General features: G+C 38.8%; 1 protein-coding gene across 1 annotated transcript; it reads left to right on the forward strand.

Moving 5' to 3' along the window:
• Positions 1-12,744: 12,744 nt before the first annotated feature.
• MUSK (muscle associated receptor tyrosine kinase) lies at positions 12,745-57,127 on the forward strand. The gene is made up of 17 exons (XM_070935502.1): positions 12,745-12,832; positions 15,981-16,107; positions 16,961-17,112; positions 19,364-19,491; positions 19,864-20,005; positions 23,295-23,419; positions 29,347-29,506; positions 30,485-30,491; positions 42,405-42,671; positions 44,057-44,232; positions 45,487-45,510; positions 45,890-45,978; positions 46,740-46,899; positions 48,383-48,572; positions 49,770-49,961; positions 54,165-54,313; positions 56,442-57,127. The coding sequence occupies exons 1-17, from the start codon at positions 12,754-12,756 to the stop codon at positions 57,122-57,124; spliced, it is 2,850 nt and encodes a 949-aa protein (XP_070791603.1). The 5' UTR covers positions 12,745-12,753; the 3' UTR covers positions 57,125-57,127.
• Positions 57,128-72,089: the final 14,962 nt, after the last annotated feature.

A 72,089-nucleotide genomic window follows, 5' to 3' on the forward strand; every position in this document is an offset into this window, starting at 1 on the left:
TGCAAATATTTTTGGAATCGAAAAATCAGCCAGCAGGTGGTGATGTTGGTACAAGATTTTCATTTAGTATCCCACAAGAAGAGTGGTTAAAACAAATACATTTGTGCTTTTTAAAGAATTACAGTGTAATTACATGTAAAGAATTACATGTCATTCTTAGGGGAAAAGTTAAATGCTAATGTAGGAGTCATGAAAATTGAATTATATTTATTAAAATAGAATTATATCTATTACGATGGATTATTATTTATTGCAATGTGTTTTCAAGTAAACTCTGGAGCAAGAATAGGCAGTCAACTTTGCTCATAGACTCCGACTGTACCCCATCTCAGGCATTATGGCCAAAGAGCAAAAGATATACTGTATAGGACCGTCATGGCGAACCTATGGCACGCATGCCACAGGTGGCACGTGGAGCCACATCTGTGGGCATGTGAGCGTTGCCCTAGCTCAGCTCCAGCCGTCCAGCTAATTTTAAGGCCTTCCAGAAGTCGGGAAACGGAAAGTCTCTGGAGCCCGGGGAGGGCAAAAAACGGGCCTTCCGGGCCCACCGGTAACCTTTTTGCTGTCATGTGTCAAAAGCAGAAGGAGCGGGGGGCGAGGGGGTCACGCACGCATGTGTGTGGGGACGTGGGAACATTATGGGTGTGGGCACGTGCGCACGTGACCCCTCACACTCCCCCTGCTTTTGGCACGCGATGGCAAAAAGGTTAGCCATCACTGGTATAGGAGATATAGCTCAAAATACTTGAAAACACCAAATTGCCAATCCCTATTTAGAAAATATTATGATGGACTAAGCAAGAAGTATTAAGTAGGCTTTCTACTTATAGCTAAACGTGAAGGCATCAGATCAACAGCTTTTCCTGTTAAGATCATTAGTAACAGGGCTTGGAAAAACCTTTGTCAGAATTTTGGTTTGCTATAGAATGTTTGGACAATATGAATCCAACCTGAATACTATATCTAGCATGAGCTGTAACTGAATGGGAAAAACAGGGGTTTGCAAGCTTTCAGAATGGAGGAAGTAAAACTATCATATAGTCTATAAATGTATGTAGCTATGGAATAATTGTTCCAAAGCATTAAATTCCAAGTATCTGTGTTACATTGACTTAGCTCTAAGGCCTATGTGACGAAAGAGTGGAAGAATCTCTCTTAGCTTATTTGCATGCAAAATCAACAATGGAGCCACTTTGGTGTAGGGGCTAAAGAGCTAGAAATCAAGGGATCATGAATTCTAGTTATTCCCTGGGCATGAAAGCTAGCTGGGTGATTTTGGCCCAGTCAATTTCTCTCAGCCCAACCCATCTCATAGAATTGTTGTTGTGGAGAAACTACAACCTTAGGCATATATTCCATCTTGATCTAAAATAAAGCTAGAACAAAAATCTAATACAGGTCGTCCTCGACTTACAACAGTTCATTTAGTGATGGTTCAAAGTTACAACAGCATTGAAAAATGACTTACGACCATTTTTCACAATTACAAGCATTGCAGCATCCCCATGGTCATGTGATCAAAATTCAGATGCTTGACAACTGGCTCTTATTTATGATGGTTGCAGTGTCTCAGGGTCATGTGATCCCCTTTTGCGACCTTCTGACAAGCAAAGTCAATGGGGAAGCCAGATTCACTTAGCAACTTAAGTTACTAACTTAACAACTGCAATTGTTAAGTTGTTAATTCACTTAACGGTGGCAAGAAAGGTTGTAAAATGGGGCAAAACTCACTTAACTTAGCAACAGAAATTTTGGGCTCAATTGTGGTCGTAACTCGAGGACTACCTGTAAATTAAAAAAAGAAAGTTCTCCCACTACACTTCTTTTTTTATATTTTTAAAAATTAAATTAAAAAATATATGGGGATGATAAAAACAATGGCCTTCTTTCCAAACAAATACTGGGTTACCTTGCAAAACTGGTTAATTGGTTGATTGATTGATGCATTTTTATCCTGTGTTTTTTTTTCCTAAAAAAGCCTTTGATTATTTTTAGCATGGTGCTTGGCAGCACTGAAAGGGGAGCATCCATACTTTAGTACTTAGATAAGGAAGCAATGGCACACCAGATATTTCTTGTTTCTACTTCCATGTCCAAAAATCAGAGCTGATGGCAAGCATCTTCTAGAAAAGTATATTATCCCAATTTCTTCCATGGAGAAAAGCCATCAATAATAACTGGCATGATTCAGGAAGGTGAATGATTTGAGCAATGACAAATGATTTGCTCAGCATAGTGCAGCTTCAACTCTTCATAGAAGAGTTATGTTTCATTGTCAACTGCACAAAGAACAATCCAGAAGTTTGAGATGGCTATAAAAAGACAGAACACTTGTGTCTTGTCGAGCTCTCTGCATTGCCTTGGCCGAAGGTTTGTTTGCAAGTCAAAGCTTGGCAACTGTTTTGTGGTCTTTGTTAGGGGCTGATCTCATTGCAGTAGCTCCTGGACAGGTGTGCAACTGTTAAATGAGCCTCACCCTGGCACCTTTCTTAAATGTCAGGACCCAAGTATTTATGGAGAGATGTTACAGTTCAGTCTGTGTAATTTATTTTTTTCAGGCCAGAGGGGAAGACAGATTTGCTACCAGTTAAAAAATATAATTAATTAAAATTAATTTAATGCATTGTTCCAACTCATAGGTTACAATATAAGGTTCAGGGTTCACATATGTAATAAAATAGTGAACAGTAAAATGTGTATTGTTTTTAACAAATGTTAAAAGATGAGTCTTTTATTAATAGTGCACATTTTAGGTGAGGTTTCAAATACACCACTTGTATGCAATAGAAACAACAGCGAGGTGTAATCAAATAAAATCAGAACAAGCTAGGCATTGCACATGCAGTTGATGTTAGGCCATGCACAGTTGTCATTGCAATTTTAGATGTTACTAAGTTTGGTGTGTGTAAAATATCAATAGCAATAACATTTAGACTTAAGTACCACATCCCTCTCTAAGCGGTTTACAGAGTCAGCATATTGCCCCCAATGATCTGGGTCCTCATTTTACCGACCTTGGAAGGATGGAAGGCTGAGTTAACCTTGAGCCTGGTGAGATTTGAACTGCCAAATTGCAGGCAGCTGGCAGTCAGCAGAAGTAGCCTGCAGTACTGCATTCTAACCACTGCGCCACCACAGCTCATGGAGAAAAGACAGGTTTTGCCAGAGGAAAACAGTAATGTGCAAGTGAAGAACTTCACTCTCAAATGTATTTTTGAGTGGTAGAAGTTGTGAAGCAAAAAATAATGGATGCTGAATCTAACCTCAATTGAAGCATGCAAATTCACCAAGACAAATATGCAAGACAATTTAAAGAAAAAGAAAACAATTGGGATTGCACTGCTAAATGTTTTGAAAGATATAACGATATTTTCATCATTGTAAGCATACCTTTAGGGATATTTAGAATTGTTTGTATTTATTTTGCTTTCTATAACTATTTAGTATATATATAACTATAGTAGTTATATTCTTTTTTTATCCCTTGCTGTAATATACATAAAAAAGTCTGTTTAATTTTGTTTTCATTGCTTATTTCCATAAAGCTGGAATCAATTACCATATTTGGAATCAATTACCATATTTTCCATAGAAATATCACATGAGTAATGTGAATTTGAATAATGCAACCATTTCATGGGATTCATTATCCATATTAATCGAGACCTATCTGTTGAAAGACCTGAGGTGCCATTTTCAACAGTCCACATTTTCCAATCTTCATGCTTAAAATAATATGATTATATGTACCTGACAGATATGCTGATTCTCTACAATCCCCCAATAATTTAACTTTAAAACAGAAGGGACACCTCAGATTTACTGGGATGACGGTAATGGACATTTTCCTTCTCTAACTTTTGAGCAGTCAGCAGGTTCTGACAGGTTCTGGAGAACCGGTAGCAGAAATTTTGAGCAGTTTGGAGAACCGGTAGCGGAAAAAGTTTGACTAGTTCAGATAACCAGCAAATACTACCTCTGGCTGGCCCCAGAGTGGGGTGGGAATGGAGATTTTGCAGTATCCTTTCCCTGGCGTGAGTCGGGAATGGAGATTTTGTAGTATCCTTCCCCTGGAGTGGGGTGGGAATGGAGATTTTGCAGTATCCTTCCCCTGCCACACCCACCAAGCCACACCATGCCCACCAAGCCATGCCCACAGAACCAGTAGTAAAAAAATTTAGATTTTGCAGTATCCTTCCCCTGCCACACCCACCAAGCCACGCCCACCAAGCCACACCATGCCCACCAAGCCACGCCCACAGAACCAGTAGTAAAAAAATTTAGATTTCACCACTGAGCAGGAGGCAGTCCCCTTAAATTCAGTTATATTATAATTCAGTGTTGGTTTCCTTTAATCACTTGTCTTTACTGAAAAAAAGCTCCAGAAAAGTTTGGTGGGATCTATCTGCAGTATAGGAAGACAAATAGCCTATTGCTGAGAAAGCAATTCCCTAATTCAATTCATCTTCCAGATAAACTGATCCAGAAAATGGATTGAATTAAGGAGAGCCTTTGTTTCCATGCTTTCAGCTAAAGAGCTACCTGAATCCTAAATAAGCTGAGTCAATTCATTTCATTCCATCGAAAGACTGCACAGTTTTATGATGAAGAGATGAATTGAGACAATGACTTTTTTTTTCAAAGGATGAAACCTGTTGTGATGAATTGGCTGATTCAGCATGTCATTAGGCAAGTAAACTCATCCAATAAAACAAGCAATCAGGCTGTTGAACTAATAAATGGAGTAAGGAAGAAGGAAAAAGAACAAACAAGGAAAGTAATTATTCTCCTTTCTGTTTCCTTGTATTTCATTTCCTGTTGAAACTTTATAAAGCTTATTTAAAAAAGAAAGTAAATGAATGAAGTCAATAAGTGTGACCATAAAATGGGTAAGATTTTCTCTCTTGTGCTTGGAAAAATATGTCAGAGTTTTGAGGATGTAATGCAGCCTTGAATTCCTCTTACTCCCCTCCAATCCCTGAAAGACCCAGAAGAAAACATTGTGGATTTCTGTCAGGCAGAACTGATTCTTCCTTGGCTCCCCACCATTGAACCAGACACTGAGTATATTTAATCCCGCCGGTCTAAATGCATTTCTTCCCATTACTTACTGTGGGGGAGAAAAAACAAAACTAGCAAAAGCAGCAAATACTGCGCCTTCCTGCTGATCACTCGCTGGCACTAGACTTGGAAAATTTGAAGCTCCCATGTTTAGAGCTTTCCAGCTAACACACAACTGCTGGGCCCATCATGTCAAATGAATAAACTACTATCCTGTATATAGTTCACTTGGGAGAAATCCCATGGAACAAATAAGAACTTCTTTCTCAACAAACTTGTGTAAGTATTTGCTAGAGGCACATAAAATAAACGGGTACAGATGTATTTGGAGAATTCAAAAGGAACAGAAAAAATGAGGTGGATGCTTTAGGAACACCAAACTTTCACAGTGACTCTACACAGTATCTTTCTTTAGAAAATTGTCCTGGATGTAATGAGAAAATAATGCCCTTTGGAACATTCTGGACTTTACTGCTGAATTAAGTGATGATAAGCTACTAGGCTGGCTGGTGTGGACTGAACAATAATTTTTGGGCTTTCCTTCACTCTTGTTATCCCCAACTATTCCTTAGTACCTTGTTAGATAAAGATATGGAATAAGGTACTTTAAATTAAGGCTCAGCGTCTACATAGCTTTCTTGCCTATTTCATCTTTATTGGGAATCCTTTGACATGGGTAGGTAGCTAGATATTCTATGAGGCTCAAACTTTTTATTTAGTATAGAATTTTGCAGACACTTGCACTTTAGATGAATATATACCCGTGATGGCGAACCTATGGCACGCGTGCCAGAGGTGGCACACAGAACCCTCTCTGTGGTTGCCAGCTGGTCGTCGGGTTTCTGAGGCGCGCATATGTGCTAGCCAGCTGGTCGTTGGATTTCCGGTGCTCTGGCGTGTGCGCGCCTTCCAGTTTGGGCACTTTGTGCCAAAAAGGTTCACCATTACTGCTATATACAGTTCATTTGCTTTAGGAGCTAATGTGTTCAGTAGTTGTTGGAGTGGCTATCTAGAAGCTATCAGAATGGTGTATACTGTACTAATTTTCCCATGTATTATGGCTAGGAAGTTGAAGTCAACACATCTTAAAAATTGACAACTTTGAAAACACTGGCATATACAGTTATCCTTCCCTTAAGCTCTCAGAACAAAAAAATTATATTTTGCTCCCATGTATTCGGTTTAAGAATGGTACATTAAGAAAGGAATCAGAAGGAATCCTTTTTGCTGGCAAAGAAAAAGCACCATGCATTATGTCATCAAAGCTAAAACAGAAAAGACCAGTCTAGATAGGAAAAACTTATCCAAGATAAGAAACAGTTGACCATGTTAAAAATTGGGTATAGCAAATTTATTGTTCAGCTGACTAGAAAAAAGAAGACATGACTGAGTTGGGAAGATATTACACTGTCATTTATGTAAGAAGGACAGATTCATAGTCAATAAAAATGACTAGGAACATAAAATTATACGTAAAGACACTGAAAATGATAGAGCAACAGTTTTATGGAACATGCCAAATGTTGCCGCTATTGAAAAGAACCATATTTGGTGGGCTGATGTAGCTATTCCAAGAGACAACAATGTTAAAGAAAAGGAATTGGAAAATATTAAAAATACTGACATTTATAAATAACTACTGTAAAAATGGAATCACTATGTATGTTCGCCACCTGATGACAAGAAAACTGACCAGGTGAGGAAGTAGTAATAGAAAGTTAGGAAACACTTCTTATAATTCCGTGAAATGGGGGAAGAAAGAAAATGTTTAGAGCTAAAATTGTTTGGTTTTGCCTACAACAAAAGGAGTCCCTGAGGATTTTACTCCACTAGTAATTGCCATCATCATCTCTGTTTCAAGGCCATTGAGCTAGCACTGTCTGAAGACATCTCCGTGGTCATGTGGCCAGCATGATGTCATGGTGCATTTACCTTCCTACCAAAGCGGTACCTATTTATCTACTTGCATTTACATGCTAGATTGGTAGGAGCTGGCGTGAGGACGGGAGTTCACCCTATTGCATGACGCTCGGGTTTCAAACCTGGACTGCCAGATTTCCAGCCAACAAGCCCAGCGTCTTAACCACTGAGCCACCATGCCACCCTTTTTGCTACAATGTGTGTGTGTGTGTGTGTGTGTATACACACACAAATAGAGCATGTACAGTATTTAATACTATTTCCCATTCCTATAGAACTGTGGCTATATCTGTTTTCTGCTATAGATGTGAGCATCTTGTTTGCTTATGAATTTAAAGCTTGGGAAAACATTATTCCTTTGTTCAGCTGATCATCATCATCATCTGAGGAAACAGTGGACCACCTAGTTACTTGCTTCAAGAAGATTGCACAGAATGGCTACAAGAAACAGCATGACAAAGTAGCAACAATGGTTGCAATGGTTCCAAACCATTGCTTTGGAATATCTGCAATAAATATTATTTGTCTGCAAGAAGAACTGATGAGACCACAATATAGACAAAGTAATAGAAAATAAAGAAGCTAAAGTGCTCTAAGATTTTATTATTTATTTTTATTTTATTATTCATATTTCTATGCCGCCCACTCTCCGAGGACTCTGGGCAGCTTAACCAAAGACAGTATACTAAATAGCATGTTGCCCCCAACAATCTTGGTCTTCATTTTACCCACCTCAGAAGGATGAAAGGCTGAGTCAACCTTGAGCTGATGAGATTTGATCTGCTGAACTAGCAGTCAGCTGAAGTAGCTGCAGTACTGCACTCTAACCACTGCGCCACCTCGGCTCATTTTAGAATTCAAGTACACACCTGCCATACAACACCCCAAATTTCACAATTGTAGATAAAAAACCTTGCTGTATAGTGGAGATGGCAGTACATGTAGAAAGCAGGATAAAAGAGAAAGAACTAAAGAAAAATCCCAAAATAGAAAAACCTGCAAATAGAAGTGAAACGACTGTGACAAAAGAAAGCAAAGGTAGTACCAACAATAATAGGCACCTCGGGTGCAATCTCAACACAGCTGGAGCATTGACACTGACAAACCCCTCTTCCGTCAAATGCAAGAGGCAGCATTATTGGAACACAAAAAGTATTTTGTGACAATACTTTTAACATCATCAAACAATATCTTCCTATCCCAGATCCTTGGGAAGGACTTGATAGGTGGATAAAAAGCAGTCTAAACATCTGTCTGTCTGTGTAATGAATTATAATTAAAAACGTTTAAAGATTTTTTGTAAGTACTTAACATTTGGGCTTTATTTATTCAGAAAGCAAATAAGCTTTTTCCATTAGTATGAGATGGAATCAAAAATAATGCATGGCAAGGTATTTTTGGATTATTTGAAGTTTTTTGAAAATTAAACAATAAGCAAACAAAGAATATTTAGAAAGATTTGTTATTTTTGTTTTATATAAAGCAAATATTTTACTTATTGTGAACAGACTTAACAAGTTTACATTTTTATCCTGTATAAAGAGTATATCATTTCTCAGTTCACAGGAACAACTGCTGGCAAGATCAATTAAAAGAAAAGCCATTCTATCCCCATCGGCAGCAGTTTCTAAAACTTGCTTCTACTTCCTTTAGCCTTGCAAACTTCAGAATCTATTTCCAAGACATAACTCTGTTTTTGCAATTTGCTTCAGGGCTTAAACTGACGAGTTTTGTTTGTCTTCAACAAATATAAGAATATTTGTTTTTGTTTTTAAATTTCATCCAATAAAACAAATTCTGATGAAACAAAAATCTTATTGAATGCAGCAGGGGATCAGGTACCCAAGCAATTATATTCCAGAATATATTTTATTTTATTTTATTCTGTATCATATGTTTAACTTTAACAGCAAATTTGCATGCAGTGAACTGTATTGGTTATTAATCTTCTTGATTTTAAAGAATCCTCTTAATTTATATTCCTCTGATCATTCACTTTACCATCTCAGTTTCTAGCATGTTGAATAACATTGTTATGTCTAAGGTTCTCCCTCACAGCTGCTTTAACACTCCAATCCAAGTCAGGACGAAACTATGTTAAACATAAATTGCATTGTCCCAATGGCTGAATTGTAATCTGGTACACTAATGGGGCTGGTTATTGGCTCAGGGCAAGCAAGGGAGGAGATTTGTGGATTCCCTGGCTGTTTATCCTCCCATCAGCAGGAAAAACAATCACCAATTGCTCTCCCAAATGTCACGGGGTGGGGGTCACTTGAATTTGTGCAGACATTTGGGATGGGGGCGGTTTAGGTTGGTTACTTTTCAACTAGTTTGAATGTTTTAGGTTCTGTGTTGGAGATTTGTCTTTTGGGCTATTTCTGAATATAGATATATATATGTGAAGTGCTTTTCTGAAAGACTGCTAGATCCTCCTCTATTCCATGGGAAGCAGCCTTCAGTGTATGCAAAATGATGTAGAATTAGACTCGGGTGGGTTCTACTTACCTTTACTACTGGTTTGCAACAGTAGCATGTGCGCTCGCTCGCTTCGCTTGCGCGCATGCACACATTCCTGCGCATGCGCAGATCACCCTTCATGATGTCAGGGCGGGTGGGCGGAGCCTCTCACCAATTTTACTACCGGTTCTATAGAACCGGACAGAACCGGGAGCAACCCACCACTGATTAGACTGCTTGTAGAGTTTTTGCGCTGTTTATGGATTTGATAATTAGGGTAGATTATGGAAAGAAGTAAATTATAATGTAATCTTGTGAGTGTGTGTGTGGTATAAATAGACTTATAGCTGCTGTTAAGAAGATTGGAAGCTACTTTATTACTATGTATTTTTTCCTTTTTTTTTCTTTTTCTTTCTCTTCTGTTTCTTTTTCACTTTTTCACTTTCTCATTACTTATCCCTTTTTTCTTATCTTCAGTTCAAATTTTGTTTTGTTTTTATTCTGTTGAAAACTTTAATAAAAATTATTTTTTAAAAAATCCCAAATGGTGTAGAATTAGACAAAATACTCACTGAGAGGTAATAAAAACTGTAAGGAGTATGGTCATGAAAAAAATCCGTGTTGACAGAAGCAGCCAAAACCTAGAACATGCTTAGATGGGAGAGGTCACAGAAGTTGGTTCTCTTTTCCAATTTAAATCAATTTCCTAAGCAGGACAAAACTAACCATCTGAAGAAAAGAAAGCTGCCAATTAAATTACAAGTCTAGCATGATTTCAAAAGTGTGCTAAAACCTTTGTTTAAAAAACAGATCTAATATGGGTTGGAACAATACTACATCCCTGCATATAAGAAGCCACATAATGCCTTATGAGTACTTTTTGAAGTGCTGATCAGGCATTATTTGAGTAGATGCCTCTATAGACGTGACATGTTTGGTCTTTCCTACTGCTCAAATTGAAATGGCCATGGAAAGCAAAGTCCTGGAGAAGAAGAGGGCATGCCCATAGACCAAAGTTTCTGATTGTATTGTCACCAACATTACCACTTGGAAATTATGTCAATGGAGATTCTTAATCATCCAGGTCATGTTTGTCCCATCCAAGCTTCTTGGATGAGAAGTGAACATTTTCAAGGAAAAAACCAAATAAGTCCAGTTGCCTTTTGGAAAAGCACCTTTGGGAAAGGGGAAGTGATGTAAATCATGTTTGTTGTTCTAATAGTCTTGTTTGGCTGATCATATTATATATATTTTAATGGAATATAGTTATTTTTTTACTGAATGCTTATTCTTATGGCATGCTGCCCAGAATCACACTGAATTGTGCAGCTTTATAAATGTTTGGAATGAATGAATGAATGAATGAATGAATGAGAAGTCTATGGAGATTCTCAGTCATCTGGTCATGGTTGCCCCAAAAGTGCTTTTTCAAGAGGCAACTGGACTTTCTGGTTTTTCTTTGAAGATGTTTCACTTCTCATCCAAGAAGCTTGTTCAGCTCAAGAAACTTCTCGGATGAGAAGTGAAACCAGAGGTGGTATTCAGCAGATTCTAACCAGTTCTGGAGAGCCAGTAGTGGAAATTTTGAGTAGTTCTGAGAACTGGTAAAAACTACCTCTGACTGGCCCCACCACCATCTATTCTCTGCCTCCCGAGTCCCAGCTGATCGGTAGGAAATGGGGATTTTGCAGTAACCTTCCCCTGGAGTGGGGAAGGAATGGAGATTTTACAGTATCCTTCCCCAGGAGTGGGGTGGGAATGGAGATTTTACAGTATCCTTCCCTTGCCACTCCCACCAAGCCACGCCCACAGAACTGGTAGCAAAAATGTTTGAATCCCACCACTGAGTGAAACGTCTTCAAAGAAAAACCAGTTGCCTCTTGAAAAAGCAAGTTTGGGAATGAATGAGAGCCACAGCAAAATTTATGTCTGAAGCAGGAAAATAATTATTTAAAATATAATAATAAAAATAACAATAAAATAATAAAATGAAAATAACTACAAAGGCAAGCCGTCAGGGATGAGATGATGTCATTTGTGTTTTTAAAATGGTGAGAGATGATCTTCCTGCTGTTGTTAGTAGGATGCGAAGATGAGCCTCTGCCCATAGCCTGCAGCTCAATCCTGACAGGGCTCAAGATTAATTCAGCCTTCCATCCTTCCAAGGTCTGTAAAATGAGGACCCAGACTGTTGGGGCAATATGCAAATAAAGCTTGCATTGTAAACCATCCAGAGAGTGCTGTAAAGTGTTATGGGGTGGTACATAAGCCTAAATGCTAATGCTAAATGTTATTGCTTTCTTTAGAAACCTTTTCAACTGCTCCCTCCTTCTTTAAAACTGTGAAAACCTTTGCTAGATTTTAGGAAAGTGATTAAAACCTGCCTTTTCTACCAGTATCTGGTGATAGGTGTGTTATGAAGTGGTCCCACTGCGAATGTAGGATATAGATATAGATACTTTGTTTATTGTTCCTGGCACAGAATTATGGTTATTGATTAATTGTTATATATATGATAAATCTCATTTTATAGAATAGGGTATGTATGCTGCTTAGAATCGGTTATAAGGGAGCAACATCATAGCCCAGTAAAATACTGAAATAAATCTATGAACTTTGAGTCGCCAACCCCCTGTCTGTGGCGTGCCAGAAACCGGACAGCACAAACAAGTGAAGCCCCATCTGTGGCATGCAGGCAGCACATGAAATTATGCCCCCTCCAGTCCACAGAAAAAAACTCTCTCCACAGAATTGGTCCCTGGTGCCCAAAAGGTTAGGGGCTTATAGTATTAGCTAGTGTGAGCAAATAGTTTCAGACAAGAGATGCATCAAGTTGTATAGTTTTAGAAGCATCCAGGAATATGTTGGAGAAAATGGGCCTTTGCTCTGGTCCAGCAAGAGAAGGAAGCTTTAAAAAGGTAAGAAGATCTCCAGACGAATCCACTCTTACATGATGCAAAAGCTCAACATCTTTCGTTGGCCCGAGACCAAGCTATTATTTTAGAAAGGCATTGAGGCATTGTGTACTCTCCACTGTTTGTTCAAAAGGCATTCCCAGGGGATTTGTGCTCTCTTGTTTCATGAGCCTCCACATTGTTGATGCTGACTGACGTTGAAGCACACCAGCTGGCCATGTCCATCACTGCAGCCAAGTCAGAGGATTCCTGCTTATACTTAGAACCCACGAGTCAGTGTCTGAGCAGAACTTTGCAACATACCATGCTTTAAAACTAAGCAACCAAGAAGAAAAATGCCTATCTTTGGCTAAAGGGGACAAATCCTCTCCCTCAACCCGTCTCCGGATAAATCATGAAAGATTGGCTAAACATTTCTCTTATACAGATCTTCACCCTGGCTGCCTTCGGCTTGACAGAGAAGCTCCCTAAAGGTAGGTATAAATAATGGGTCATCTCTTTGCTTTTGCCACTGGTTCTATATTTATTTTTGATCTTGGACTTGCCCAGGCTCTCGGATGAATATATAAGCTTCTGGGATTTGTATAAATGAGCTGGTTTTGCCTGTGAGCGCATCTGTAATTGCCTTTGGAGAATCACCATGGAAGAACTGAGCAACTTTTGTTTGTACATATCACGATGACTGGTGTTCTGATGAATTTCCCTGTGTAGGTTTTTTGTTTATAGTATGTATCAAAAACAGTTTTCCAAATATAAATAGCCAGCAATGTTGAATGTTTATTTGGGAATAAATCCACTTAACACAGTTGGGACTTCTAAGTAAATATGCAGAGATACAGAGATGCTTGAGGAATGTGAGTGAGACAGATGCTTGTACGAAGTGACATAATATATATCTCCTCGATTAATGTTCTGATTAGAATTTTGAGGATAGCTCTCTACATTGTTACTTGCAAGGAAGGCCTATTAAGGTCATGTTGCTGACAACCAGGTGAAGCTCCTCTACAGATCAACTAAACCGGAAGTCCTGCTGGAATTTACTCCCAAATAAATTGGTATCCAGTTTGCAGTTGTAATGATTAGTTGGCTTCGCCATTTCTTAAAAACTTTGCTGCTTTTTTTCAACACTCGACCTATATCATAAATTATATTTGGCCAATAACTATGTTTAGAAATATTTTCTGTAAGAAAAAAACAAACAAATCCATTCTGAAATTCCTTTTATGGGTTTTTTTAAAAAAAGAACTTAAAATACAGAATACGATGAAACGTATTTGCAGGACAAAATGACAGGGATTCAGGAATATATGCCTCTTCTCTACTGTAGATGGGTGCTCACATGGGAAAAAAGTTCCCGTTGTCTTTATATAGATTTAATAGTCTGAAGTACAAAGATTGATTACAACAATGCCAACAATTAATAGATGAACTCCGTCTTATTTCAATGTTTGTTTGTAAGAGATTTAAGGAGACTGAAATATATGTGATGAATAAGACTGAAATATATGTGATGAATAAGTATAAGTTCCCTCTCATCAAAGAGAAATTTAGGAATCTTATACATATACTGCTTTGCTCTATAGTTTGAAACTTGAAATGTTGACTAACTGTGGACCAGAAAGGGAAATCTTCAAATCGGACCAGAGTGGTTTTCATTACTAGGAGCTGCAGTCTCAGCATTTTTGAAGAGTACTTACAAAGGAAGAGTGATAATGAGAACAGTAGCATTTTGCAATATTATGAATTTTGGTGGATTCTCTACTCATAAGAGAATCACATACCCATTGGTATATGTTAGAAAGAATGCCAAATGCCAGGGTCAACAGTCAATATCTTTTAAAGAACTGGGTTTGTTTTCCTTTTGGCAATTGTGTGCAGTATGTCATTTTCCACCAAGAACAAAACAATTTATACATTTTTTTAGATATCCAGCAAACACAATTACGTGGTACGAAAACATTTTCATGTATTTTCAAGGCCATGCTGGCCCACCCACCTAACCAGAGTTACATTTATCTCTGCTAATGTAATACGTAATATATACAAAGCTTCCAGTGATAAAGAAATTAGGTATGTGCAGTAGAATTAAAGTTCCCTGCTTATATAAATATTGAAGAAAGTTAAAAGGCCTCTCTGATATCTTTTCGAACAGTTTGTGCTAAGGGAGGTGATCATTACGTTGCTGCTCGGCACTATCAAGTTCTTGGGCTGTGTCAGACTGTATAGATAGCCTCCCCTTGGATCTAGAGTTGGCCATCATAACATAGCTAACTATGATTTTTGTCATCTGTCATGAAGCTAAATGAAGCTAAATTACACTGAAGTCTGATTCAGTGATTCATCTTGACCTCAATCTTTGCTATTAGAAAACATGGTGTTCCTGACCAGCAATCCTTTGTTCAGAATTTTATTGACTTAAAAAATAATTTGTATCCTGCCTTCCAATCCATAAAGGGTCAAAGTGGCTTTAAATTAAAAAAAAAAAATAACACAGATAGTCACAACCTTTAAAATAGGATTTCAAACCATTGCAGAAACAAATTCAAATTGAAATGGCGTAGCTGCAAGGAGGGTCTGGATTCCTTCCCAGAACAGAAAGTACCGAGAAAGAATGTGGTTTCCATTTTTCATATCTGAGGACCCACATAGAAAAAGATCTTCCTTTCATATCTGCAGGACATGGTCTCAGAAAATGAAGCCACCTTTAAAAAGTCTTTGAATGTCTAGAGATTACAATGATCAGAAATGGATCATGCTTACAAAGATGCATGGAATACTCAGAAGTATTATAGCTGTGATGACGAACCTATGGCACGTATGCTACAGGTGGCACGCAGCGCCCTCTCTGGGCACACAAGCTGTCTCCCTAGTTCAGCTCCACCGCACATGCATGCGTGCCTCCCACCGGCCAGCTGGTTGTTGGGTCTCTGCTGCGTGGGGCGTGTGGTGTGTGGTGCAGGCGGATGGACCGCACGCATAGGCATGGAGGGCACGTGCACATGTGCAGGGAGGGGGTGCATGCAGATGCACGGGGAGTGGGGTGTATGCGTGGCCCCCCTGCATGCATGCATGGGGTGGGGGTGTAGCGGGGCATGCGCACAGGGGTGGGGTGCAAGTGCGGGGCATGCACACATGTGCAGGGTGGGGTGCATGCATTTTGGGGTTCGGGCGCATGCGCCAGGGGTGGGTTCTACTTACCTTTACTATTGGTTCGCAGCGGGGCTGCATGAACCCTGCATGCGCAGAAGCATTTTGATGATGTCAGGGTTGGTGGGCAGAGCCTCCCGCCAGTTTTACTACCGGTTCTATAGAACCGGTGTGAACTGGGGGCAACCCACCACTGGCATGTGCGCTTTGATCACTTGGTCCAGAAAAGGTTAGCCATCACTGAACTAAAGCAAAGCTGAGAATCCTCACATTCAAGAATGGGAGAATAAGATAATGCATGAATAAATGCATTTATTTGAATGTTTTTTCTCTATATCTTGACTATTTTTCTGTCAAGTGTAATTAGTTTGGGATTTGTTTGGCAAATTTGCTTGGTCAAGCTGCAGGATCTAATGTGAAATTTATTCACTTTCTCATGCTGCCTTGGTGGGGTTGTTGTTTTTTTGGTCACAGCTCCAGTCATCACCACCCCTCTTGAGACTGTGGATGCGCTGGTTGAAGAGGCAGCCACCTTTTTGTGTGTTGTAAAATCTTTTCCCCAGGCAGAGATTACCTGGACACGTAATAACATTCCTATCAGGTATGAATTGAATGTACAAAAGACTGCAGATTGTGGGTACTCTCAGAAAATATCAGTATTGGTCTCTACCCATAATAATAAAAGGTAAAGGTTCCCCTCGCACATATGTGCTACTCGTTCCCCTCACACATATGTTCTACTCGTTCCCCTCGCACATATGTGCTACTCGTTCCGATCACACATATGTACTAGTTGACTAGGGGGCGGTGCTCATCTCCGTTTCAAAGCTGAAGAGCCAGCACTGTCCAAAGACGTCTCCATGGTCATGTGGCCAGCATGACTAAATGCCAGAGGTGCACAGAACACTGTTACCTTCCCACCAAAGGTGGTCCCTATTTTTCTACTTGCATTTTTTTACGTGCTTTCAAACTGCTAGGTTGGCAGAAACTGGGACAAGTAACGGGAGCTCACTCCGTTACGCGGCACTAGGGATTCGAATTGCTGAACTGCCGACCTTTCGATCGACAAGCTCAGCGTCTTAGCCACTGAGCCACCACGTCCCTCTTATCCATAATATTACACTCCATCTTAATTCTATTCACCAGTGCAGCATTATATAAAGTCAATTCAGGCATTATTTTTATAGGTGCATGATAAATATATGTAAAATGTATAATGGCATTTGGGAATGACATGGGAAGACAGGAGGAACAGCTGCAGGGTAGACAATAGTCAGATAAGAGGCTTAGTTTGCAGAAGTAATCTGGGCAGGGCAAACATCTCAGAGGAGCCCCACCTTTTGAAGCCAGTTATTTGGACTGTAAAGGCCAGGGGGGCCCCCCGCATAGAAATGTACATTCAAGCTTGCACTTTTAAATAAACTCTTCCTTGACGCATCTCAATATGCTCTCAGATTTTTTGATACTAGGTACGCCATACGAGAAAATGGGCAACTCCTAACTATTCTGAGTGTGGAAGACAGTGATGATGGGATATATTGTTGTACTGCAAACAATGGTGTAGGAATAGAAGCAGAAAGCTGTGGGGCATTACAAGTGAAAATGAGTAAGTATACCTATTCTGAGGACTTGTTTGGGGGGTTTGAATCAACTCCTTTAGAACTCTTGCTATGCATGCATGTATATGTGTGTGAGGGGAGCGGGGCAGCACAGATAGAGCTCGGCTTCAACTTACAACACACAACAGTTTGTGTAGTGATGGTTCAAAGTTACAACAGCACTGAAAAAAGTGACTATTTCACACATATGACCATTGCAACATCCCCATGGTCATGTATTATTATTTTTTTTGGATTTATATACCGCCCTACTCCTGAAGGACTCAGGGGGGTGATCAAAATTCAGACACTTGGCAACTGACTCATATTTATGATGGTTGCAGTGTCCAAGGGTCATGTGATCACGTTTTGTAGCCTTCTGACAAGCAAAGTCTATGGGGAAGCTAGATTCACTGAACAACCATATTACTAACTTAACAATTGCAGTGATTCACTTAATAACTATGGAAAGAAAGATTGTAAAATGGGGCAAAATTCACTTAATAACTGTCTTGTTTAGCAACAGAAATTTTGGGCTCCATTGTACCAGTGGTTGTAAGCTAAGGGCTACCTGTATACACATTTACGACCACATCAGAATATCTATAAGTCACTGCAGTCATAAATCAAGTTGGATCTGATTTTTGCAACAATTTTTATGTTGGTCATTAACCGAAACACACAATTATTAAGCAAATCACACCATCATTAAATGATCCCAGTTTCTCTAATGGGCATTTTTTGCTGAAAATTGTGATCACAAAACATGATAATGTGAGTACAGGACACTGCATTCAATCTTAAATGCGAGCTGGTTTCCAACCTCCAAATTGTAATCATGTGACCACAGGGATGGGATGAAAGTTGTAAGCGCCAGATTGTAAGTCACTTTTTCCTAGGCCAGTTTTCCGGACCAAGTGCCCAAAGTGCCCAAACCCCCAAAATGCAATGTGCGCACGGCCCTCATGCATGTGGCCTGCCCCCTGCACACACCCCATCCCTGCGCATGCACGTGCGCCCCCACACATGCCCCGCCCCCGCACATGCATGGCAGAGACCCAAAAATCAACTGGCGGGAGGGAGGCGCGCTTGCATGCGTAGCAGAGCTGAACTGGGGCAACGGCTTGCGTGCCATCAGAGAGGGCGCTGTGTGCCACGTCTGGCACGCATGCCATAGGTTTGCCATCACCATCCAAGGCCATTGTAACTTTGAACTATTGTTAAACAAACAGTTGAAAGTCAAAGGCTACTATAAAGCAATTTATCTAATTTATCTAATCCTAACTCTACTGTGTTGGTATCCGGGACCAGTACGGGTTACTCATGAAGTTTTTCCAGCTTCATAAAGATCATTAAAAAAAAAAAAGAATTACATGTAAACATCAGGAGATCATATTCCAAGCATAGTTCAATGGAGGAATTGATACCATAGAGTAGGAGGAGCTAGAAGGGAGAAAACACTGAAATGTAAGGTGACCATTTTGAAACAAAGAAAAACTAGCAGATCTTGATTGCATGATTGCTCTGAGCACAAAGAAATATGAATTGTAATCATATTTTTAATACATGGCCCAGAAGATCAATACCAGCAGTTTAAATTAGGAATGCTTCTGAAAATCTGGGCAATGTAAAAATTGGCTTCAGAGCAATTTAAACCCTCTATTAAATTTTTAGGAAAAAAAAATCAAGTTTTATTTTACATTCTATTTGCTGTTCTACCATCATGTCTTTATTTGTAAAATAAGAACTAGCTTAAGCTTTTTGAGCAGTGGCAATATTGATTTTTTTTCTGCACCAGCCCGTAATTCATTCCTTGTAATGTTGAAGTTGCAATCTTAGTTAACTTTTCCTGAATGTCCACGATCCCCCTACATATATTTTCCTCCAAATTTGGAGATAGTGTGAATTTCCTGCTTCTATTCTCCTTTGAAAAGCCTTCCCTCCATCTCTTTATAGGCTTTTGGGAGATAGCAAGCTCCATTGCTCTTTGATTGCTTTGTTAGAAGAGAGTATGGATGTTGATGACAAAATGGACCTATCATCTTGTAATAGTATAATGTAACTTTAGCACAGAGGTGTCCAACCTTGGCAACTTTTGAGACTTGTGGACTTCAGTATGCTGGCTGGGGAATTCTGGGAGTTGAAGTCCACAAGTCTTAAAGTTGCCAAGGTTGGACTCCGCTATGCTAAAGTTTGGTCACCCCTTCTTTAGCATATTTGACTCCAGACTCCATTTCATTTTGATCTTTAAAATTGTAGAACCGAAAATAACCCGTCCACCTTCAAATCTGAAAATCATTGAAGGATTGAAGGCTGTCTTCCCATGCACTACAATGGGAAATCCCAAGCCTTCAGTTTCTTGGATCAAAGGAGAAAATGTGATAAAGGTGAGTATTGTCATTATTTCATTATAACCTGCATCTTTTTGCAGAACTGGTCTGAGAAAAAAATATTGTTTTATTTGTTATTTCATAGAGAGGATGAATGATTAAGATACTGGACCAGAAACCTAGAATCTGTGAATTCTAGTCTAACCTTAGATATGAAAACCGGGTGGGTGTCTTTGACCCAATCATTGCCTGTCAGCCCAAATCATTTTACAAGGTGGCTGTTGTGGGGAAACTAGGAAGGACCATTATGTAAGCTGCCTCAAATTATACAAATGAAATAGGAATATAAATCAAATAAATAAATATATCTATCTGGGTCACAAGATTTATTCTACCTCATTTCACTTGAAGCTTTATATTTTATGGCAGGAAACTTCTCGAATTGCTATTCTTGAATCAGGCAGTTTAAGGATTCATAATGTACAGAAGGAAGATGGTGGACACTATCGCTGTGTGGCAAAGAACAGCCTCGGGACGGCCTACTCTAAACCTGTAATTCTGGAAGTGGAAGGTGAGTGATCTGTTTGGTGATGTGATCACTCAAATACAGAATCTGCATTCCTCCAACATCTGTACTGCGTATATATTTTTGCAAAGTGTTCAGGACAAAAATGGAAGCCTTTGATCCCAGCTTTGAATCTATGAGTAAATAGAAACAAACAAGCAAATCTAATCAATGATCTAATGCAAGGGTGAAATCTACTTACCTTCCCTACCGGTTTGGAAGTGGGCAGGTGGGCGGAGCCTCACACTGCCATTGCTACCAGTTCGCCGAACCACCCGCCGCCATCGCTACTGGTCCGAACCGGTAGCATTTCACCCTTGATCTAATGGCCTTCTTACCAAGGGTTTTGTTCGTCTGTCTGCAAGGAATGTTAATGGCGAATTCTGAATAAATATACTTCTAAAATAGCAATAGCACTTAGACTTATATACTGCTTCACAGCACTTTTGCAGCCCTCTCTAAGCAGTTTACAGAGTCAACATATTGCCCCCAACAATTTGGGTCCTCATTTTACCGACCTTGGAAGGATGGAAGCCTGAGTCAATCTTAAAGACATACATTTGGGAAATTATTTCATAGTCTTGCTTCCCATGGGATAATATTTATGGCTTTTCCAAGATTATTTGCATATGCATATGTGTGTGGAGTAATATGTTTGGATACACGTGATACATTATTCTGAATGACAGGGCTGATATCAGCTCTTGGCTTGCTCTAGTTCTGCTTCTAGGAATACTTAGATTTGTCTTTCTTAACTGGATGACTTCCAGAGATGTTGGATTTTAACTCCAGAAGCCTCAGCCAGCTTGGCCATCAATCATGCGGCAAGGAAATTCTGGAAGTTTTAGTTCATCCTAACAGAAAGATTTCAGCTCAACAAAGGATGGTTTAAATCTTTCAACCAGGTGGATGAATAATGTACTTCATTAATGACTTATCCACAATAGAAATGGGTGTCACTAGCAGCATTGTATACATTAATATATATTGTATAGAATCATGCAATCTAAAACATAGTACAGAACCTCACAGTCTGAAGCTTATAACTGAGAAAAGCACATATATATATATATATGTCTGAGAAAAGCACAAGGACAAGCATAATATAACAATTGTGCCATTTAGGCATAAACTGTAAGCTGCCTAGAGTTGCCTCAGCAAAATGGGTAGTATAGTAGTCAAATAAACAAACAAATACCACACCAGCAGCTTTCAAGCAACAGGATCTGGATTCTCCTTTGCTGGCTCTATATGGACTTTCATATGCTAAAGCCAGGTGTAAAATAATGAGATGCTCTGCTTGTTTCTTGCACTCTGACAGAATTTATTTTGGATGTAACTTTTGTGACTGAAAGTGTATACGGGTTCCCAGTGCTCCTTTCTTTTCTACTATTGCTTCCATAGATAGGATTATTGTTTTAGTTATTCCCATTGAATCCATTTATTCAGCAGAATAAAACTAAGATCTCATTTAACGGTAATTGAAAAGTACTTAATACTACTTTTAGCCAAAATGGATACATCTGGGACACCATTCCTAGATGTTTCCTAGAGCCACGGTGGCACAGTGGTTAGAGTGCAGTACTGCAGGCTACTTCTCCATTTGGCAGATTGAATCTCACCAGGCTCAAGGTTGACTCAGCCTTCCATCCTTCTGAGGTCGGTAAAATGAGGACCCAGATTGTTGGGGCCGATGTGCTGACTCTGTAAATCGCTTAGAGAGGGCTGTAAAGCACTATGAAGCGGTATATAAGTCAAAGTGCTATTTCTATTTCTATTTGTACAATCTCCTTCTGATCTGTGCTTTTTTTTTTAGCAAGTGAATTTTGTTCACTCAGCAATTACTATGCAGTACTGCAGACTCCCATTCCCAATCCAAATGAGACTTCAGTTCATCTCCTGTAATATTTCCTACTTCAGATCTTTCCAGCAATACAGCCTGGAGAATTAAACAAAAGGAATTTTATCTAAAGGCCACTGTTACATTTTGAAGGATAGCAACTGGGTTGAGTTTATTTTTCTTAGCCAATAACTTTTAGGAAGTTTTGAAGTCACTGGGAAAAGCCATTAAAAAAACCTTTTAAGGCATTTTAGATTTAGTAGGGTCTGCTCTTTCCTGAACTGTAGTCTATTTTATCTGATGCACAGATTCATTGGATATAGTTGAGAACTAAGCCAACAGGTAAGACTCTACATTTAAATGTACATTTGAGCTCCTTAAATGCATCATATATGAGCCAGCTCTAGCATCAAAAGACTTCTTTGCACACTTCCCAGGGAAGGTAATTTGAACAGATCTTATCCTTGTATGAACTTGCCTTTTGGAATTTGCTGCAATATATATTTCATGTGTGGAAAATGAGTCATTTAGTACAGCAGATTTATATAGACACCGGACATTAACTATTTTAATGTTATTTATATTCCTCACTCCCACTACAACCCCAAGTTGGGACCTGCAGATCTTATTGTCTCTGCAGGTTTCTTTTGGATCATTCATTTATGGAAAACATACCTCATATGAACTCTTTTTAACATTGATTTTTGAAAGCCTATATAGTTAACAGTGGAATTTTCATTTTAAAAGGAATTCAAAGGAAGGAGGGGCAGACTGGATCTTAGAGGTATCCACTCTGAAAAGTGTGCACTTTATAAATCTTTGCAAGTGGGGAAGGATTAAATAAATTGAGTATAATACCCCAATATCTTTTGTTGTTTTTCTTTCAAGACTAGAGGCAATTCTTCCTTTCCAGAAATATTTCTACAGATATAGCAAATGTTTCTGTTATTAGCACTCATCATTCAGTTTATGTTTGGACTTTCTGAGGTGATTGACTTAAATAGTGACTAAGTATCCTTGTATAAAAAAACTAAGTATTCAGAGCAATCATAACTTGAGAAAGATGAGTGGTTTAGAAGGTGGAAAAATCAGTCAATCAATCAGGGGTATGGAAACATTTATAATTTGTACAAGGTTTTTTTTTCAAAAGTAATGTTTTGGGAGGAGCATTTGGGTTTCTGTGATACCAAACATTTTCTTTCTAGTGTGGGGTAGATACAATTCTCTCTATAGAGGACCAACAATGATGGGAAATACTTTTGTTTTATTTTTTGAAGAAGATAAATCCAACAGTGAACTCTTAGCCAAATGTGTGGGGTGTTTTTGGAGTTCAAAAATTATTGGGTGCTTCAGATTGGTTCCATCTTCATCTATTTTGTCAGTTTGGGAAACTGGAAACATTTCACCAATAGCTAACCTCAGGTTTACTAATGTTTTTGCTTTTTTTACATTTAGTTTTTGCTCGAATTCTGAAGGCTCCTGAATCCTATAACGTCAGCTTTGGCTCTGTGGTAACTCTGCAATGTGTAGCAACAGGCATTCCAACTCCTACAATAACATGGCTTGAAAATGGAAAAGCTGTAAGTATCATTGCAGTTCCTAAATTCTGATGATTAATTCTTTAACCAAATTCAATTAAGCTTTGAAACCAGGGTGAAACTGGCAGAGTAAAGTTGGAGGCTCTTGCAAAGCAGAGATGCAATATGGAAATGCAATTCATTATTCTTTCTGAATGTGATTTGAGTAACAAACTTCCCATGTGCAAACACCTCCACCATATAGTCATGCATCCCTGTTTTGCTTTTTCAGTACAGGTTTCCTGTATTTTCATATACAGTATTTTGCACCGTTACATGTTAGAAAATGTGTTTAAGATAACTACAATAGCAGTCTTTGACAATAGATATTAACATCAGTTATTTAAATTGCACAGCTCATAGAGGAAGTTTGAGCAAATTTTGGTTGTTCTTGGCTAAATTCAGTGCTGGATGGCATATTGGATGGTATATTGTTTACATGGGAAAAGGCCAAGATTCTGATATTTTGGCATCTCCAGATAAGAATGAAAAAGGGTGTTTGATATTCTAAAGGTCCTCTGCAATCTCCAGAATTCTAGAAAATGTATTGCAACTTATATTGGTTTAGAAAACGCTGCTATCATAGATTCCTGGTACAAGCCACAATAATATCATGTGTGCCATTTCATCACACAGATGGTATCAATTATTTGAGTCAGTTTCATGAAGTGACTGACATAAATTGCACAATTTGCATAGCAATGCCATGATGCATGCTACCTTTCTCTCTGCCCATGGTTGCCTGTGATTGCTTTGGACTTTCGGCCAATGGATACCTTTCCTGATGTTGTTGGGCTCTGATTTGGCTCTTACTATGACTTTATTTATTTTTAGTAGGTCCTGTAAGCACTGCCAGTGCAATTATATATGAAGTAATGAGTTTGTTGTCCTCTATAAGTATAATATGTGACTGAAGATTCAGTGCTCCAATTTCTAATCTTTGTATCATCCTTTTAAGCTTTGCCTATGGAAAGAAGTTTGTTTATTTTGTGAAGTGTGTAGTTTGGTCCCAGCATGATTCTTGTTGTTATCAATGTGCCCATCAAACTTCATATACCAGCAATCCACAACGTTTTGGGTACCAGGTTTTTCCACAGATGGGATGATGGTGGTTTCACGTACAGTCTGGATCCCATATGTGCGCGGATGGGGCTTCACTTGCTTGAGTGGCCTGGTTCCTAGCAGTCTGTAGCCAGTGCTGGTCCATGGCCCGGGGATTAGGGACCCCTGCCATTTACTACATATTTTCATTTACTTTGGCACTGAAAAACTGGGAAGCTACAGGATTGAAAAGCAATCAAGCATGTGTGTGTGCATGTGTGTGTGAACAAAACCCAAATACTGCACATTTTTCTATCAATATATATGTTACAAATTGTTAATTTTAACCTACATGGGCTCTCTTATTTAAATTAAACACAATTGCTTTTGAAGAATAATTAAGCTAACTTTTAAAAGGATGAAATTTGCCTCTGCATAAGACAGATGCTATGAATCTTATATGTAAATAGATATTATTTTTACTTCAGGTGCTCATTCATGAGCACCATTTATTATGTAGGCCAAAGATACCACCTTTGTACAATTGGGCACAAATTTGAGAAAATCCTGATGTTTGCGAACAAACAACTGCATATCCAAAACACCAACCAAAGTTGTGGAGAAAATGACTTCCCACCAGGGGTGAAATCCAAACTTTTTCCCTACCGGTTCTGTGGGCATGGCTTGGTGGGGGTGGCAGGGGAAGGATATTACAAAATCTCCATTCCCTCCCCTCCTGGGGGAAGGATATTGCAAAATCTCCATTCCCACCCCACTCTGGGGCCAGCCAGAGGTGGTATTTGCCGATTCTCTGAACTACTCAAAATTTCCGCTACCGGTTCTTCAGAACCTGTCAGAACCTGCTGGATTTCACCCCTGCTTCCCACTTAGAATTCTGATAAGATCTGGTTTTGTTCAGGATCCACAGACTCCAGTTTTTTCATGGCTTCTATTTTTGAAATGCTTTATGATCTCCTAGTTCAGTTTATTTTTATTACCAGTAGTAAATTTAAAACGTAAATCTCTGTCCACACGAAAATGTATTCATTTTACATAATGGATAGAATAGAATAACAGAGTTGGAAGGGATCTTGGAAGTCTTCTAGTCCAACTCCCTGCCCAGGCAGGAAACCCTACACCCTACACCTGGATGAACCAGGTCAGTCAGTTGTCCTACTGCAACTACATAACTTGGTTCACTCTTCCTGTGAATTTGTGGTTTACTTGAAGTTGGATTATTGTATAAACCACAATACTGGGATGGGATTGTGGAAGCCACAAGCAACCAAATCACATTATCCAGTTTAGCATGATCAGTGAATGCTAACTCTGAGAGGGTGGAGTGTTTGCCCTAACACTGTCAAACACCTTGAATTAGTTATAGAATTAATATTAGATAATAACTCTAATAATTCAATAATAATTAAACAAAAAAATATTTTTCATGGATTCCTAATAGTTCTTTGACTATGAGTCATGGAATTTCTGAAAATAAGAAAATGCAGGCTGACGGTCTCCGATTTCAAATAGAAAAACTGCCATCTTAGAAAAGCTAAAAATACAGTTATGAACAATGAGCTAAACTAAAGGCTTTCTCTGCATTTTTTATTAGTTTCCACAAAGCGAATGGCACGCTGCAGTATCTAACTCCCTTTCGAGCTGTTTTAAAATCAGCTGTGCCAATGATTACTTTACCTAAGGAAGACTTGATGAGAGATTGTCCATAAACTGAAACGGTTTGCAATCTTCCCTAAATTATTTTCCAACTCTCTGTGAGTTCTATCAGTGAACGTGGCAAGGAGAGCTTTCTACGCTGTGTGGTCCAGGCAGAGAATGAACTGTTCTGACTCACCCTTCAGAGTCTCATATTTCTTCTAATAAAAAGCCTTTACCCAGAGCAGAGGAAGATACACATATGAACTTCCTTCAGGTTTTAGAAGCAGCCTTTTTTTACTGCGTACAAAAAAAACCCCCAAAACGAAATCTAAAGAGGAGAAAATAGAAAGAGTTGCAGTAAACGTATTGAGCAATGAAGCTTGATGTGGCTACATGGTTTTTTAATTGATAAAGCTTGTACATTCATGTACAATCTGAAAAACATCTATGTAAATATTTAAAATAAACATTTAAGTATTGGAAAAAAGTTCAGGCTAAGACTCAGAACCTTAAGCATAAGCCATATATTTATTGTGTTGTGCCAATTCAGAAAACAGTCTTAATTGAGTAACTCATGCTTAAACTAATTGTGGCTAACCGAGTTTGTTTATTTTGGTTTATTTAGCTTACAGTACCTGCGCAGCTACATCAATAGGTTATGAAAATAATAACAACAAAAACAACAACAAAACTTCCCAATTAAGATAAATAGATGCGCTCCCACATGCTCTGGAATCCAAAAGCCTACTGAAATAAAATCCTTCTTCCTCCCTTGTCTCCCTAGTATAAAAATACACATTTGCTTAGCTGTAAGTGTATGAATGGTTTCTTTGCAGAGAAATCTATTAATTCCATGTGGGAAAGCAGTTTTGCTTGGGAATATTATTTAATCTGATGCGTTAGCTCAGACATTACAGCACCTGGATGAACTGAAGGAAAACTGAGTTCATGCCTCGAGGAAATTACTTTTACACTCCAGTAGGAATGATTTTGGCACTCTAAATCCACAAATGATTTCTAGAGGAAGATATTTGATGATTATATATTTTACTCAGAATGAAGTGAAATGTTTCAGCAGAAGTGGAAAAACCAACTCAATTGTCTTGGGATTTAACTAACATAATTGGCATTTTTTAATCACAAACTATTTGTTTTCTTTTAAATTTTAGCATGAAATGCTTATTAATGCAGGAATTACAACACTCTAATATGTAATTAAAGGACTGTGTGTGCATGTGTATGTATCCAGATATTCATGCTAGTCAGAGTAAATCACTGAATGGAAGTGATAAATTATTGGCCCTTTTACAACTTTATCCTTATTCAGTCAAGTATTGAGGGAATGGTATTTTTTTTAGAGAAAATGTTTCACATTAGTTCATTTGTTGCACATTCAACACTAGCAAACATTTTAAGTTTAAATCATTATGTTTAATCTTAAAAGCAACAGTATCTCTTGGCCCCACTGAATCTAGAAAAAAATACAAATTTCAGACAAATTAGATCTTTTGTAATCCTGTCAGGGTTAGGATGAAGCTAAGCAACTTGTTGTTCTCTCTTTGAGAATTTTAGTTCCATTATGCGGGATAAAAATCCAAAACAGACAACTTTTATGATTCTTGATTAATTCCGTTTCCCAAGATTCTTTGGTTATAAGCTTTCACATTAAGGTTCAATCACTATTTCGGATTCCTGACATAATTGTCTCCAGGCTCCAAAATTCAAGCCCTCCAGATTTCTTGTGAGATGATGTTCTCATTTGAAATCCTGTTAGATTTTGGCCATTACATGCCAGATCACCAAACTCATATGAAATTTGGCAAATCTGTGAGTTGTGATGGTTGTATGTGGATGTGTGTGTGCTTTCAAGTCAATCTTAAATCCTGGGACTATATGGGAAAGACCATGGAGCTTTCTTAATGGTTTTTCATTCCTTTCTTCCTGGAGCTGAGAGATCATGACTGGCTGAGGGTCATCCAGGTACCTTCCATGCTAAAGGCCAGATTAGGACTTGTGTCTCACTGCTTAACTACTAAATCAAATTTTGGATGTTGCTCATTCTCCTTGTCTATGGTAGTAATAATAGTTGATACACTAAAAAACAATGTACAACTATTCTTTTTTTTTCTATTGATTTTGAAAAAAGTACAAGAGCATTGGAATTATTGAAGGTTACCAAGATAACAGTAACAGAATTGGAAGGTACCTTAGAGGTCATCTAGTCCAACTCCCTTCTCTTGCAGAAGACCTATACTATTTCAGTCTTTTCTCAAAAGCCTCCAGTGTTGGGGCATCTACAATTTCTGAAGGCAATTTGTTCCACTGGTTAATTGTTCTTACTGTTAGGAACTTTCTCCTTAGTTCTCAGTTGCTTCTCTCCTAGGTTAGTTTTTATTGTGATTGCCCTGGATTTCCTATACAATTCCCTAAACATGACAAGACATTGTATCATCAAATAATGGTTTTACAGAACCATGACAGTTAAGCTGTTTTCAACTTGAAAGACCAAAGTGTTGGGACATAGGTTTCATAAAATAAACAGATATATAACTGTGATTCCTATTCTATCATCAATGAGTATATATGCTTTAATAAATGGACCATTTTGCTTTATTTTAATTACATTCAGGCTGAAACAATGCACACTTATCAGTCCCCGTGAATTTACTCAAAAATAATTCTGATTGAGTATTCATAGAACTGCCTTATGAATCCCTCAGCTGTTGAAATAGTTTCTTAATGGAACTCTTGTAAGTCCATTGACTTACAACAGTTCATTTAGTGTTCACAATTACAACAGCACTGAAAAAGTGGCTTATGACCATTTTTTCATATTTACGACCGTTGCAGCATCCCTTTGGTCACATAATCAAAATTCAAATGCTTGGGGAACTGATTCATATTTATGATGGTTGCAGTGTCCCAGGGTCATGTGATCACCTTTTGCGACCTTCTGACAAGCAAAGTTAATGGGAAAGCCAGATTCACTTAACAACCGCATTACTAATTTAACAACTGCAGTGATTCACTTAACCACTGTGGCAAGAAAGGTCATAAAACAGGGTAAATTTCACTTAACAACTATCTCACTTAGCAAGAAAAAATTTGGGCTCAGTTGTGATCATAAATTGAGGATTACCAGAATGATTTAGTCTACAAGATGAACTGCTTAATGTTCAATCTCCAGGACTATGCAGAAGATGACATTCTCAATTTCTCTTTTTTTACTTTAGGTGTCAGCTGGATCCATTGTAGAAACAGTAGAAGACAAAATGATTGATTCACGGCTGCAGGTTTATGTCACTCGGCCAGGTTTATTCACCTGTATAGCCACTAACAAGCACAGTGAGACTTACGGCACTGCAAAAGCTGCAGCGACTATTAATGTTTCAGGTATGCATCAGGGGGAAAAAAGCTTTTCTTGAAGGATTAGATGATATTTAACCTTAGGCTAGGATTTTAGTTGTATTCAGGAACCTCATAGAATGTGAAAGGCACACAATGTGAGAGGCTTTAACTTCCTTGTAATTTCCTCCAGGATAAACACAACGTTAAGAATTTATTTTGTTCCTGGCTGTTTCCCCTTATAATATACAGTATTTCAGATATTGGCAGACCTACATGTTTGGTGCCATCTTCATTACACTGTCCTAAAGACCACTTTGTAAATTCATCCAGAGGAAGGAAGCAAGGAAGGGTGATGAAGTGTTATATTAATATCCCCTAATGGCCAGGCGGAAATAGTTCAGTGAGCTTTCATCATCTTGAGTATAATATTTATGTTGGTAGTATGTTGGTCTCCAAGGAAAACAGAACTCCAAAATGTTCTTTATTCACCAGGACCCATATACATAACTCTTTGAGGATGGAAAATCAGGATGAACTTAGTCTGATTTCTTTTTAATGTGACACTCTCATAAAAGATGATGGAATGGTGATTTGCAGTCTTACCACACTGGGGACACTTTAATGAAATCCATTCCTCCATGCAAATCTTAACCATGTGGTAGCTTTTCATGTATGCCATACTTCAAAAAGATTTTAAATATTTCCTCCCCATTATCATATTTTGCTCTCTTCCAGCTTTAACCACTAGGATAATTAATTTTCTGCATTTCTGCTCCAGTGGAGTCTCATTTGTTTTTTGTGTGTGTGGCTATTTTATCACATTATCCTTTTGGGCTGCATTTGCAGTATATGTTTTCTGACAGCTACTAACTAAAAGGAAAATGTGATCAAGTACTTTCAAACTTATTTGTATCCATAAATATATTAATAGATTTTTTTAGTACAATGCAAATTGTCCTGACAATTTCCTTGTCTTTCCCCAACTCAACTGTTTGTTTCAATGGATCGCGTCTGTTCCTGTAGAATGGAGGTAAGAAAAATCTTGGCATAATTATTATGTGAGTTGTATGAGATAATGATCATGATGATGATGATGATGATGATGATTGTGAGAAATGTATGTAACCACTCTGAAAACTTTTTTTTTTGCTCAAGATGAAAATGGGTGCTTGCCAAGTGCATTTGTGCTCTTTTACTTTCAACTAAGTCTTTAAAATACAGATCATAATATTTTCTTGGTTCACTTCTTTCTATCTTTGCAAAAAAGCAGCTTGTGATGGAGGGTTTTGGTGTGTGTCTGAATTTAATCAAGAAACAAACTTATAATAAAATATTGATAAAGCTACAGGATAAGTACTGTCCAATATAGCAGCGGTCCCCAACGTTTGCAGTTTGGCGGCCCAGCGGGGGAGGGGGAGAGAGGAACCAGCCCACATGAGTGGCAGACCAGTTGACACACATGTGCGCAGCTCATGTGTGAGCAGCGGACCGGCACGCATGTGCATGTACACGCAGCTTGACTTGAGCAAGTTGAGCTGCACACACGTGTGCAGACAAGCCAGCCCACTGCTCCTGTGGCCTGGTTCCGAATAGGCCACAGTCCAGGGCTTTAGGACTGTATATCAACTTGTCAAGTAACTTTAAGTTGTTTAAACATTATGATACAAGTTAATTTCTGTTTTACCTTAATTGTTATAGCAATTAATTACTTTGCATGTGTGCTTCAGAAATACAAATAAGTGATATTGATTAAAAATTCAAGGGTCTGCTTATCAGATGGGGCTTATCTATGAATATATATGAGCTATCCAGTTACTTTAAAAAAACCTGAGGAACTGTATTTAATTAAGGATAAGCCCATCTGCAGATAAGCCAGACCCAAGTTTTAAGATGTATTTTAAGCAGCTGAAATTCTTGGCTTATCCGCAAGTATATATTGTATGAATAATTTGGGTGCAGTTTAGCCATAACAGATATTGAGACTAAGGAAAGACAGTTTCAGTAAGGCTATGAAAAAATAATTATTAAAAATAAAATTTATCATTTGTTTTAGGCTTCTGATAAATCAGAATAGGGGCTCTCTTTCTTTTGGGGCTAGTGCACTCTCATAACATGGCTGCCATTTGGGAATGGCTTTTCCTATTTATTAACTGTATAGCATATTGAGTGAGATCAGTTACAAAAGACAACTGGTGGGATGTTCCTTCAGTACAGGTAGTCTTCAACTTACAACCATTCATTTAATGACCATTCAAAGTTACAACGGCACTGAAAAAAGTGACTTATGTCTTTCACACTTATGACTGTTGCATGGTCACATGATCAAAATCTGGACACTTGGCAACTGATCTGTATTTACGACGGTTGCAGTGTCCCAGGGTCATGTGAACACATTTTGCGATCTTCTGACAAGCAAAGTCAATGGGGAAGTCAGATTCACTTAACAGTTGGGTTACTGACTTAACAATTGCAGTGATTCATTTAATAACTGTGGCAAGAAAGGTTGTAAAATTAGGCAAAATTCACTTAACAACTGTCTCGCTTAGCAGCATAAATTTTGGGCTCAATTGTGGAGATAGATTGAGGAAAACCTGCATCCCCTCAGAATGTTCAGTGCATTGTGGGCAATAAAGTTATTTTGCTTGATTGTATGTCAGTTTCCTGTATACTTTTTAAAAAGTATACAGTATACAGTACAGTAAAGTATTTTTTTAAAAAAAAATTAATTCAAGTGGGGCAGAAAGCCAAGTTGGTGACTTGGAACCCCAAACATTTTGGAGCATCTGCAATGTAATAAAAGTTAAAACCAGAACCTGAACAGGCAAACCGATAAAGGCAACTTTACTGAAGATAAGGCTGATCCTGAGGGAGACGGGATACAAATATGAAACATACACAAAATTAATATGCTGTAATATCCTCAACTTTTCTATTATGCCACTACAAAGATTTGATTGTGAGCGATATTCCAATAGAAGCAAGGACTAGAAAAGAAAGTTTGAGTTTTTCAAAAGTGAACACAGTGCAAATTTGTTAGGAACGGAAAGCAGTAATTTTGGAAAACCCATCCATCTGCTTGAAAATTGTATTAACCCTTGGGAAACCTGAGTTGCATGCTTCTGGTTGAGAGACTGAATAATGAAGTTATTCTGTCTTTTCAATAGACTTTTTTTTCTGGTAAGCAAAAGAGAGAGAGAGAGAGAAAGAAGAGATTGGAAAACACTCCAGGGTTGTAAATTGAAAACATCAGTATCTTATCCTATTACGATTCGGTGAATAAAGGATGCAAATTGCCCTACAAATTGCCCCAGAAACAAAGCCTCTTGAATGGAGACTTTGTGTTCACTAATGTATATATCTTGGTGGATAGATACATTTCCTAGACCTTATTAAAAATTACGAAGTACTCCCAGTCAAAGCTATTAGAATGAATCAAATGCATAATTTTTTTAAAGAAACGATGTAATTTGATGAATTAAAGTTGATTAGATCTATTCCATTAAACATATTTGGGAGGGTGGAATCTTTTTGCAGGCATATTCAGCAATTGAATAGAATAAATACTGATATATTATGTGTTCTGCTGGTAAGATATTTCTCTGGGAGAAATATCCCAAGCCATGTTTCTAAAAGTATCTAAGAAAATTGCAAAGTTTAGTGAAATATAATTCCAATTACAAACTTGTAAATTCGGAATGTAGCTTCAAAAAGGAAGCCATTGAATCATTTGTATTTTCTGATTGTTTAGCTTTTCGCATTAAAAGACCAAAAGTGGGTTTTACAAGTGCGCACAAGAAACTAATAATGGCCCTATAGGTTAAAATGAGTTTTCAAAAAAGTTTTGAAATTGCTTATTATTGTCATTCTTCATTTATTTTACACTCAATTATCCAGATTAGTTTAATTATAGATATTGTTTTATTTGATTGAGCTAATTCTCTTGCAACTCACTTTTGTTAATTATTAGCTGTTTTAGTGGTATTATATTTGCCATAGTATTTTAACTGTTACAGATGTTTTTGTTGATTGCTTTGTAAACAATCAGCCTCTATTCAGTGTTATCAATATAAGACAAACAAACAAACTATGGCTGGTTTGTACTGGCAATGGGCCAAGCAGAAAGTGCACATCTGGCTAGAAACTGGATAATTTTAGTGAAACTTACTGATATGCATAACCTCCTGCCCTGGTGGTCCTCATTCACAAGTTGATAAACACTGGAAACAGAGTATCAGAAATACCAGATGCTTGCCAGGTTTATAGGCCAATGTTGAATTGCAACTAAAGAAAAAAGAGAATAAATACAAACAAAAAGCAAAAACTCAGATCCAGGCTTTTTCTTCCTGGCATAAACAGAGCATGCCAAAAGTTTGTAGTCTTGACAGCATTTTTTTCAAGATCCATTCCTTATATAACAAAAATATTCCATAAAGCAGTGGTTCTCAACCTTCCTAATGCCGCGACCCTTTAATACAGTTCCTCATGTTGTGGTGACCCCCAACCAGGGGTGGGTTCTAAATTTCTTTTACTACCGGTTCTGTGGGTGTGGCTTATTTTGTGGGCATGGCTTGGAGGTCATGTGACCGAGTGGGCGTGGCTAGCTGGTCATGTGACTGGGTGGCCGTGGCTATGTGTATAGGGACTACTCAGAGGGCTGGAAAAAAGTCATTTCTGACAGGTCCTCGCACTTTTGACTGGTCCTCACACTTATGACCATCCTCACATTTATGCCTGTGCAGCATTCTTAACAACCATGTCACTCATTTCACCACTGCTTCTCTTCAACATGGTATAAGATAGGGCAAAAAACATAAAATGTGAGGACAGTCGTAAATTCGAGGACTGGTCAAAAGTGCGAGGACCAGTCAAAAATAACTTTTTCAGCCCTCTGAGTAGTCCCTGTGCACAAAAGGACTACCCAGAGGGCTGAAAAATGTGATTTCTGACAGGTCCTCGCACTTTTGACCGGTCTTCGCAGTTATGACTGGTCATCATTTATGCCCATTGTAGCATTCTTAACAACCATGTCACTCATTTCACAACTGCTTCTCTTCACCATGGTGACAAGATAGGGCAAAAACGTAAAATGTGAGGACAGTCGTAAGTTTGAGGACTGGTCAAAAGTGCGAGGACCAGTCAAAAATAACTTTTTCAGCCCTCTGAGTAGTCCATATGCACAAAAGGACTACCCAGAGGGCTGAAAAAAGTGATTTCTGACAGGTCCTCACACTTTTGACCGGTCTTCGCACTTATGACTGGTCATCATTTATGCCTATTGTAGCATTCTTAACAACCATGTCACTCATTTCACAACTGCTTCTCTTCACCGTGGTGACAAGATAGGGCAAAAACGTAAAATGTGAGGACAGTCGTAAGTTCGAGGACTGGTCAAAAGTGCGAGGACCAGTCAAAAATAACTTTTTCAGCCCTCTGAGTAGTCCATATGCATAAAAGGATACAGCAATAGAGAGGGATGAAGGAAGGGAAGGGAAATTAGAATAGGAGTGAAGGTAAGAGAGGGAGGAAGAGAGGAGGAGAAGGAGAAAGAGGAAGTAGGGAGAAGAAGAAGAGGGGGGGAAGAGAAAGTAAGTAAGAAAGAAAAGAGGAGAAAGAGGAGGAGAAAGATTGCTGTACAATAAAAAAGATGAAAGGGAAGAAAGCCAACCCCAAACAAATATAAAGATATTAAGATAAAGAATGAATTGTTAAACTTTAAAGAATAAAAGAGAACAAATAGGAATAAGTAGCAATAATTAGAAACACACATACAAACATACAACATATTTTCTTTGAACAGAGTATTTGGCCGGTCCACAAATTTAAACAGTTGTAGGAGGTTAGCAGCCACCCCTTTCCTAGAAGAATGAAATATTTTGGGAAATATTAAAAAGGCAGAATATTATATTTCCCTGGATGAGAAATGGAGAAGCATATTTTACAGACAAAGCAGCTCCCACCTTCCTGCCCCCCCACCCTTTGTTAATGGGCCAGAGGCAGAAAGTCAATCCTTTGTCAAAGGACATTTGCAACACAATAGCAACAGAAACTAACACAATGGGCCCCATCAAGCCATGTGATCCTGTCCACTATTAAAACATCTTTCCAAACAGTCTCCATGTTTCCAGTGTCTTTTTCCCCACTTGGAGCAGAACCCAGAAGGATATTTCTTCCAACACAGTATTTAGTCATTTCAATTAAATTTACAATTTCTATATTTCCTTTTTACCATATTTATTCCTCAACTATTTTTTAAAAAAACCAATATTACCCTTCATCCTCATCTCTAATCTTAATCAAATTCAATTTTTCCCTTCTATTCTATATTATACCCCTTTGCATTGTCATCTATTTTTATATCCATCCTCACATTGGTTAATTATGTAATACAGTTGTTTAATACAAATTCAACATTTTAATATAAATCAATTAGTTATATAACTATCTTTTTTGTATATTTATCAATATGAACATGAATATTCCAATTATTTCCATGCAATCCAATTTCTTACAAATCAATTAATTATATTTACCAATAATAATAAACCAAATAATTTCCCCCATATATTCCTCCAAACCACAACTTAACCATTTCTATTTTCAACACAATATACAATTAATAGTATCTCAATTATTACAATTCCCTAGTTAAATAGAGCTTTTTTTCTTTTGTGTTTTAAAATCTTGAACCTCCTCTTGCCCTAAATTTCCCATTGTTTGCAGTTTTGTACCTACCTTTTTTGGTGAGGAAAAAGAAAAAGAAACCTCTCTGCCTCATTTTGTCACGTTGCAGCTAAGACCCTGCTTTCGCTTTCTCTTTTCAGTATAGCTAGGGGGAAAAAAACTTGCTCCAGGAATTTACCTCTTTGCAGCTAGCTCTTTGAAGCCCCGCGGCAAGAATTTAAAGTTTTTTTCCCTCTAGCCATCAGCTGGGACTCCGGAGCAGCAATAGATTGGGAGTGGGCGGGGTAAGCGAACGGCGACCGGGCGATCCAGCAGAGGCAGAGGGTGAGTGAAGGGGGGGGGGGCGAGAGAGGGCTTTGGCAACCCCTGGGAAATGGCCGTTCGACCCCCAAAGGGGTCGCGACCCCCAGGTTGAGAACCGCTGCCATAAAGGTTAATAGGTCATGGCAAGATAGCAGCCAAATCTGTCAACCAAATTCCCACAGTTGGAAATGCAGGTGGGAAGGCATTTGAGGAATGTTCATATGACCTCTGATTGACACATAATGTGCTTGTCAAGGCCATCTTTTTATGTTTTTTTTACTGCTGCCAGAGGGATTGGAAGCAACCTTTTGAAGAAGACATCCATCTGTTTTTTTCTGCCAGTCTAGATTCCTTTTGCAGGAAACCCAGATTTGCCTTCTTGTAGAATTCACTTTGTTTCTAGAACTTAAAGAGCGTCAACTACATGCAAGGAATTGGCTACTTTCTGACAACAGTATTTTAAGCCTCTTAGTTTTATTAAGGCTTTAGAACAGGGGTATCAAACTCTATTTCATTGAGGGCTGCATCAGGGTTGTGTTTGACCTTGGGGGGGGCAGGATGGTCATGGCCAGGGTGGGCATGGCCAGCTTGACATCACTCGTGTCGGAGGCGCCTGTGGTGGCCTGAGTGCTCTGTCAGCAAAAATGGACTCCCGAGTTCTGTTTTCGGCTGGGACATCCTCCTGCAACCCTCTGCAGAGGCACCACAGGCTGGTCCTTCACTGTTTCCAGGGTGGACCACAGTGATATCCCTGCTGTAGAAACATGGATCCAAATTAGGGTACACAATCTGGAAAAGGAAGCAGCAAATAAAGAAACAAGCAGCAGACCAAAAACATTGCTCATCTGTGTGGACCTAATAATAAACAAAAGTTTACCTGCTAGACGGATGAATGATTTGGCTCAGTTCAAAGTGACTAACTTTACAGATAAGCAAATTTTGGGGAGACGGGAGGGTGGTTAACATTAAATTACTTTTGTTTACTGAAAGTAATGATAGGTTATAGAGCTTCATCTGGCTAGTTGACAAAGGCAAGTTTAGATGAAAGCTAAAATCAAGACTGAAATATTAACTAGCTAGATAAACAGATATGCAAAATTCAAGGACATAAACTCACAGCCTGCTGCCATTAAAAGGAAGCACTAGACTAATGAGGCCTGAGTTATTCAGTAACCTTAAGGAGCCATTCAGAGGAAAACAGTAAGAAAATGGGGATGCAGACAATGAACAGGCTGCTTATAGTATCCCCGGAGGAAGAATGTTTGGCTGGCAAATCTGAATTCTGAACAGGAGTTTTGTTATTAAGGGTTGAAGATGTCCTCCCACACGTTGTTGCAAGTCCTGCTAGTTGTCTTCTTTCAGAAGCCTGTCTGTGACACAAGGAAGGCTAGAAATGGATCTTATAAAACTACAGGCAGCCTCTCTGTATATCATTCATAAAATCAGAGTGGAAAAGACTTGAGCACAGGAAGAAATAGGACTCCCGGCTTGCCCTACTATATCCTCAGGGTTGCCGCACAGCGATCGAGTTACAGTCATCATTAATCACTTCCTTTCCTTCAAACTTGAGCTGAGGAGAAAGCGGTCCCATCCGGATGGTAGCCTCCCCCCCCCCCCAAAAAAAAAAAAGGAATAGCATTAAAGATGCAAGTAAGTTGCAATGCTGAGAAAGAATTCTAAAACGGAGAAAGCTGACCGGCATTCTTGCAGTTGGAGCTCATCCGTAAATATGGAGTGTTTGGAAATGCTAGTCATCTTGTCAAAAAGCAGGCAACTCATTTTCCTCCAGGCGGACAGATCGGTGATGTGAAGGGTTCTGCAAAGGTGCAGATAGCTGGCATTTCCAAATATTTAGAAGGGATATAAATTGAACTCTGTGGCCTTTGAGTAAAGGTTCATAAAACAGCTCTGGCTGAGCAGAGTTCTGCATGTGTTTCATATGAAGGGAGCTGAGTGCCTGGAGGAAGAATTGCCTTTGTTTTATTGCATACTGCCAGAGTCAACTTGTATGAGATGGGCAGCCGTATAATCTGTGATAAATCTATAAATAAACCACTGCCACGAAAGGGTTACCCTTAGGATGGATGTGCAAGTGGATTAAACTAGACATTGTAGGCTAATGATTTTTTTGTGCACTTGCCTGTGAAGCAACACTGTGGAACAAGTCCCCAACATTGAAAATGCCTTAAGGACCTGGCTTTTCTCCCAAACGCTGAGAGTTTAAGTGATATGTTTGTGTGGATTGGTGCCAGGTTTTGGTTTTTATTGTTTTTTAAATATTTTATCTTTTAATTGAATGTGTTTTACAGTTTTTTAAAAATGATTTTATTGGAAGCCACCCAGAGTTGTCTGAAAGATGGGCGGCTATATAGATGCCTTAAATAAAATAAAATAAAAGTGAAATATTGGCAGAGATGCCTTGGTTTGCCATCTGTGTCTAACATCACATTGGTAATCATGATTTGCCAAATGGATGAGTCAAATGGACTCCTTAGAACAGTAGTTTCCTTCAGAAATTAGCCTCTATGGGCAGTCCCCCATTTTGAACTGAGTGAATTTGCTATGGTAATCCTTGAGCAAGAGACATGGGGGTAGGGGTATAAAAAGCAGGCAAGATAGTGGTTGGGGATGGCAATCAAAGATTTGCCCTTTTTGTAACAAACATAGAAATAGGGTGGGAGGTTGAACAGCTGTAGCCATCACCTTGATTTTTTTTGATGACTCACGTTCTGCATGAGTGATAGGTAGAAATTTTTGTTTGCTTTAAGATTGCTTCTGTACATAAAAGTGAAACTCATGGCCTGCGGGTCGGATGCGTCATGCATGGCCACGCCCACTCCCGGTTTAGCGAAGGGAGGAAAAGTCATGATACATCATGTGATGACAACATGACAACACAAGTTTAACACCCCTGTTTTACGTGAACAAAAGAATGGATAACAAGTGGCATATATAATATATCCTACATTTCTGTTATTTATACTCAGAAGGTAGACTTTTAACTAATTTTCTGATTAAAGGCTGTGAAATCCAGAAAGCTATGAAATCTATTACAAAGGAATCTCAAAATAAGAGGTAATAAATCTATGTGGAATGACTATAATATTCTTCAGCTTCTGCCAACCTAGCAGTTCGAAAGCACATAAAAAATGCAAGTAGAAAAATAGGGACCACCTTTGGTGGGAAGGTAACAGCATTCCATGAGCCTTTGGTGTTTAGTCATGCTGGCCACATGACCACAGAGACGTCTTCGGACAGTGCTGGCTCTTCGGCTTTGAAATATTTATTTATTTATTTATTTATTTAATATAACTTATATGCCGCCCTATCTCCATAGGACTCAGGATGGCTCACAACAATTAAAAACAAGCCAATAAAAACATAAAATGCATACATAAATAAATATTAAAATCTGTTAAAATAATCGAAAACCCCCTCAGTCCAGGCTAGGTGCCGCAAACAGCCATGTTTTTAATTCGCAGCGGAAGGTGCAGAGGTCAGGCGCCAGCCGGAGCCCCAGGGGGAGTTGATTCCAAAGGGTGGACACGCCCACAGAGAAAGCTCTACTTTGCTCTACCGTCAGCTAGACATTGCTCTACCATCAGCTAGACATTGTCTAGCTGACAGTACCTGGAGCAGGTCCTCTCTGTGGGAACGCACCGGGCGATGGGAAGCTGTTGCTGGTTGCAGATGGTCCGCCAAGTATCCTGGGCCTAAGCCATGTAGAGCTTTATAGGTCATTACCAGCACCTTGAATCTCACCGGGAGGGCAACGGGCAACCAATGCAAGCCGCGCAAGAGAGGTGTTACATGGGAGTATCGGGATTCTCCCATCACAACCCGTGCGGCTGCATTCTGTACCAGCTGAAGCCTCCAAGTGCTCCTCAAGGGCAGCCCCATGTAGAGAGCATTACAGCAGTCAATATGGGAGGTGACTAGCGCATGAGTAACTGTGCGTAGGGCATCTCATCCAAATAGGGGCGCAACTGGCGCACCAGACAAATCTGGGCATATGCCCCCCTGGTCACGGTTGTTATATGATCTTCTAGACTCAACCGCGAATCCAGGAGGACACCCAAGTTGTGTGCCCTGTCTACAGGGGGTAAAACTTCACCCCCTATAGCCAATGATGGAACCTCTCCTTTGGACCGAGATGCCGGTATCCATAGCCACTCAGTCTTGGCAGGGTTGAGCCGAAGCCTGTTCCTTCCCATCCAGATCCGAACAGCTTCCAGGCACCGGGACATCATGTCGAGGGCATCACTGGGTTGGTTCGGGGTGGGTATAAAAAGCTGAGTATCATCAGCATACTGATGGTACCTCACCCCAAAACCACAGATGATCTCCCCCAGCAGTTTCATATAAATGTTGAACAGAAGGGGCGAGAGAACCGACCCCTGGGGCACCCCACAAGTGAGGGGCCTCATGGTCGATCTCTGCCCCCCTGCCAATACCGCTTGCGTCCGCCCCGAGAGGTAGGAGGAGAACCACCATAAAACGGTGCCTCCCACTCCCAACCCCTCGAGGTGCCGCAGCAAGATACCATGGTCGATGGTATCGAAAACCGCCGAATGATCCAACAGGACCAGAACAGAGGAATAACCCCTGTCCCGAGCCCTCCAGAGATCATCCACCAGCGCGACCAATGCCATCTCTGTGCTATACCCGGGCCTGAAACCCGATTGGTACCAATTGAGGTAATCCGCTTCATCCAGGGCCATCGGGAGCTGACGTGCCACCACACTTTCGACAACCTTCGCAAGAGATGAGCACCGCCCCCTAGAGTCGAGAACGACTAGCACATATGTGTGAGGGGAACCTTTACATTTACCTTTAAGTCTATGTGGAATAACCATAATATTCTTCAGGAGTAAGCAGCATTGTATTCAGGATGTGTGCCTGTTAGTTTTAGCATTATTCTTTGGAAAGATAACACATTATTAGATAAAAGTGATTGTTAGATTATATTGAGAGTTATCCTAAGTCTTCCTGATAAAAAAGTGTTGATTTTAACAGCTGGGATTAATCGTTCCAAAAATGTGAACTTCCAAAATATTTGCTTGCTTTTTCTTTCCAACAAACCGGAGTGAAGTTCTAGGAATCTCTTAACTAAATTCTGAACTTGATCAGAATCTGATGACTTCAACTTATTCTAATGATGAATGTCAACTGCAAAGATATGGATTAAAGATCCAGCATTTTTTTTCTTTCTTTTCATCTGTTTTTCTTTTAATATTAGTCATCTTGTTTGATTCAGAATTCTTAGGATTATGAAAGCTTGCAATTATTTTGAAAATCTTGCTTGATATATTACAAAGGTCCCCAAACCCCAAGCTGTGAACCAGTACTGGTCAGCAGCCTGTTGAGAACCAGGCCATGCAAGCAGCGGGGAAGTGTGTAACGCTTCATTTGTACATGCATGGGAACTAGCTTGTACGTTGCTGCTGCCGCCGCTGCCAATCCATGGAGCCAGAAAGGTTGGGGACTACTAGACATATCAACCATACATATATCGTAGAGGTAGTCCTCACTTACTAATCACAACTGAGCCTACCAACACTGTCATTGAGTGATATGGTTGTTAAGTGAGAGATCATGTGATTCGACTTGCAATTTTACTGCTGGTTTCTCCACTGATTCTGTTTGTCAGAAGTCGGTAGTGAAGTGTGATCAAATGGTGATCACATGCCTGTGGGATGTTGCAACAATTATTAAATGCCCATTGGCTATGAAGCATCTGAATCTTGATCACCTGGCTACAGGGACACTGTGACAGTGTGAAGGCTGGTTGTAAACTTTACTTTCCATAAAGGTACTGTTGTAAATTTGAACAGTGGCTAAACTGGGCAGTTAAGCAAGAACTACCCCATCCGAACTGCGATTGTTATTTCTTCAAAGGTTGTACACCTCAGTTCCAGCCTGCATGGAAATCCTTATCTACCTGTGTTTCTCCCATCAGCAAAGTCTACAAAGGTGATGCAGGCTACTGCAGTTCATATCGGGGAGAGGTGTGTAGTGCTTTGTTGGCAAAGGATGCATTTGTTTTCTTTAATACTTCCTATGGAGATCCGGAGGAGACTCAGGAACTGCTTGTTCGCACAGCCTGGGCTGAGCTGAAAACCGTGAATCCGTTTTGCCGTCCAGCCGCTGAGTCACTGCTATGTCACTACATCTTCCAGGAGTGCAACCCTTCCAGGATTGGACATGCTCCAAAACCTGTTTGCAGGTAACAGAAATCAGCAAAACACTTTCCTTTTGATTCTTGGCTATATCCCTCATATTATATGATGGTCTGTTACACAGACTGAATTTGTGCTGTGGGGTTCACGTAGATATCTTTTCTTGAAAACATGATAGACTTAGGGAGACATCAAAGAAAAGATTGAATTTTGTATACAATTAAATGCCATTTCAGCGCATAGGTATGAAGTCAGTATTATGGCATAATGGTTCTCTATGAGGAATAATAATGGTTCTCTGTGAGACCTGTGATGTATTCATATTATTCATTGAATAGGCTAAGTCCAAGTAAACTACCCTGTTTTCCCCAAAATAAGACATCCCCTGATAATAAGCCCAATCGGGCTTTTGAGCGCATGGCAATAAGGCCAAGCGCTTATTTCAGGGTTCACAAAAATATAAGACAGGGTCTTATTTTCGGAGAAACATGGTAGTAAGCTCCATGGTTGATTTCACCACTATTCTACACACCTTAGTATAAATATGTTCATATAAGCAACGATGTGAGTGCAGTTTAGAATTAATTGATATATTTGAAATTCAGGGGTTCTGCATTGTACATCTAATTCTTGCACAAAACTCAATTTCTACTCTACTGGATCAGAGCAAAAGTTCTTTTTAATTTGACATTCTGTTTTCAGAGTGGGGCACTTAGATATTGAGAGAGAAAAAAACCCTGACAGATAAGAAATGTCCATGATGTAACTTCACAATAAATGTGTATTTATTGTGAAATGATGGAATAAAATAGTTATGCTATTGAAAAAAAAATACTTTGGACCTGTTCTGAGTTTAAAGCTGTTTAGCATGGGGCAAGAAGTTGTATGGAATTATTGGAATCAGACCAGTAATATTTTCCACTTTGAATCGTGCAGGAGTATAGATTCCCAGATCATTCTGAAAACATTAAACCTTCTCAGATACTTTCTGGAGTAGGTTTCTCCCTTCACCTAGCAACTCTGTACACAGAGATTGTCAGTCATTGCTACCCCCACCTGTTAGCAGAGTAAGAATTATAGCTTTCTGCAGCTTACAACTGCAGTTAGCTTTTTGTGAATGGGTGTTCGGCCATTGCTGTTGACAAAATATGTTAATACATGTATGCAAAACGAATAAAGAAAACAAAGCCAAAAGGAGGCACAGTTGTACCAAAAACAGAGTCCCAGGCAAGATTTAAAAGATAATTAAGTTAATTTCAGTGTACAAAACAGACCTTCCACTAGTTTAAAAGAGATTCATAACTGATATTCCAATGCCAATCTTATTTACACCATTCTGTGGTTGTGTGTTTATATACAAATCCATTGTGATTGCAATATTGTGATTGCGTGGCTGACTATGCATCCCACTGTTGTTTATAAAACGATGTAGAGAGCATTGCCTTGCTGTAAAGGATCTCTACTGCTTTAAGGAATGGCTTGCGATGGAAGAAAATGCCCGCAAAGGCATTTACAAGCCGGCACTGATGTTGCTTACTTTGCCAGAGTGTAACAGACTTCCCAGCATGCACCAGGAACCCACCGTCTGCACCAGGATCCCACATTTTGGTAAGTGCCTCAGTAAATTGCATGACTCTGCAATAAAACTTACCTTATGGAACACCCTCCTCCCAGCAATCTGGCTAACCCTCCCTCTTTTAGTCTTCTGGAAAGCCATCAAAAGCTGACTCTTCACCTAGACACCAGAGTAGAGTGAGGAGAATCTCGGGATGATGGTTGGGGCATCCTGGGAGGATGACTGAGGTACAGGTAGTCCTCAACTTACAACAGTTTGTTTAGTGATTGTTCAAAATTATAACAGCACTGAAAAAAGTGACTTATGACCGTTTTTCACACAACAATTGTAGCATCTCCATGGTCACATGATCAAAATTCAGACACTTGGCACCTGACTCATATTTATGACAGTTGCAGTGTCCTAGGGTCATGTGATCCCTTTTGCAACCTTCTTCAAACAGGGAAGCAAGATTCTCTTAACAACCATGTTACTAATTTAACAACTGCAGTGATTCACTTAAAAACCATGGCAGGAAAGCTCATAAAATGAGGCAAAACTCATGTAACAACTGTCTCGCTTAGCAACATAAATTTTGGGCTCAGTGTGGTTGTAAGTTAAAGACTACCTGTACTGGATTTTTTTAGTTTTGGGTTTTCTGGTTTTAGTAGTTTAATTGTTGGAAGCTGCTCAGAAGATGGCCGTACGATTTTTTTTAAATAAATAAAATAAATATCTCTCACAAAAGTTATTGTGAAAATTATGTATTTGATATACAATGCTGTCAAACCCAGAGTCCTGCCCAATTTCCCTTCCCATCTGTTTTCCAACTGATTACAAGGGAAGGGTCTATATTAAAATAAATAAATAAATAGTCATGAGTAATGGGATTCTGATTTAGCCTCTGAATAGTCAAGGACACAACAAGGCAAGAAGGAAAAAGGGTAGAGGCAAGTACTTGGCAGCTTGGGCACCTATGAAATGTTCAATCTCTACATACATATCACTGAATGTATTTTAACCAAACTGGTGAGGATCTCTTTCATCAAGTGCTCTGAGCTCTGGAAGAACAATGTAACTCACAGAAAAAAAAAATCAGGTTAAAATGTTTTTTCCATGATTTATAGTTATCTGCATATGGCCAATCATCTAGCTGGGGATAAAGGGATAGCTAAGATATTTGGTTGATAACTTAACATTCCTTTAATCATGTCATACTAAATACCATAGCACCCACCCTTTTATCTCAGGGATTATTATATAGGATCTTGCTTATATATATATTTTCTATCTTTTTCTTTCCTCAGATCTGAAAAAAGAAGGCACAACAAGTAAGCAGTTCTCTTTAGTATCTGGCATTTTAAAAGAATATATGGTTTTGTAAAAAGTGTTGGGCAATTTAACAGGATGGACAGAAGGGTTCATGACTGTAACAGTAAAAAATTAAATTAAATTAACTGGACTTAGAAAGAAAGAGAAAGAGTCTGAGGTTTATGAGGGCTGTTACAGCTGCCCCATAAATAATCATGCTGAGTTCCTGATCTGTCAAAAAGACGCCAGTGAAGCATATTCAGTCTCCCCATTTAACCCTTGAAAGAAAACTTAATAATTATTTTTTCAATATTGTCAGAGCAAATATGCTTTTTCCACTAAGGGGAATGTACCGTGTACTGTTATTAGACCATCCTGTTTAATTTTGTTTCTCTTCAGAAACTTGTTACAAAGGGAATGGGGTGACATATGAAGGTTCGATGAATGTCACAGTTTCTGGCATTCCGTGTCAGAAGTGGAGTGCACAGGTAAGAAGACTATTTTTCAAAATGGAGAAAAGCTTGCTGTAAAGTAGATTTGAATATATATCTCCCTCTGGGAATCACTGATGTCAAATCATTTCTGGGCTGGGCAAGGAAGATTAGCTTTTGTGTAGAGGAGAAGAGAGATGGGGGCTTGTTTATGTCAAGTTTATTTGCAGATTAAAAAGGGCTTTATGTTGGGAGACGAACACAGTTTGAACTGTATTGCTTAGTAAGAGCCTAAAATGAGAAACACATTGCTGTCGTAGTTGAGAATTTTGTCCTTTCTGTGTTGCAAAATGAAATGGACCAACCTTCCTGTCTAATGTGTGGATTATGATGCAAGCTCTCTTCTGCAGTTCTCACTGATTGTTCTGTAATTCTTTCTGTTGGAAAAAACAAAAGCACTAAAAATGAGTATGGAAACAAATTTTAAAAAATTGATACAGTAATGTATTTTGAAAAGTGGAGAAAATCAGTTCAGATTCATATTTTCTTGCAGAACTTTTTTTAAAAAACAGATTAATGAGACAGTAGAATAGACCTGACAAATGGAAGGATATGCGAAACATATGGCTGGAAAGCAAGTTGATCATTCCATTCATATTTTTAAATGGGGAAAGTATAGCTTAGCACTGATTCATCAGCCCTTCCCCCCTGGAGCGTTCATTCTTTACAAAATTCTGCTAGGATTGCTTCAAAAGTGCCCAAAATTTGAAAAAAAAAATACTTGAAAAATATTTACTATCTTCTCCCCTGTCACTTAGGTTCCTCATGCACATAGAAAAACACCTGAGATTTTCCCAGACCTCTTCAATGCAATCAATTATTGTCGTAATCCAGGGGGTGAAAATGCGCGGCCCTGGTGTTATACAAGAGATCCTTCTGTCCCGTGGGAATACTGCCACATACCTCAGTGTGAAGATGGTAAGATCCCATTGCAAACATTATTCAATCAAATGGAGTGGTTTGCTGTGAATTTTACCCAACAGATCTAGTCCAAAAGCTGCAAGCTCGTGATTTGAAATTTTTGATTTGGCATTACTCTATAAATTTCTGCTTAGGTTTGGAATTTTGATTGTAAACAGTAATACAGGTAGTTCTCTATTTACAACCATTTAGCGTTTAGTGGCTGTTTGAAGTTACAATACAGCACTGAAAAAAGTGACTTCTGATCGTTTTTCACACTTTTGGTAGCTTACCACAATATATTAAAATTGACTGTCCCAAAGGTGCTTTTTCCAAAAGTCAACTGGACTTTCTTGTTTTTTTCTTTGAAAATGTTTCATTTCTCAGAACTGAAGAAGCTTCTTAGATGAGAAGTAAAATGTTTTCAAAGAAAAAAACCCAAGAAAGTCTAGTTGCCTTTTGGAAAAAGCACCTTTGGGACAACCATAACCTGGATGGTTGAGAATCTCCATACACATTAAGGTTGACTAGTACCAGTCATTAAATCTGATAATCAATTATGCTGTTTTCAGGTTGAAAGTTAACCAATAAAGACTCATCTGTTTTTGAATTTACTAAGTTGCAAGGGTTTAATATGACTTACAGTATAGTAATAAAAATAAGTACATCACTGGATCTTAGCTATTCACATTTGTTTCCTTCTTTCTTTTGAAGAACATGTCTGGCATGTTCTTCACATTCCATAAAAGCAAAATGGTGATTAGTCAACAATTGAACTGCATCATGAAGTCAATGTAGGAGTAGATTTGGATTTGATTTGCAGATTTTTCCTTGGAACAGTCGCACAGTATTTTAACCTCAATAGGGCATATTGCTAGTTCTAAAATCATTTGGAGGTAACATGTGAAGGAAGGATTAAAACAGTTTTAGAAAGATTTGACGGCCCCTTTCAGGATTGGGTGAAACACAAGGACTGGTTCCAAAGAGTTGCTTGCAATGAAACATCCCTCCTTGGAGTGTCAGGTGGTTGTGATCTTTAGAAGACTCATGCAGCTACTGTGAAGACTATCCCCAGCTGTCAGTTCATGCATGCATATGCAGAGCTGTTTTGCTGGCAATCTCAATGAAAGGGTTGTCTGGGATTTTAAAACAGCTGCAGTCTGGCTTTCCAGAGAAGGTGTTTGCTTTAATGTTACAGGAGGAGGTGCTTTGTTTGGGTGCCAATGAATTTTGAACAGTGGCTCTGTCAAATGCATTGTTCCACCCCGTTAAATATTTCTGTCCATTATCACTTACAAAACAGTCTTTATTTTTGCCATTTGAGGATGCTATGATATTCTCTCCTCAAATATTTTTGTGCACTAAAAACAAGGAGCCCAATTCCTATTCCTTTCAACGCGCTGGACAGTGCTTCTGCTTCCAGACTAATTTCCATGGCAATATGATAATAGTATAAGCAATGGTGCCTCTAAAACGGAAGTCTCATTTGTTTCTATTTTAGATTCCTTGACACTAGGAACAACAAAGTTGAGTACAGCATCTCCACATTTCCCTTTCTTCTCCTCTTTCTCTTCTACCTACTCCATGACCGTCATCATCTCTGTAATCTCCAGCTTTGCCATGGTGATCATTCTCATTATTACAGTCCTTGTCTGTTGTCGGAGACGCAAGCAATGGAAAAACAAAACAAGGTAAGTGTTAGTGAGCACAATCAGATTTAGCAAAATGGAGAACGACATCAACTTTGCTGAATTGAAGAGCCAGTTTAGTGTTGTGATTAAAGTGCTGTACCAGAAACTGAAGGACAACAAATTCCAATCTTCCCTGAGGTGTGAAAGTCAGCTGGTTGACTTTGTGCCAGATTGTCTATCTCTTGTCATTCTATCTATTTCTATGTACAGAGCTATGTATTTTGTGCTTTTCTCTAGTTATTTCTCTTCTATTCTGCTGTCTTCAGATACTGCCACATCCACTATCCATACTTTTTTGTGTGTGTCTTTCTTATGGACAGTTGTTAAGTCTGGGATGCCATGTGGCAAATGCTTGTGTATCTCATTTCCAAAATCCCACCATAATTTAGCTTCTTCGCTTTCTATTACTTTGTCTGTTTTGTAGTCCCACCAGTTTTGGCTTTCAGGCAAATAGTATTTCTTGCAGATCTTCTTTTATTAACTCTTCTGTTATAATCCTCTGCTGTTGTTTTTTTCATTACCCTTACATGGCCATAAATGGGGATTATATGGCCCAAAATCTTATAAAATTGGAAGAATCAGTTTAGGGAATGGAGCTTTTTGTATATAGGCAGATTTAGCCTTTTATAAGTGTTATCTTTAGTGCGATGTATCATGGATATAGATGCTCCTAAGAGTATTACTGGAGACAGGATTGCATACCTTAAATCAGGGCCCCCACAATCCCCAATCCCTGGTCCATGGACTGGCACCGGGCTGCAACATACCAGAAATAGGGCAGCAACCAAGAGAAGTCCATGGGATGCAGGCAGCACGTGAAACCATCCTGGTCCGGTCTGCAGAAAAACCTCTCTCTGTGGAACCAGTCCCTGGTACCCAAAAGGTTGGGGGCCGCTACCTTAAATGACTGGGAAATAAATAACCTCCTAGTTTAATTTATGTTTCATCAAAATGATAACATTCCTCTATTTATTTATTTATTTATTTAGCATATGGCATATCATACATGGACTAGCATTCTAAATTAAAATTAAAATTTATATTTATATATTATATCTATAACATTTCTCTGTTTTTGCATATTCCATATATCCTGGTTGAATGGACAATAGAATTTTGAGTCACAAAAAGTTGTTGGTTTGTTTGCAAGGCTTGTTCCAATTAAGTCACAGATTCTTTCTCCCTTGTTCATTTCAGAGAATTTGCACCACCAGCTCTGACAACTCTTCCTTCGGAGCTCCTGTTGGACAGGCTGCACCCCAATCCTATGTACCAACGCATGCCTCTACTTTTGAATCCCAAATTATTCAGTTTGGAATATCCACGAAATAATATTGAATATGTGAGAGATATTGGGGAAGGTGCTTTCGGTCGTGTCTTTCAAGCAAGGTAAATGAACTGTTAACCAGTCATGATTTGGCAGCTGTCACTGAGTTCTTTCTGTTTAAAGTCCTGCAGAACCTGAAATAGGGACCCATTTATATTAACTGTATGTCACAGAAAGACTACATGAATCAATATTAGTTATATATCCTCATAAACTTATTTCCAGTTAGAGAGCTTTTCCACTTATTCCAGGCATACTAAGGACTTCCCTGCTGTGGTACCATTTTGATTAAGGGGGAATTCTGACTTGGATGCAGTCATGATCTCACAAGGAGCAGCTTCATCCATTGGCTCGTCAAACACTAAATATCTGCTGTTCCTTTCATATTGAGCAGAATGACTACTGGCGGAATAAATTATCAATAGAGAATATATTATCACTTCATGTGGTGACTTTATATTGCCATTAAGAACAGTTTGCAGGAATTGGATATGCCTAGTTTAATGAAAAGAAGGATTGGGATGACATGATAGCAGCGTTCCAATATCTCAGGGGCTGCCACAAAGAAGAGGGAGTCAAGCTATTCTCCAAAGGACCTGAGGGCAGGACAAGAAGCAATGGATGGAAACTAATCAAGGAGAGAAGCAACTTAGAACTAAGGAGAAATTTCCTAACAGAACAATTAATCAGTGGAATGACCTGCGTCCAGAAGTTATAGGTGCTCCAACACTGGAGGTTTTAAAGAAGAGATTGGATAAACATTTGTCTGAAATGGTATAGGGTTTCCTGCTTGAGCAGAGGGTTGGACTAGAAGATCTCCAAAGTTTCTTCAAACTGTTATTCTGAGTAAAATTAATCTAAATCAGGAATGTGCAACTCCAAATCTGTAGACTGCATTCAACCATCCAAGATCTAATTTTTAGTCCTCCATTCCTCAAGCTTGGCTGGCTGGAGAATTCTGGGAGTTGAAGTCCACACATCTTAAAAGTTGCTACCGTATTTTCCGGCGTATAAGACGACTGGGCGTATAAGACGACCCCTGACTTTTCCTGTTAAAATATAGGGTTTGGGCTATACTCGCCGTATAAGACTGCCCCTCTTCCAACGCACACCAAATAAAAATTAAAAAACATCAACTGGCTCACCCACAATGTAAAAACAGCTGTGCTAGACCCAAAATGGCCCCTGAAACAAGCAGGAACCTCACACAGCCACAAAAAGCCCCCAAAAAAACTACTTTCACACTTTACACACACACAACACAACACAACACAACACAACACAACACAACACAACACAACACCACAACTGGCTCACCCACAATGTAAAAGCAGCTGTGCTAGACCCAAAATGGCCCCTGAAACAAGCAGGAACCTCACACAGCCACAAAAAGCCCAAAAAACCAACTTTCACACTTTACACACACAAAATTCTACATACAGCTTTGTGAGATTTTGTGTGTTTGTGTAGTTAGAGTGAAACACTACAGAAACACACTAAATCTCAGAAAGCTGCACAAATATTACTTTATTTTATTTTATTTTTATTTTTATATGAAAGCTAAATTTAAAACTTCCTAAGCTTTAAATGGCTAGGTCTAAAAAAGAAGAACTAAAAAAAACCCCAATTGACTATTTTTTTTAAAGCTCCCAAAGGGGAAAAAAACTTACCCAATAGAACAGGGATCTCCAACCTTGGCAACTTTAAGACTTGTAGACTTCAACTCCCAGAATTCCTCAGCCAGCTTTGTTTTGCTGGCTGAGGAATTCTGGGAGTTGAAGTCCACAACTCCTGCCTGCATGATTGCAGGCAGGGAGTGGCTTGCTGATGGAATGGATTCAGGCAAGCGAAGCAAGGCAAAGCAGCTAAGGTAAGCAAGCTGGAGGGGGAAAACTTTTCCTTTTACAGGGCTCTGGGCTCTGGCGATCCCAGCTGAGTTGCCTGATTAGCAGGCAACGCAGCTGGGATCGTCAGAGCTTGGATCGATGGCTCTGGCGATCCCAGCTGCGTTGCCTGATCGGCAGGCAACTCAGCTGGGATCGTCAGAGCTTGCAGAGCCACGTAAAAAGAAAAAAGTTTTTTCCTTTAACATGGCTCTGGCATCCCAGCTGAGTTGCCTGATTAGCAAGCAAAGCTGGGATCGTCAGAGCTTCGATCGCCAGAGCCATTTAAGGCTCGTCAGAGTCTTTTGGTTACAGGAGCCTGGTTACAGGAGAACGACACCCGGCGTATAAGACGACCCCCGACTTTTGAGAAGATTTTCATGTGTTAAAAAGTCGTCTTATACGCCGGAAAATACGGTAATATTGAGAAACAGTGTTTTAGACACAATCCTGTCATAAAGTAGTTTATTGTAGTAGTAATTTATTTAAACTACTAATCTTGTAATTCAACTGCTACCATATCACCTGTATTTGGTGACAGAAAACAGAAATAGAAAAACCTAATATGGTGCTAAGGAATGTAATATATAAAATAATAAAGTAATGTTTAAAAGTAGTGAAGTCATGCTTTGAAGGAAGCTGTAGCAGTAAGGACTTGTAAATAATTCTTTCAAATTGCAGAACTTTAGTTTTGTGTCTGCAAAATTCCAAATGTTTTAGCTCTAAAAAGCAATTAAGGGACCCCCATCCAAATTAGAACCCAGCTGAATTTCCATTGCTCCAACTGCTCAAGGAAGTCACACCATTTTCCTCGCCTCTTTCTCACAGAACAAAATATGTTGCAGATACATTAAAAGAGATTCCTGTGGCTCATCATCAGAGCCCAACAGTTTCCTGAAGACATTTCATTGAGCTTAAATATTTGCAAAGAATTTGATGCTCTTGGTTGCAAAATTATACAGGCCTGGCTTGCAGTTGCTTTGCCACTTGGGGTGATTTGATTTCAGACTGGCATTTTGCCTTTTATTAGCATTTGATGATGATGTGACATTTGCTGCATTCAGCTGCACCTGTCTGACCGCGTATGGCCAGAACAGCTATCATAAAAACTAGAAATATGTTTTGGAGACTAGAACCATTAAACGGCTCCAGAATAGTAAAACAGCTTGACATTTAAGCCAACAGCTGAGCAGGTTGACTGTATGCACTTACTGTTTGTTACTACATATAAGTACAGAGAGTTACTACATGACTAGGATATCTCTTCCTCATGGTCAGACCAGATGTATCTATTAACTTGAGATAGTTAGAAGTAGAAATTCTCTTCCTCAGCTTTAATCGTATTCTGTTTGAAGTGTGGTCCTAATTACCAATTGCTCTGCATATTCTTTTTCCCCCCCTTATCATTAGCTATTTGAACTTCAGGAAGGATGCAAATAAATAAGCATACTTTATGAAGCAGATATCATGTCCTGCCATGAGCCCTATTATCTAAGTTAATCTTCCTATATAGGGATGATATACTGGTAGTGATATGCTGTGATTTCTATCCAGGAGCCTGGATAGCTCAACAGACTAAAAGCCTGTTATTAACATTCAGCTGTCTGCAATTATTGCATGTTCGAATCTCCCCAGGCTCAAGGTTGACTCAGCCTTCCATCCTTTCTAAGGTAGGTAAATTGAGGACCCAGTTTGTGGGGGCAATAAGCTGACTTTGTATAAAATATACAAAAGTATGAAGGCTATTGCTTAACGCACTGTAAGCTGCCCTGAGTCTCCGGAGAAGGGCGGCATATAAATCTAATTAAAAAAAAAAAATCCTATGTTCTGTCATAGTAATAACAGTGGGCTGGGATGTCTTCCCATCCTAACTGATGAGAAGAAAATGTTTTCCATACAATGCTAAAGTAAAGTAAAAGTAAAGTAAAGTAAAGTAAAGTAAAGTAAAGTAAAGTAAAGTAAAGTAAAGTAAAGTAAAGTAAAAAAGTAAAGTAAAGTAAAGTAAAGTAAAGTAAAGTAAAGTAAAGTAAAGTAAAGTAAAGTAAAGTAAAGTAAAGTAAAGTAAAGTAAAGTAAAGTAAAGTAAAGTAAAGTAAGTAAAGTAAAGTAAAAAAGTAAAGTAAAGTAAAGTAAAGTAAAGTAAAGTAAAGTAAAGTAAAGTAAAGTAAAGTAAAGTAAAGTAGTAAAGTAAAGTAAAGTAAAGTAAGACAGACATGGGGTGGCTATAGTAATCTCTTGTATCATTCTATAACTCATCTTCTTTTAATTCTCCTGTCCCAGTTAATCATGACAGTCTAACAATTGATGTCTGGAAATTTTGGGAGTTGTGTTCCATAAAGGACTCTACCCGACCTGTAACTTTTCTTTCTGCATCTTCCCTTAGGGCTCCTGGACTGCTTCCTTATGAACCCTTCACAATGGTTGCAGTGAAGATGCTCAAAGAAGAAGCCTCAGCAGACATGCAGGCCGATTTTCAAAGAGAGGCAGCTCTCATGGCTGAATTCGACAATCCAAACATTGTCAAACTTTTAGGTACTAAAGCCAATCCTCTCTGTTTTCCCCTTCACATGGTAGATGTAAGTTTTAAAACGTGTCTTTAGAGGATTGGCTTAATTATATAGACGACCATCAAAGATGATTTACTGATGAAGGAGTTGGCAGTACCAAAACCTGAGGTTTGATCTGGCAAAACTTTGGATACATCTGGCTCTTTAGCATCCTGTGCAAAATTACTTGCAATTTTTGAGAGTCTTCTTGACCTCAACCTAACATTTCAAAGGACCCCACACTTCCCTTCCCTTTCTTTCCATAATACAGTGCATCATTTGATAGTCTCGTTCTGGCCCTTCTCTGTCATTTCCCACCAAAGGCTATTGAGTGTTGCAATCAGAATCGGAACTGGTTTTCACTAGAAATAACACCTGAAGGTTTTGTTGTGTCTTCTTCTGGCTGAAAGGATTGTCTATATTTCAGCAGCAAGAAAGGAAAAAGAAAACAGGAAATAGACTCTCTGCTGGAGAAATGTATGTGTGTGTTTATTAACACCATATTGGATATATTAGGAAAGGCCAAAGGGTTATGGGACTGCTGAGCATCCTTTGACCCAAACTTTCATGTGGACACTTTTCTTGGAGTCAGATCCAGATGTTTTCACACTGAGAAATGCTTACTTTTTCTTTAAAAGATAGTTGAAGGCACTAGCAAAAATTCAAACCCAGCTACTGAATGATGATTAGAAAAGTGTTGTAAAAGTATGATTAATATTTATGCATTTCTCAGTCTCCATTTTTTCCCAATTTAGTAATACTAATTTAGTATTTAGTAATACAGTTTAGTAATACTAATAGAGGATTGCATGTTCTGATTATACAATGAACAAAATTCATCAATTTGATGTCCAGTGCCCTCATTTAACTCACAAATGACTATGAGTTTGAATAATCATTGGATGAAGAAGAGTACTTTGTATACGCTTAGGTGATTCCTTGTTTTATCATTCACATATTCCTGGCATCCAAAGCTAATTACATCATTCAGTTGTGATTGAATCCATTGTTACTGGAAGCTAAGATGTTTTAAAAAGTGGGACCTGTTGCTACGGCTATTGAGAAAAATTCATTTTGGGTAATACAGAAGAAATTGTTTTTGGAATCCTTTTCAAGACAGAGGACAGCATCTTTGCTATTCTCAAAGGGGAAATGTAGTCCTGGCCATTTGTTTTGCAGGTGAAATTATTTCGTATTTTCTTTATGTTGCCTTCTCTTCCTCCCTCTTCTTTTTCTTCCTCTTTTACCTCCATCATCAAATGGTTATAGTATTTCTGTCCTACAAATAATGATCCTTTAAAACATCTGCTTTTCTTTAGGATAACTCTCCTCTTTTGTGGATTTAATTTTATTTATTTATATTTAATTCTAAGAATGTATATGGCTGCCCATCCCATGGCAGTGATTTCATAGCAAAAAAAGCAAGCTTCCATTTGATAGCCCAACCTGGCAATTTCCCAGTGGGTTAAGCTACAGTCCTCATCACTTCTTGTAAACCAGCAATGTGTGGGGAGCATAATATGTATTCAATTGTGAGAGAAAGCAATGTACAGATAATCCTTGACTTATGACCATAATTGAGACCGAAATTTCTGTTGCTAAGTGAGACATTTGTTAAGTGAGTTTTGCCTCATTGTACAACCTTTCCTGCCACAGCTATTTATTTATTTATTTCATGTATTTATAATAAAAAAAAGCTATTAAGTGAATCACTGCAGGTGTGAAGTTAGTAACACAGTTGTTAAGTGAATCTTGCTCCCCCATTGACTTTGCTTGACAGAAGGTTACAAAAAGTGATCACATGATCCCGGGACCGTCATAAATATGAGTCAGTTGCCAAGCATCTGAATTTTGATCATGACCATGGGAATGCTGCAATGGTCGTAAGTGTGAAAAAGGTCATAAGCCACTTTTTTCAGTACTGTAGTAACTTTGAATAGTCACTAAATAAACTGTTGTAAGTTGAGTCTACCTGTATTTTGGGATATAAACTATGAGGAGAACCAACAGGTACTATTTTTTCAACTCTTCTGTTTCCTGGCATAGGGAATAACTCTTGCTTATGAAATGATGCAAACAAATCTTGTTGATCTAACAGAGTTTCTTGGTTTCAGGGGTATGTGCCATCGGAAAGCCCATGTGCCTGCTTTTCGAATATATGGCGTTTGGAGACCTGAATGAATACCTGCGTAACCGATCACCACGCAGCCTCTGTAACCCAAACAACAACAACCTGGAGCCAAAGATCAGACCCTCCAGCCCAAACATGCTCACTCTTTCATGCACTGACCAGCTCTGTATCGCCAAACAAGTAGCAGCCGGAATGGCCTATCTTTCAGAACGCAAGTTTGTGCACCGGGACCTGGCCACCAGAAACTGTTTGGTCGGAGAAAACATGGTGGTTAAAATTGCCGACTTTGGCCTCTCCAGAAATATGTACTCGGCAGACTATTACAAGGCCAATGAAAACGACGCCATCCCCATCCGTTGGATGCCCCCTGAATCTATCTTCTACAACCGTTATACCACCGAGTCGGATGTCTGGGCCTACGGGGTGGTCCTGTGGGAGATTTTTGCCTTTGGCATGCAACCCTATTATGGGATGGCTCACGAGGAAGTCATTTATTACGTAAGAGATGGAAATATCCTGTCGTGCCCGGATAACTGCCCTTTGGAGCTGTACAACCTGATGCGCCTTTGTTGGAGCAAGTTGCCTTCGGATAGGCCGAGCTTCGCAGGCATCCACCGTATTCTGGAGCGAATGTATGAGAGGGCAATGGCTGCTGAACAGGTGTGAACTGTTCTCCAAAGCAAGGGATTCTCAATCTGAACCCTTCAGGTGTATTGGATAACAAATCTGAGAATTCCCAGACAGACTACTGTAGCCCTATACAAGGGGGGCGGGGGAATTGGGTTGGGAAAGACAATTCTTGAAAGCAGCATGTCCTTTCTTCTTTCCTGAATGTTTACATTTGGAAAAAGAAAGAACTTGCACTTACCACATCATCTGTCTTTGTCATTATGTTTCAGGCAATGTTTCCCATAGGAAAGTGAAGCAGGGTCCAAAAAAGACATTGTTGTAACTTTTTTTATATATAAATAACTCATTATCTACATATCATTTTTAGTTTAAAACTTTCAAATAAAACTTTTTCCCGTGCCTTGGAATCCAATGTGGCTAGACATCAAAACGGATACGAAAAACAAAATAACAGTCAGCTAAATCAGTAGCAGAACCTCAAGTACAAAATGAGCTGAAAGAACAGACAAGCCTCAGGTGTCTCAGGCTTCAGACTAATTCTGAAAACCCAACTCCAAACAATTTAGAGCATATCACTGTTGATTTTACACAGCTGTCTCTGTATATAGTTGTTTTACCTGAATCTGAGCATTCTCTGATCCAGCTTTGAATCTGACTGAAAGGGCCTTTGGACAGTGGTCTTTCCTGTTCTCTCTTAGATTGTTTAATTGATGACATGAGGGATTGTATTTGAGACCACTACTGTACCATGGAAATAGTAGGTTCCATCACTGAATGATTTCTTGGTGAAGATGTAGGGACGGCTGTTCTAATGGAGTTAAATGAATGCCACAGCTATAGCTTGGAGGTTGGAATGAAAATGGAAGACATTGTGCAGATCAGGTAGAACCTATGCTTATGAAACAAAAAAGAAACCTGTTTGGAGGTGGGAAAACAATTGTGCAGTGAAAGTGAAAGTTTGCGCAAAGGTTCCTGTTTTTAGTTCATAATCTAGTGATTTGAGGATATGAACTAGTTTGTCAATTTAGAGGGTGTATTCTAATATCTGCTGTTCCACCTTGCCACATCTTCTAATTTGACTTTTCACAGAGATAGGAATTGAATGAGTGTTAGTGGTTATACCAAACAGTGGTTTTTATTATTGCCAATTTTAGTTTAACTATCATTCTAACAGATATTTTGATTCAAGGAATGGTGGTTGCTGAGTCAAGTGATTGACTGGTTATGTGCCAGCAGATAAGTGTTAACTTTTAGCAACTACGTGGATAGGTTTCCCCTCCATGATGATCTATCCCTAATATGATCCCTTCAGAGCTTTTAATGATGCATCCATTGCCACTGTAATTCAGTATATTCTCCTTGTTGCTGATCATTCATTTTTTCCCTTTCCTTAACTTTTCCCAGCACAATAGATTTCTCAAAAGAGCTAGTTCTTAGTAAAATATTTCCAAAATATGATAATTTAAATCTACTCATTTCAGCTGCAGGTGAAATCAATTTATTCTATGATGAATACCTTTGTTTTTTTTATGGTCCAGGTATTTTTAGGATTATTCTCCAGCACCAAAGTTCAAAAAATGTCAATGCACCCTTTCTATTCTGCTTCTTCAAAATCCAACTTTCTTTTCCATAAAGAGTCTATGGAGATTCTCAGTCATCCAGGGCATGGTTGTCCCAAAGGTGCTTTTTCAAGAGGCAACTGGACTTTCTGGTTTTCTTTGAGGATGTTTAGCTTCTCATCCAAGAAGCCTCTTCAGGGAATACTATTTCTTGCCCTTTTCTGATACCTCTAGTTGTAGACTTTTTATGATATCTGAACATTTTTTCCAAGGCTTTCATGGTTGCTCTACCAAGTGCTAATATTTCTCGACTGTTTATTCCTTCACTGTTGATGGTTGATACTAAAAGGAAGAAACTATCCACCACTTTGATATCTTTGTTGCCAATTCTAAGGCTAATAGTTCTATTCATACCACGAATTTGTTTTGTTCTCCAGTTAACTTCAGTTCATTGTTTTCACTAAATTGAAAACTAGTGGAGGCCAAAACGACAACAATAAAAGAAGACAATTATGATACTTTAGTCCAGAAAATAAAGGAAGATTTAGAAAAATGGGGGAAACTAAAATTGTCTTTATTGGGGGAAATAGCAGCAATAAAATCAAACATACAGCCAAGACTCCTTTATTTATTCCAAACAATTCCAATAAAATTAGATAAGAAATTCTTTGATAATTTGGATAAAATAACTAAAAAATTCGTGTGGGAAGGGAAGAAATCAAGAATAAAATTGAATATACTACAAGATGATAAAAGTAGAGGTGGATTTGGACTCCCGGCATGGGATAAATATTACACGGCTGCCAGTTTATTATGGATTAAAGATTGGATAACCTTAGATAATCAAAGATTGCTAAATTTAGAAGGGCATGATTTAATGAAGGGATGGCACGCCTTTATATGGAGTTCAGGAAATAAAATATATAAACATTTTAATAACCATACAATTAGGAGATCTTTAATTAACACATGGCTACAAATTAAACAAAAACACTACATGAAAATTCCTGGCTGGCTATCGACTATAGAAGCAATAACTCACCCCAACATATTATCAAAACAAAAGATTCTAAGATATAGGGAAATAGTAGATGTTCAGGGGAAATTGAAAACTAGGGAAGAGCTCAAAGAACAAGGAATAGGAATAGACTGGTGGCCCTACTCGCAAATAAAAGTAAGATACAGAAAAGACCAAGAGGAAGAAGGAATAGATTTAAAACAAAATCGATTAGACAAACTATTAGAATCAAAAGAAGGGAAATTAATTTCAAAAATTTACAAATATTTACTCGAATTCGATTTGGCAGAAGAGTTGGTCAAAGGGCAGATGATAGCCTGGGCGAGGAACATAGGGCATAATATACAATTAGAAGATTGGGAAAGAGCATGGGAAGACAATTATAGAATGACAAAATCGGTATCATACAAAGAAAATCATTATAAAATGTGGTACCGATGGTATCTGCCACCCGCAAGGTTAGCAAAAATGTATCCAAATGTGAACCCGGCTTGCTGGAAAAAAAGCGCAGGGAACTTTTTACCATGCTTGGTGGCTTTGCCCAAAAATCAAAAAATATTGGAACAAAATAAAAACATGGATATTAGAAATAACAAATCACGAAATTGAATTAACACCTGAAGTCTTTTTACTCGGCATGATCAATAAGAATATTAGGAAGGACATAAAATACCTAATACTCCACATTATAACAGCGGCAAGATTAGCATTGGCACAACTCTGGAAAATAGACCGTTTGCCAACTGATCAGGAAGTAATACAGAAAATCTATGTATGCGCAGAGATGGATAAATTAACCCTAAAACTACAGGATAAGGAAGATTCAAAATATTTTAAAATATGGAATAGCTGGTACCAGTGGATAAGTCAGAGAGAGGGAATGCTTAGAGATGAAAGTTAGGAGAAATCAATGCAAATAAACAACTGCACTGTCAGAGAGATATAGAAGAAATAAGTCACTGTGCGTATATATATATATGTATATATAACATTAGAAAGTAGTTGATAGATAAAATTGAGCACTATATATGTATAGTATATGTACTTGTAATTTGTGTGTTTGATTAAGAAAAACTTGTTCAGTTTTTCTTATAATTGTTTTAAATGTCTTTTTTTTTAAATACGAATAAAGTTTGTTTATAGATGGAAAAAAAAAAAAAAGAAAACTAGTGGAGGCAGGAAAGAGGCAACAATGAATTCTACTTCTAATCATGTTTCCATACATTCTCACACTCATTCTATACCCCAAATTCATCTTCTTAAAGGACATTTTGTTTAAAGCTAGATTCAGCAGGAGGTCTTGCTATTAAGAATTTAAAAACAACTGGTTGCATTTTTTCTTTCTGAGATACCTCACAAAGCTGCCCATTGCCAGCTCCTTATTTTTCTCACTGAATCCCATATATGGCTCACATACTTCTAGGACCGAAAACAAACACCTAGATTACCATATTTTTCGGAGTATAAGACACACCGGAGTATAAGACACACCTTAGTTTTGGGGGGAGGAAAATAGGGGGAAAAAATTCTGCCTACCAGGTATTCATCTGGCTAGCATCCTTAGTCTGGTCAGCTTCAGCACATTAATTTGCTGGTTTTGAGCGCACACTTTTTATCCCCTGGTGGGGGATAAAAAAACAGCTTCTAAAGCACAGCTGATCTTCAGTGAGAGAAGCAATGAGAAAAGCAGATGAAGCCCAGAGGATTGCGTTGCGCGCTAGCGCCTCGTAGGTGCTGAAAAACGGCTTCTAAAGCACAGCTGATCTTTGGAGAGAGAAGCAATGAGAAAAGCAGGTGAAGCACAGAAGATAGCTTCGCTCGCTAGTGCCTCATTAGGGCTGAAAAAAAGCTTCAAAAAAGCTACATTCGGAATATAAGACACACCCAAATTTTCAGCCTCTTTTTTTGGGGGTGGGGAAGTGCGTCTTATACTCTGAAAAATACGGTATATGGCCATAATGCCACATTTTTTGATGGATGGATTTCTTAACCAAACATCAGTGCCCTGTTGGAGGCTTTATTAAGAATGGTGTCATACGAATGGTGAAAGGTAAATAAATGTTTTCACAGCTTTTTTTTAAATAAAGCCTTCATTGGTATACTGTGAGTTGGACTCATCCTGGTGACTTTTGGCGGTGATGTAGTGGTAGAGTTGGAAAGAAAATGTGGCTCTTTCTAGCCTAGCATTCCAACCTTTGTGGGATTAGTGGGAAACAGAGAGTCAAAGTCTATGATGCTTAGTAGGTTGTGGTTACAAAGCAAAGGAGCTTCTAACTGAGTGGAACACCACTTCTCAGGTAACTGGTCCAGTATATCTGCAGAGCTCCAGGTTAGGAAAAGTGCTGAAATCCTTTCTTGCAAATAAGAGGGAATAAACAAGGACAAATCTAGTTTTATATCTTTCAGTGGTAAATACTATTATACGGATAGATTAGGTGCTTTTGTTTTGATTAAATACTGTATCGATTTCAGAAATTTTATTGGTTGATCCCAATATAATGTAAAATACAAAAGAAAATGGTGGGAAAACAATGGAGGGAGACGGGAAGGGAAAAGTGTAGGGCAAGGGAAGAAAGAAAGAAAAGGTGTTGATTTCTGACTCCTTTTGGTGCAGTAGAATAAGATAATAGCATCAAATGTCAACTTTTTACTATTATGTAACAATATAGACTAGCCATTTCAATAACAACAAGCCTATCTAATTGGCAAAAGCCAAAATCAAAGCTTCATTTTTTTCCACCTCAAGCACAAAGTCCAAAAGCGGTTTCCAAGTAGAAACAAAATTAATTATGTTCTTTTCTTTCATCAGAGCAGTCAATTTGGCCATCTCTGCTAGCTCCATCAACTTTTGCAGCCATTCATCCATTGTGGAAATCAACGTGTCCTTCCATTTTTGCGCATAAAGTAATCTTGCTGCCAACAACAAACAGTATTATATAACATCAAAGTACCATTTTTTATTCTAAAATCTTTTTCCATTAAACCCAAAAGAAAAGCCTCTGGTTTTATCTTTATATTCACTTTAACAATCTTCTGCATTAAGATGTGAATCCTACTCCAATATTTCTTTGCTTTGTCACATGTCCACCAGATTAAATACTGTCTCAAGGGGAGTTTAAGTTGCCTTTCTGTTGCCCTTTTATAGTTTTCTCTCTTTTGGGTTTGAATATTTGAATATATCTCATGTTATGTTCCCACCTGTGCCATTTGAACTCATAGTGGTAGGTGCAGTTCATTTCATAGACTAGATTATTGCAGTTTTACTGATAATATATCATGTTTCTGAATTAAGATATCAGTGCAGTGCACATCCCAAAACAAGAAATTTAAAGTTTATGCTTGGATTTAAATACTGGATGGGGAATCCAAGTGGAATCCAGAAAGGGTCAATTGACAAGTTTTGTGGTGAACCTAAGCCACAAGAATCAATATTTGTTAGTTTTGTATAACCAGATATCATGCAAATCAAACAGCGAGTGACAAATCAGAAACAACTACTCATAGAAATTGGTCATTACCATCTGCTATTTTATTTAAATACGAATGCAAAGGATCTCACAAGCATGAAGAACACAACTTTTCAGGCAGCTGGAATGGACACATTTATACAATAAGACATATCAGAATTTTCAAAAGCCAAAATCTAGAGTAATTAGCGCTTTTTGTATTTCATTAACTGGGACTTGATGGGAGGTGCAGGTTTTCCTTTTTCCATAGCTTTGCCTACCATTGCAAAGATGCCATATCAGGGGTTAATTCTGGAAACCAATGTATGCAATGTATAAACCTGTTTCTAGTTTTATAACTTTTGTTTCATAAAATATAGAAATAAACTTTATTTTACATTGAGATTGGAGACTTATTTTGAATGGCATATTGGTTTTTTTTCCCCCAAAGGTGACATTTATGAAAAGCAAAATATAATCTCCTTTCTGCGTCCATGTACTAATACATTATCACCAGATTTGAAGCAAACCCCCTCCCTCTGAAGGTTGAGGAATGGACTCAAAATATATTTATTTAGTCAGGCCATTAACAATCTTAATATTTATTTTGTTTTAGAATTCAGGGGGGGATTGGCTTTACAGTTCTTATTTAAATGTTTTATTATTGTTTTTGTAGGATTTTTCTAGGCCACCCATAGCCATTAAGGAACTGGACAGCGTATGAACTTGCTAAACAAACAAGCAAATATATTACTTTTTTTAATATGAAGAATTGTGTTTCTGCAATCTGGTTGGTTAGTATCAGACTTCCAGAGTGCAGTCCTTCGGAGCTATGAGTTGATGATCTCTGTTCTAAATTATTTTTCTTACAGCTGATTTTATATTTGGTTTGAATACTATGGGAATTTGTCCCCAAAGAAAAGGTCATGGGAAGATATATCAGATATTTCTGCCTAAAAATTCAGCTCTGCTCATTTTTATATAGTTGTGGTATCCCAGAAGCAGTCACTAAATAAATATCAGTCACTGATATTATCATTGTTGCAAAATTTTGACTGCCATAATACTTCTGGGACACTCCGCCTACAAACACTCATATATATAATCTACCATCACAGAAAGCATGAATGGGTAGCACGCTGATTCACAACTTATTATGAATGACAGTTTTACGTGTGATTAAAACTCAACAGCTACTGTTGAAATGCTGCAAATATAAGCTCATTTCAGGCCTTGTATATTGACTTTGACTGCAAGAGGAGTACATGGTATGTATTGACCAGGTGCAGAGGGATATTTCTGTGTTTCAGTCATAGAGGACTTGGAATTTTTGTGACTTTAGCTGGAGGATCAACATCCTGTGTAAACAAATAGCTTGGTGAAGAGCTGATCCAGTAGGGTTAGTGAATGAAAAGAGTATCATTCATTCTCCTTGGCAGTGATATCACTGACTTCTAAATTTACCAGTTGTAATTTGGAGCTGGGTTTAGTTCATGATCTGGGATGCCAAGACATGAGACAGGCGGGGTTGGATTACAGAGGAGGAGGGTGGGGATCTTGAGCCCAGCGAGCAGAATGATACAGCATGTCTCCAAGAAAAGAACAGGAAGTTCTTAAAGGTCCAGACATGTGACGGTCTGTTGAGGAAAACGCCAAGTGCACTTCACCCCTGGTAAAAAGTCTGCAGAGCTATGGAATGGCTGGAAATCCTTTCATATCTGCTTACAATCCCACGGTAGCTGATCCGAGAAATAGGGTATAAATTGCAACTATGGACTTGTAAGGCCCTAGAGACAATTCCTAATAAAACGATCAAAAAGACTTAATTTTTCTGATGCAATCACAGAAAGGATGAGTTTCGCCTGCAAAAGGAGCATTCACATGAAATCTCACTACACCTACCATTCGAATAATTGAATATTTGTGCCTTGAGACATGCAAGGTTGGCCTTAGGCTAAGACTGAGTAGGCACTGGCCTAGGCTGCCAAAGCTTAAAGCAGCGGCTCCCAAACTTTTTTTGGCTTGAGGGACAGGTTTCATGCAAGACAATTTTTCCATGGACTGGGGCGGGGGAGAAGAGGAATGCATAACCTAGATCCCTCCCATGTACAGTTTACAGTAGGGTTTGCGTTCCTATGAGAATTGAATGCCAGATGATCTGAGGTGTAGTGAAGCGGTGAGGCTAGTGCCGAAGAGCAGCTGCAAATACAGATGATTGGCTCACTCGCTGCGCATCTGCAGCAGGGGTGAAATCCAGCAGGTTCTGACAGGTTCTGGAGAACCAGTAGCAGAAAGTTTGAGCAGTTTGGAGAACCGGTAGCGGAAATTTTGAGTAGTTCGGAGAACTGGCAAATACCACCCCTGGCTGGCCCCAGAGTGGGGAGGGAATAGGGATTTTGCAGTATCCTTCCCCTGGAGTGGGGTGGAAATGGAGATTTTGCAGTATCCTTCCCCTGGATAGGGTGGAAATGGAGATTTTGCAGTATCCTTCCCCTAGAGTGGGCTGGGAATGGAGATTTTGCAGTATCCTTCCCCTGCCACGCCCACCAAGCCACACCACACCCACCAAGCCATGCCCACAGAATCGGTAGTAAAAAAATTTGGATTTCACCACTGATCTGCAGCTGTGCAGCCAGGTTTCTAAAAAGCCACAGACTGATACTGGTTCATAGCCTGGGGGTTGGGGACCCCGGTTTAGAGGATCCAACAGTACCCTTCTTTGAGAATCATTCTAAAAATGTAAATCTTCAATTGACGGCAGACGATGCCAGTCAACGTGGCCTAAAGGTGCCATATATCTTGAGCCAACATCAGATCGGGGACAGGGTTCCAGAAGGCAGAAAAAAATAATGAGCTGCTGTTTCAGGCCTATCATCATTTAAACCATTTTGCAATAGAATTGTATTATTTTACCAAAGGGTTTTACAGGATCAGATCAGGGAATTACCCAATCCAAGAACTTATTTTGTATGGTGGAAAGCCCCATGATTCTGGAAATATGTGGCCAGTTACAAATAAAAATAGATATCAAGGGCAGAGCTTTGGAAGGAGCGTATTGCCTTTTCACAGAGTGCTTTTAAAGATAAGCATAGCTTTTCTTGGATTGAGTGGAGAGAACTTGGTTCAGCAGAGATGCACTGCTCATCTCCGCAAGCATATCATTCTTGCTCAAAGAAACACTGACCTATCTCTGATCTTCTGATGGGCAGAAGCTACTGTTACTCAATCAAGCAAATCAGCACAGCATTCCTTTAGTCAGAAGCACAACTCATGGTATTTGGTGGAAACCGTATTTCCCGGAATATCTGACAAAGAAAAATACCCTTTTAGGGATTTTTGGCACAGGATCTTCTAAAGCAAGCTGCAATGTTTCAGTTGCAGTCCAGTTTTATTAATGACTTCCATGACAGAGACCATGATGCCAAACTAATGAGGCTGTTGTTTATTCCAAACCACATGTTGACTCAGCACAATGTTGCACAAATATTTTTCTTGGCTAATTTACTGTGTAATTAAGCACCCATTTTGAAACAATGTTTCTACTCCCCCCATCCCAAAGAACAAACAGAATAAGCCCAAGAGTTTCCTAATTTGGCAGTAGTGGTTAGGTTTTAGAGGATTTGGAAAGATAAGGCTCTGTTTTTTAAAAAAACACAGCGTGTACATAATGGAATCAAACTGATGATTCCACGAAAGCTAACAAAAGAATCCCCCCCCCCCCACACACTGAGAAAAGCTTGTTTAAGCCTCTTCCCAACTTGACATCCTCCAGATTCATTGGGATTATAGTTTCCAAAATCCAGATGATTAACTTGGAGATCCTATTTCTTGAGTTCAAATTCAATTTTGGTATGTGTACGATGCAGAGCAGAGTTGAGGAGCAAAGAAAGGGAAGGGAGGGCATAAGCAATCAGAAAGAATTATAGAAATCTGTTCTGCCCCAGCTATGGACACCAAAGAACGCAGCACACACAAAGTCTGTACAAACCTTAGTTTACTAAATTAAATAAGTTTTTTTTCCAAACAAAGGCTGTTAATTAACTTTCTTAACATCCTACAAGAATCCAAAGAATAAATAATCTTAATCTTACTATGGTTGGCAGAAAGCCCAGAAGCAATTTACAAAGAACTAAGATCAAGGCACGCAGGAGTGTGAATGGTTGTTCCCTGTAAATTGCTTCAGTCGGCGTTCCTCCTTAAATAGGCTAAGGGAGTGGCCAATTAGCCCCAAGCCTTACTCTCGAGGAGACCTCCTCCTGAGGAGCCACTCCTGCCTTTTGGCTGCTCTGCGCGCCTGTGCATTGAGAAGAGGCTCCTCCTCTTCGTTCTCTTCACTTAAGGGAGCTTCTGGAGGTTCTGAAGGCCCTGGCTGAATCCCTGCCTCTGGCACCACATCTTCTCCAGCCTCATTGTCCGACTTGAGTGCCAGCTGCACAGGCTGCTAGCGCAGCACCACACCAGCCTCCTCGCTGTCCGAATCAGCCGCCAGCCGCACAGACCGCGTATGGGCCACAACAAAATCAATCTGCATTAATAACTTAAAAAGAAAATCTTTTAGCCCATTTTGAAATTCAGTTTCTACTTTAAGGAAGTATAGGCAGTCCTCGACTTACAACGGTTCATTTAGTGACTGTTCAAAGTTACAACGGCACCGAAAAAAGTGGCTTATGACCGTTTTTCACACTTATGACCGTTGCAACATCCCCATAGTCACATGATTTACATTCTGACGCTTGACAAGTGGTTCGTATTTATGACAGTTTCAGTGTCCCGGGGTCATGTGATCCCCTTTTGCAACCTTCTGACAAACAAAATCGATGGGGAAGTCAGATTCACTTAACAACCATGTTACTAACTTAACAACTGCAGTGATTCACTTAACAAAGAAAAGTAGTAAAAGGGGACAAAAGTCACTTAACAAATTTCTCACTTAGCAACATAAATTCTGGGTTGAATTGTGTTCATCGGTCGAGGACTACCTGTACACATTTCACTCCTGTCTTCTTTTCTCAAGCCTCACCATGACTCCGTTGCACCCTCATCATGCTCCTTCCCCTACCCAGCAGCAGCTAATAACCTCTCTGCTGATCTGCTTGTGAGTATTCTGGAATTTGCAATTTCCTGCCAGATTCTGCACTGGTGTAGTTGCCATCAGGATGACTATGGAATTTGTCTAACGATGGCAATTGGGTTTGCAGGGATTGATGTCACTAAGTGATATGGTCACACTTTATGATCATATCTCTTACCAATGGAAATTCTGGTAGCAATTGCAGTCGTAAGTTGAAGACAACAATTTCACATGCAGAGAAATTAAATGCCGGTTACACAAGCATGATCCATGTCTTAGTGCTATCATCTTCTAGTATCAACAGAATCTATTGTTTTTCTTTTGGTGAGTTAGTGCAATTGAACAAGCTGAACCTTTCCGATGGGCTAAACCTCTATTTTTTTTTTTATTGTATTAGGATAATTTTTAAAAAATCTGTTCTTTGGCATCATAAGGTGAGTTGACCTCATACTGCTTCTTGCTTTCCAAGAGAAATATAATAATCTATCGTGTTGTTCTGTTTAAAAGGAGCATTCCACACAGTTTATCTATTCTTATTATTTAATTTTGTAATGTTTCCAAAAGATTTTAAAGAAAGTCTCCATTTTAATGTGGTCCTGAATTCAAAAGACCATTTTCAAGAAACAAGTATTCCACAATTTTGTATGACCTTCCAAGACCACACATGTTTCCCCCCCCCACCCCGTGGGCAATAGGCAGGTTTCCCATAGCAATTTTGATTGTAAAATTAAAACCTATGTTCATTTTACTCTCTTTTAGCCAGCCCAATAATAACAGCAATTTAAAAGAGAATTAATGTGGAATATACTATGCCAGTCACCTTTCTTTGTAACCTAAGAGCAGCAGTTTAAGATAGAAAATGAGGCCAAGTATAGTTAATAGGAAAACCCTGTGCAGTTACAGATACTCCTCAGCTTATGACCATAATGGAGCTTCCCCATTATGTAATCGGTTACGGTGTTTATATTTAGTAGCTAGAGCAGTGGGTTTGTGCAATGAGCCAGAAGACGCAATTATAATTTACTGGTTGGAGAATGCTGGTTTCTGTGTGAGGCAATCTGTGCTGTGATTGGTTGCTGTGGGTCTGGAGGGGGAGTTTCCCTTTCTCCCCACATTTTTCTTCTGTGTGTCTTGTATCCTCTGTGATTTACCTCATGATGCTCCAGTTTGTCTAACTATCTTGTTTGCTGTAAATATAGATGTAAAATATATTTATTTATATAAAACTACAAGTTTGTGTCGGCATCTCTAACTTCGTTTGAGCATCTGCTGCACAATTCCCTGACAGTCACATGTTGCAACCGCCATTAAGTGAAGCATCTCACTTAATGACCCCCCTCATCCTTACTGTCCCCAATGCAAATGAAAGTGCCAGTCATTAAGTGGAGCACAGTGTGCCTCAGGGGTGCAGGAGGCTCTTGCAGGCCTAGCATATGACCGGGCATACCTGCCTGCACTGGGCCTCCCAAGGCTTCCCCCATCACTGAGGCATCTGGTGCTTTACTCCCTGTCTCTTGAGGTTCCACAGGCCTTGGCTGGCTCCCAAACCTGCTATTCAACTGGCAAGGGAACCTAAAGCTTGTCAGCAGAAGTGACCAGTACAATGGCAGTTGCAGTGAGGGAAAGACAATGTACCAGTTGTAACTTTGAAACTGGGTTATAAGTATCTTTTGGAGGGTCTAAGATAATTTCTATTATAAATCAAGAACTACCCATACTTGAAAACAATTTCCAAAAGTGGTTAATGGAATCTATTCCTGCATCAATGAGTGATGGATTTCATATTGCTGTATGAAATGTTGCACTAAGTCAACCCAACAACTGTATTTCGTTCAGATGTTTGCTCCCCTTTAGTCAAGGGAAATTCACTGGCACTGTGAAAACAGTCAAGACACTGGGTGCACCCTCATAACCAACCCTCCTCCATTTTAAAGTACATTACACCCATGTCAGAAAGAGTCATGGCTTCAAATGTTCAATCAAGCCCACTTTCTTGATTTTTTTGGCCTCTCCTGAAAAGACCCTTGTCTTTAATTCTCCCCATCTGTAGAGATTGTGGAGAGGAGGCCAAGAATCCCAAAATATGAAGGAATATGGAATATGAATGGCAAGATTTGGCATTTTTGTTGGAATATTTTGTAGGAACATTGGCCTTAGAAAGTTGCATAAATGTCACCATTACATGCTTAAACAACTCAGTCAATGTATACATACTAGGCTGACCTATGGATAACCTCAGCCTTTATTTTGCTCTTAAGAAATTGGGCTTTGACAGAGGCATGTGGGAAACTACCAAGTTAAAGAGTCTTATGATATACAGTGGAATAGTTCAAATCCCAAGAAGGCTGCATGGATTAAAATGACATGCATTCTCAGAATATTTTTGTGCCAGGTATATTTAAGCTGAACCTTTAAAGAATTTAAACAAAACTGTAACTTGTATCCATAACTATAAAATTGAGCTTAAATACAAATGGGATTCTCTGAAGAAGGAAAGTATATTAACTGGAATGGTCAAAAGAGCTTTCTAGTAATTGTGGTTCAGGAAAAAAAAAAAAACTTTAAACCAGAAACGGGGAGATTTTATCTTCTATTTATGGCTGAAATACAGCTCTCAGCATCCAAAATCCCTGGCGGTGGTTGGGATTGCTGTGACTGTATTTGAGGAGATATGAACTTATCAACCCTGTTTTAGAATTAGCACAATTTTCCATATCTGATAGGGATATGTGCAAATTTGCAGATATGCACATTTGCAGTTGACTACACAGGAAAAGTCCATTTTAACTAGAGCTGACAGAAATAAGTCACTTAACATTTTGAAAATGTCCAGGTGTGATTCCCTTAACAACTTTAAAAAATATGGCAAAAAACTCCCCATGACTCGCTTATCAACTGCCTTGTTTAGCAATAAATAATAAAATAAATAAATAAATAAATAAATAAATAAATAAATAAATAAATGTTAAAAAATGGATTTCATTTCTGAAATACAATGTGCAAGATCATATAAAAGGGCAAGATGTGGTAGGACGAATTCTTGGATGCAAATGGTCATATGCTCCTTAACCATGACTTTAAAGAAAAAAATCTTGACCATGTGGTAAGTAAAACTGGCCTGTCAGTTTTCCTCCACCCAGTGTGGGTTGTTCAGAGGACATGAGTGGGTAAAGAAAAAAAGAGCAGCTTTGAAAATGGCTTTTGGCTATCAAGTAATGAAGCAATGCTATCTAAGTAAGAAACAGCCCTTGAATAGGTCTTCTCTGCAATGGCCACCGTGCTTTTTTGTTGGAATACAATGTAACAGGATTGAGCTGAATTTGGGAAAGAAACTGACTTGAGCACCTGAATGGAAATTTGGGATATATTGTAAATCAATCAATCATGAAGAAATTCCAGGTCTTTAATGCTAAAAAATAAACAATTCCCCATTAGAGACCCAAAGAGTCAAAAAAGCAACTCCATGTATTTTTTTTAAAGGGCATGTCAAATTGTTTGTAATTTTCTGTGTGAGAGAATGATGACATTTTGTATATGATCAGTGAGAGGATACACAAATGTGTCTTCAGACAGCTGTCTAAACTGTAAAGAAAATCTTGCAGTTGTTATGAAAATGGAAGGGCAGTACAGAACACGCCTAATATAGCAGAACTCTTGCCTTGCGCTAGACAAGAGATAAAACTTATGCAATGCCTTTGAGAATTGCAAAGGATCATATAAATAAAAAGGGGAACGTTTCCAAAATAGCTCTCCTTTGGTTTAAAGGTAGCATTCTGAATTAAACTGGTACTTTTTCAGTACCTTTTCAGAAACTGAAAAGAGCTGAAGTATTGAGTACTTTGGCAGTATGCGCATAACAAATTTCCTGAGTTCACCCAATGGACTAGATTAAACCTGAGCTAGGTTC

Source organism: Pituophis catenifer, unplaced genomic scaffold (genome assembly GCF_029215685.1).
Source record: "Pituophis catenifer annectens isolate HBS135680 unplaced genomic scaffold, rPitCat1.0.hap2 SCAF_2, whole genome shotgun sequence".
Lineage (NCBI taxonomy): Eukaryota > Metazoa > Chordata > Lepidosauria > Squamata > Colubridae > Pituophis > Pituophis catenifer.

Excerpts from the sequence above, each read along its gene's own strand:
- MUSK (XM_070935502.1), top strand. The coding sequence starts at position 12,754 with ATGAAAGATTGGCTAAACATTTCTCTTATACAGATCTTCACCCTGGCT. Across the intron at positions 48,573-49,769 it reads CAATGGAAAAACAAAACAAG|AGAATTTGCACCACCAGCTC; the intron begins GTAAGTGTTAGT and ends TGTTCATTTCAG. Across the intron at positions 49,962-54,164 it reads GGTCGTGTCTTTCAAGCAAG|GGCTCCTGGACTGCTTCCTT; the intron begins GTAAATGAACTG and ends ATCTTCCCTTAG.